The 72089-nt window shown below is 40.4% G+C and overlaps 1 protein-coding gene across 4 annotated transcripts; it reads right to left on the bottom strand.

Moving 5' to 3' along the window:
- Positions 1-38704: 38704 nt before the first annotated feature.
- On the bottom strand, positions 38705-61802 carry LOC126251725 (probable serine hydrolase). 4 transcript variants are annotated; one of them, XM_049952330.1, is made up of 2 exons: positions 61675-61768; positions 38705-42099 (listed from the first exon to the last, which is right to left on the bottom strand). In XM_049952330.1, exons 1-2 carry the CDS (start codon positions 61685-61687, stop codon positions 41246-41248), a joined length of 867 nt encoding a protein of 288 aa, XP_049808287.1. In that variant the 5' UTR covers positions 61688-61768; the 3' UTR covers positions 38705-41245. The 4 variants fall into 4 exon arrangements, 3 of the variants coding, with proteins under 3 accessions (XP_049808287.1, XP_049808286.1, XP_049808285.1); XM_049952329.1 differs by lacking the exon at positions 61675-61768 and adding an exon at positions 61428-61668; XM_049952328.1 differs by lacking the exon at positions 61675-61768 and adding an exon at positions 46395-47318.
- Between the last annotated feature and the right edge of the window lie 10287 nt (positions 61803-72089).

Raw genomic sequence — 72089 nt, 5'->3', positions numbered from 1 at the left:
GTGGCTCTGTCGGACAAAGAACGCTCTCACTAAGTTAACTGATCATCTGGTTCTCATTATTCAGCCCACATGCTTCGATTATCTAATCCAGGATCTTGGCGAAAACACACGTCCGTACACATGAGCCATCACGCGCACCTAGCTTAGTACCTCCGCAAGTGAATGTAACAAAGTGCGCATGACTATTTAATTAATCTGATCAATTAATTAACCTCTCTGATGCGGAAAACTGCCACGTCCACCTAGACTTGGAATCAATTTTCGCCACTGCCACACCCACCTGGACTTGAAATGAAATAGTTAAAGTCCCTACCGACCACCACGTCCTTTTACCGACCCATGTTCGTTGGCTAACATGTACTAATGCTTGCTTCCGTTTACTAACGTACACTAACGTGTACTAACCTACATTAACTTATATCACATTCTGTCTATACAAATAAGACAAGCTTCAATTCTGACGGTCAGTTCGTGTTTCGCTACCAAACACAAGAAAATTGTGGCAAACAAAGCCACTAACCTAAGTCACCTGTGATGACTCAAAATCATCTGCTTTGCCTCTCTCACACAACACGAGTGCGAGACCGCCCACATCACAGTCTGGACCTTTATACTCGCGTCGGACACACTCCTCTATAAATATTCTAGCGAAACTATGACCCTAATACTGTTGTTCAAACCACACGGTCTGGCACATGGCCAGAGCACACCCCCAGAACCTAAGCCAAGAACATTTCTCGCCCCATCTTTAGTTAACTGCTGAGAGACGGAGATATGCTGCAATCATATCCCTCGCGCTCTCGTAGCTACTCGCCTCAGCAATTCAATCTAACAAACCCTCCAAGTAGAAAAAATAACAACCAACTCGAACTCTCTCATATTCTATATCGTCCCACAAATACTTAACGTACATTTTATTTACGCATCGAGTATACCTATCACTCTCATACAAAAAACACTCGCCCTGATATACTTGGTGTCATGTTGCACAATCGGCAGACACGCAAACAGCTCCTAATTTCAGTGCACAATATCAAACTGCTCCTAAATAATACAGTACACATAATTGTAAACACCATCAGTACTCATAATCTGTCCAAATAACGCACAGCAAAGTAACTCAACAGACGCGTGCTATCAACCTGTCCCACACTAAATCACACGTCCGACAGCTCTCAATTCACTCAAAGGCCTCTGTTCGACCCTTCAAACATGATTTGATGACAGCCGCATTCACACGTAACACCTGAGAAATTCATATCACCTACACGCCGAACATGACTATCCAAGCCAGGCCACGTGTGTCGTCTGTCACCATCCTAACTCAGTGCGGTCCAACACACATGTTAAGGCCGCATTCCATTGCTTGCCGGCCTATATGCGACGCATCTCCACCTTCACGTCTGTTGTCAGAATAGCCGAGAGCGAATTTACACACATACCGTCCGCACACATCCCAGCGCTTCTCTCCCCTCACCATCTAAAACGATCATTTGAAAAAAAAAAAAAAAATAAGAGCCCAGTCAACCTCTCCGAAATTGTATAGTGCCCCCAAAAATAGTTAACACTCGCTTTCGTGTTTTCTAAGCTTATTTGTAAATTGAAATCTTGCGCTAACAGAACTTGTTCACCAAAATAATACTGAATGCGCTCCCCACCTGCAGCTCTCAACATACGCAAATGTTCTCAACCCTCCTATATCCCAGCACAACCGATTAATCATTCTTATTCCTTCTTGTCGAAGTTACTGGCCTAATTTCCTAAGGACCCATTATCGAAGTACCATCCTGCTTTTCTTTCTGAGGCTTCCTGTGCTTACTTTTACAGAGGTCGCTAAATTACCTCCACAGCCCCCTCAATCTACACACACACACACACTCACACACACACACACACACACACACACACACACACACACACACACACACGGTCATCCTCTCTACTCATCCCATAACATAAGCAATAGTAACTTTACAATCCATTATGTACAAACCCTACACAATGTAAGCCACATTAACTGTACAATACCCACTACATGCCCCAAATCTCTCAATTCCTAAGGAAGCACTGTGAATCTGCTCTTTCTTTCTACACACGCCACACTCACCGGTAATCAGCCCTTCTGCATCAACGGACGGAAGTCCCTCTCAGAACTGTTACAAAAATTCGGCGATCGCTTCCCCTCAGCACAAATGCGTTACTCTCTCTTCTTCTTCCTTGCCTGCTCGCTTTTTTTCTACAAACTTATCCAGACTCATAGACTACAAGAACACACCAATTTTTTTTTCTAAGTACAGCATCCTTCAAACCACTGAATAACTAGAAACAAACAGACCAAAAAATTATATTCGCACTCTCGAATACCGAACTCGTTGATCTCATTATACTTATACAGTTAAATCTTATCATCGCGGTCTCATTTGATTGGCATTCCACAATGAGCTAAGTATCGGAAATACACTCTCTTGACCGCTGTTACTCTGGAAATATCTCTACCGTCCTTACGACTTCCTCTCTACTCGTCATATAACATAATCAATATTAACTTTACAGTGCAGTATATACAAACGCTACACAATGTAAACCACATTAACTTCACAATACAGTATATACACATTTGACACAAAACATTGCACTTATCCAGTATATCTCTACAGCATGCGAAAAAAATATCGTATTCCTACAGCGTCTATATACAGCAATGCTCCCCAATCCTAGGAAAGCACCGTCAACCTGTCCTCTCTACAGACCCGACACTCAGAGCTAATCTTCCCTCTTACATCAGCGGACCTAAGTCACACTCAGAACTCTTTTTACAAATTCGGTATCGTCCCCCCCCCCCCCCCCCTCAGAACAAACGCCTTACTGTCTCTCCTTATCTGTTCGCTTTTCTACAAACATCCTCAGACTCATAGACTGTAAGAACACATGTACTTTCTCCATAATATTACACCATTTTAGCTGTACTTCTCAATATCATGCACTAGGCTACACCCTACCGATCACTAGTTCATCATAATTCCCAAGAGATAGACTTCAAAATAATTCTCTACAAACGCCGAACTTTATCTATGTGCAGCATGCTGTAAGCCACTGACTAACTAGAAACAAACATACGCAAAATGATATTTCCACTCTCGAATACCGGTCTCAGTCATGTAACATTTTCGAGGTCTTGGCTATAATTTACATGTCAACTAAGGCCTGTCCCAGGTCTAGAGAACAGACAAGCATGTATCCAACACACCACAATCGATCTTCACTCAGCTAAATGAAGGAAGCAAATGTGCAGATGTAGTCAACGGAACAATCTACATCCCATCTAATAACACTCCAACCCAAATCAATCATCTTCTCAAATTCTGAGTTGATCACCAAAGCTGCCCAACACAGTCTATTACTTCGCTATTCGGTCGTCTAGAGGACATCAAAGTTCGCTCTTACAGATCTATACACTCCAACAGGTCTCTGCATTCAGACAGTTGCTCCAGTTATTTATTATCATTTATGATCATTTATTATTATTTATTATGATTTATTATTTATTATTATTTATATCATGTTACCTAACAAAAATGACCCCAAGTTCAACTGTGTTTAGCTCCTATGACAACCACCAGAGCGCTCTGTCATTACGTCAGTTGATTACGCAATTACCATTATTCAAACGGCTGCACCCAGTGCCAAACGTGTTACCTTTCCCGAACCTGCACGCTACATTAAAATTCCAACTTGGCTTTAGTCACACCCTACACATCGTTCAGCTGATCCCATTTCCAGATCTTTGCGCATCTCATATATGCAATTTAAGTCGGAGAAAGACATATCAATTACCTTCTGCAGCCTGTCTACATGTAGAATGACCTCAGTTACTGCAACAGGACCTTGTCTTGACCATTCGCCTGAAATGCAAGCGCCGCCGGCGGCATGTCAAAGCCACATATCTGTCCATCTAAACAGCCGTCCACTAAGCCCCAGGACCAGCATGCTGTAGTGGGCTCTCTCTCTATACCTGCTCTCCAGCTATTGTCTAACGACATCATACACTGCAGAGATGGATTCCTGAATAGCGCAGATCTCTATCCTCCCCTGCATCTCCAACTTGACATGTAAATAGTGTCTCCCCCAGCCAGCGAACCCGTCGTCATTCATGCTGCGCCAACAATTCTGTCAAAACTCACTTTCTAAGCAAAGATGAGTATTCATTTAGAACAAATAGACAAACATAACATCAAGCATAAGTCATACGTATGATTAAAAAGAAAAAAAAAGACCTCAATTTAGATTATCCAACATTTATTTACATGTCCTAATGATACAGTCATAGATGAGTCGTGTCATCCACTCGCTCACTCCTTCTACACATGCTTTCACAGAACTTGTTCTACTTATATGCCACCCACCCTGTTATAATAATTTTGAACAAGCGTTTACGCCCCCACATACAACCCAGCTCAATAGAACATAATAATTCCTTTTTCCACAGACAGTCATATTCGGTGAACATTTAAATGTACTAAATTACGCATACATGCAGTCAAATAAGCAAATACTTTTACTGACATACACACCCCTCTCACTGAGGATACGGCATTTAATATTATATACTTAAACACAATCCAATGATAACAATATTCCGACGCGCACCTTGTCCTCGTAATAAAGCACACTGGCCAATCATCTGACAGCATGTTTTCCTAATTTCAATGTCATAGCTAAACCATACCTCCTCTACTTTGCAAGTATCGTTGTGGGCATTGATAGATGACTGCTCAGTACGTCCATTCACACTTAATTCTCGAACACATAAAAACGATCAAAGTATACCAGACAACGATATACATATTTCTAAGACCTCATGCATAGTACTCGATCAATCTCTCTGCCTATGGCGGTCACAGAGCAATTTCGCCCTCTTGCATTAAAATACCATCCTCACTTCGGCATTGACCACTCTACCCCGCAACGTCGCTACCCAATTAATCTTCAACCGAGCTTTCCTAGGCCTAACCACTCCAAGTGCACCACATTTCTCGAGATGTACCCAAGTATTGAAGCTTAGCACACCATATCGATCTATAGTAACAGATCTCAAAGTGCTTTAATTTAATAGCATACAGTTAAGAAGAACAAGAATGGAGTGATATTTATACCCAACGTAGTTCGACACATATTTACGTAAATCATCCAATCTATCATGTGTAAAGCACTGTAGCTGTATATGGCTAGAATGCAGGCTATATCACGTGACTAAAGCATCCAGATAGAACACTGGAAAAAAATTGACCTTCATAAATTTTTCCTTCTCTAGAATAAATGAGTCAACGTTTAAGTCGTATCTAGTTACAGCTCTATCTCAATCGATCATCCCGTACACTCTCTGTTATCATTTAACACAGATTTGAGTAAGTTTAGACGTGAGTGATTCTCTGTCCTCCTGAAAAGCATCAAATACAGTATTCAACTCGCGTGTATCACTGCACCTTAGTAGACATACACTATAATACGAACTCAAAGAGAAAAAAATTGTCTACCTTCCTGATTCCGCTCGCTTTGATGTCATCGATTTCCTACTTCCTCTTGTTGCCGCATACTTGACTCCATGTACAAATTGCTCCCTGCGAACCAGAAGATAAGCAAGCACGTCCTCACTTTCACCGCATCTCGGTCTATATTAGGTCAGTTTACACGTATGCGCTAATCAGTTTTCGCATTTCTTTCGATTTTATGTCAGATCGATCCATGCGACCGCAACATAACATATCGTTCTGTGTTGTAAAATTGCCTGTAAATGTAACCCACGCCTATCAGGTCACCTCTACATTCGGAGAGCGCTTGCTCTGTTTTCTGTATGTCTGTGTACATGTCCTCTAGACGACCGAATAGCGAAGTAATAGACTGTGTTGGGCAGCTTTGGTGATCAACTCAGAATTTGAGAAGATGATTGATTTGGGTTGGAGTGTTATTAGATGGGGTGTAGATTGTTCCGTTGACTACTTCTGCACATTTGCTTCCTTCATTTAGCTGAGTGAAGATCGATTGTGGTGTGTTGGATACATGCTTGTCTGTTCTCTGGACTTGGGACAGACCTTAGTTGAAGTGTAAATTATAGCCAAGATCTCGAAAATGTTACATGACTGAGACCGGTATTCGAGAGTGGAAATATCATTTTGCGTATGTTTGTTTCTAGTTAGTCAGTGGTTTACAGCATGCTGCACATAGATAAAGTTCTTGATCGCACAAGGACACGTGGTGGACGGTGAGCGGTTGGGATCGACAGGTTTGAATGGAATGCCGGACATTTGCCACACTGGACATTTGCCACACCGGACATTTGCCACACTTGCCCCTTCGCCAGGTAGCTTGAGTAGCGATCCCTCAGATAAGGGACGCCCTTCCCCGCACTACCTCTGTCCGCTCTCAAACCGCCGTCTGCACATCTTACTCGATACAACCAGTGCGTAAGGGACCTTCTTCTTCGACATCTTGGCCAAATACAGAGCTTCTTTTCCGAAATCGAAATATTTATAACTTTTGGGAAACGAAAGCAATACCGACGATTATGTCAGTATGTAATTAGTTCTGCCAAGTATAAATATAGATTCCTCTGTCTATACGGTAGCTTCCTTTCACGATGAAACGAGAATGCGAATGTACGCTAATCATTTCTTTCTGATCACTGCATTTGTGCCTACTTTAATTAGTACAACTGCATATCCAAAAGACAATAGGGAAAGAATAAATGGGTTTGTGAATGTTTGAAAAGAAGAACGACGTACTCCATATTAATTTACTCTCTAAAAACATTAGTTAATGAAGTGTAGCGGGACAATATCCAAAACGTAACTGAAAACACGTTCACTAAATAGAGATAAGAACATCTATGATTGACATGTCATCTAAAGTCGACTTACAATTTTAAAATGTTAGAAATAAGGAAATGAAGTAATACAGAATGCTACGCTTGTAACGTATATTGTTGTTCTACATTGTTTAGCTCTGGTATTCACAGGGTCACAGAGAAAGCATCTTAGGTTCTGGAGGGAAAAGCCGTAATTGTAATTATCTGCACTACAACAGAAACAAGAAGGACAACTTAAGGAAAAATAATGTAAGCTCACAATCGATTTTGAAGCAGATAGTTCCTGTGACTTAGTATGGGCAGAGGTTATATTCGACAACCGGAATAAATTAATAACTGGCTCCTTTTACCGACCCACTGTCTCACATGAAACACTTGCTGAACAGTTCAAAGAAAGGAAAACTTGAGTCTCATCACAAATAGGTACCCTACTCATACAATTATAGTTGACAGTTACTTCAATCTACCTTCCGCATGTTGACAAAAATACAAAATGGCTCTGAGCACTATGGGACTTAACATCTATGGTCATCAGTCCCCTAGAACTTAGAACTACAGGGTTATTACAAATGATTGAAGCGATTTCACAGCTCTACAATAACTTTATTATTTGAGATATTTTCACAATGCTTTGCACACACATACAAAAACTCAAAAAGTTTTTTTAGGCATTCACAAATGTTCGATATGTGCCCCTTTAATGATTCGGCAGACATCAAGCCGATAATCAAGTTCCTCCCACACTCGGCGCAGCATGTCCCCATCAATGAGTTCGAAAGCATCGTTGATGCGAGCTCGCAGTTCTGGCACGTTTCTTAGTAGAGGAGGTTTAAACACTGAATCTTTCACATAACCCCACAGAAAGAAATAGCATGGGGTTAAGTAGGGAGAGCGTGGAGGCCATGACATGAATTGCTGATCATGATCTCCACCACGACCGATCCATCGGTTTTCCATCGGGTGTCAGGGCTTGTAGCAATTGTAAACGGTAAGGCTTCTGCTTTAGCCTTTTCCGTAAGATTTTCCAAACCGTCGGCTGTGGTACGTTTAGCTCCCTGCTTGCTTTATTCGTCTACTTCCGCGGGCTACGCGTGAAACTTGCCCGCACGCGTTCAACCGTTTCTTCGCTCACTGCAGGCCGACCCGTTGATTTCCCCTTACAGAGGCATCCAGAAGCTTTAAACTGCGCATATCATCGCCGAATGGAGTTAGCAGTTGGTGGATCTTTGTTGAACTTCGTCCTGAAGTGTCGTTGCACTGTTATGACTGACTGACGTGAGTGCATTTCAAGCACGACATACGCTTTCTCGGCTCCTGTCGCCATTTTGGCGGCAGAAACCTTAAGTGCGGCTTCAGCCGAACAAAACTTTATGAGTTTTTCTACGTATCTGTAGTGTGTCGTGACCATATGTCAACGAATGGAGCTACAGTGAATTTATGAAATCGCTTCAATCATTTGTAATAGCCCTGTACTTAAACCTAACTAACATCACACAACACCCAGTCATCACGAGGCAGAGAAAATCCCTGACCTCGCCGGGAATCGAACCCGGGAACCCGGGCGCGGGAAGCGAGAACGCTACCGCACGACCACGAGCTGCGGACCGACAAAAATACATTTTCATGCCCTATTGTAAATAGAAAACAACTTCCGTAATTGTTCTAAATGCTTTTTTTAAAATTATTTTTAACAATTAGTTGACGAGGCCATTCAAATTGTAAATGGTTACGCCGGCGGCGGTGGTCTCGCGGTTCTAGGCGCTCAGTCCGGAACCGCGCGACTGCTACGGTCGCAGGTTCGAATCCTGCCTCAGGCATGGATGTGTGTGATGTCCTTAGGTTAGTTAGGTTTAAGTAGTTCTAAGTTCTAGGGGACTGATGACCACAGATGTTAAGTCCAATAGTGCTCAGAGCCAATTTGAATCATTTGTAAATGGTTACGAAAACACACTTGAACTCTTAGCCACAAATAATCCTGACCATCACGACGGATACAGGAATTAGTGAACACGCAGTCGCAGCGAGGCTCACTTCCGTAACAAAAAAACTAAACGCGAAATATATCTATTTACAAAAGCAGCTAAACATTCGGGTGACGTCTTTCCAAGAGGTAGTCTCCAATCCTTCCAAACTATGTAAATTAAGACCATATGTGGCTTAAGTTCAAAGAAATAGTATCAACAGCACTCGAGATATTCATACCAAATAAATTAATAAGAGACGGAACTGATCCCCCATGGTACACAAAACACGACAGAAAGCTGTTGCAGGAGCACCGCAAAAGGCACGTATAATTTAGACGAACGCAAAATCTCCAAGATTGGTGAAGTTTTACTGAGGCTCGAAATTTGGTGCGGATTTCAATGCGAGATGCATTTAATAGCTTCCACAACGAAACTCGCTCTAGAAATGTGGCGTAAAATCCAAAGAGATACTGGTCCCATGTTAAGTAAACCAGCGGAAAGGCTCAGTAAGTACCTTTACTGCGCGACAGCGATGGTAATGTTGCTGTAGACAGTGCCACTAAAGTGGAGTTAGTAAATGCATTTTCCGAAATTCCTTCACCAAAGAAGACGAAGTAAATATTCCAGAATTCGAAATGAGAACAGCTGGAAACATAATTTAGGAGTAGATATCCCTGGTGTTGCAAAGCAACTGAAATTACACTGTCAGTGACAGAGGAAATGATCAAATATCTTTTCAAAAAGTCTGTAATGTATAAGAAAAGTAGGTCTAATACATTTGATTCTGATGTTCTTCAGTAACAATTTTCAGTAGTAAGCTCCTTACTTTTCTGACCTGTTTAAAGATAATCAACAATTTCGTAAGAAATTTTAATTTTTAAAGGACTATATTTAAATGTACTTAAGTAGATTTACATCTACTATAAATGTTTGCAGCTAAAGTTAAATAAAAAATATTTGAGGTGCCAAAATTGTCAACCTTAGGATCAGATCAGTTTTAGGATGTCAATTTTAGGTGCAATTCAAAGGTTACGTTCCCATTTTCTTTCACAAATGCGTATACTATCAGTTTAACAAACCATGATATTTTAGGTGATAGTTGCGATTCTGAAGCTTCAGAAAATTATTTTAGAACTCACAATTATTTAATAGTATGGCCATAATATTGGAAGGTAGAAAAAAGTTATCTTAACGTGACAACAATAGGGATACTTTTGTGAGGCTTGAAACACTTTTTAATTTTTACATTAAAGGCTGATTCGCATCACACTTTGCACAGGCTTTGGACCGTGAAAATGATAAATGACCATCCACCATTCTGGCGTGTGTAAAATCAGCCTAAACACACTGAACTAATGTACACTCTATTTACAATTACAACTTAATATTAGCTCCGATAATGCTGCTTCAATGTTTTAATAATTTTATCTTAGTAATTTGCGAGGACTCAGTGGTCTTCATAGCTTTTAATACATTTTAACGTATTTTAGTCCAGTTTCTGAATATGGGCAATGGCTTTCAAGCAAGGCCTAATGTTGCCAGTCTCTTCATAATTCTTTACGATTCTCTCTATCCTGTCGTCCAGCTCCAAGTACTTCTTCTTCCTCTTCTTACCTTCAAGATTCATTTCCAATTTCATGTACATGCAGTTTGTGAGCTCTGCTTCCTTTTTCAAGCACTCCACCAAATAGTTGATTCTAGGGTGAGGGTTTCCAATAATACTATTTATTTTGTTTTGCCACCCTTCAACAGCATTCGTCGTTCGGTGCCTTTTTCCGTAACAGTCCCACATTTCTATTGCGATATCCTCATTCTATAGCCAGTTATCCACAAAGTAGTCAAGAAAATGAGAGAACCTTCCGTTATCAGGAGCTTCTGCATGAATCTCAATCCATCCATTGCTTACGTCCTCCGGTTTTACAACTGCCAGCGCTGCACACACGCTGACGTGAAGTCTTAAATCCTCGTTCTAGCGGTACTCCTCAGTTAGACCGAGAACTTTAATTCTTCTCCATAAACTCTTCTTCATATGGAAATAGAATCCATATATTTCAGTTGTGGGAAAAACTTGATGAATGGTCGATATCGCAGCTGCCTCAAAGTCCACCTTTACTTGTTTAGGACACCACTCAGACACTGCCTGTTTTATCAGACGAAACAGACGAACATATGTGTCTTTCTTCTTATTAGGGAGCAGTGCAAATACAATAGGAAGAATGTTTGTTTCTTTAATCGGGCCTCCTAAGTCTACGTGTATGGTGAAGGTCTGTACAAACTGCTTGCTGCATCTCTTAAATGTTCCATCCAAAAAAAAATGGGCACATATTTTTAAAATTTCTTTTCCTTTGCTTCCACTAAAAATCATTATTCTCGCCTCTAATCGATCGTCTTCCAGAAGAAAACTACTGCCATCACCCATTTTTAATAGATCTTCATGAAGATCAATTTCATAAGAGTTCTTAGGCTGTTGTTGGTTCCCCCGCTCTTGACTCCGTCGACGACGCATAGTTCTCTTCATAGATTCTGAATTAGGCATCACTGTAACAAAGTCACGAACTGTATTACGTAGATTTCCCATTTCATCCGCGTATATCTCCGATAACTGTGTAGTTTCTTCTCGAGACCTTCTCTCCGCCCTTTCCACTTGCTTTCTCACTTTCAGAGCTACATTGTCAGGTGGTCCACAGAGATGTTCTAATACGCTCGACACTTCTGCGTTCCTCGAAAGCAGCTTTCCCGTGCAATGATCCGCTTTTGGGGTAAACACATCCATGTAACAACACCTTCTTTAGATTCCCTCTGTTTAAGATACGCGTAACCTTTGTAATGAGCAGGAGGCCTGCCCTTGTTTGTTGTAATATCTTCCATACTGATGTCACGTTCGGAACTTCGAAAGCAAACTGGGCGGCCAGGTGGTGAGGAGGAGGAGGAGGAGGAGGAGGAGGAGGAGGAGGGACAATGGACCCGACCCTTCGGAGCAGGTAAAACTGTGGCAAATGTCCGGTGTGGCAAATGTCCGGACACCTTTGAATGTGCCCAGGAAAACAAACTTTGGCGCCAAAAGTGTGGCAGGGGAAACGGCCGACCGTTGTGAGATTCAGCTCCGAGGCACACAATTTTGGCGGGAAACGTGCAGAGACGACGAATACACGTAGTGAGCGGACAAGGGGCTGCTGTGACGTCAAACTCGGCAAGTTCCAGCGTGTCCAGCGAAAACATGTTTACGACGTGGGAGCGATCGCTGGGCTCGCCCCCAGCGCGAGTGGCTGGCCGCCTCACGTGACAGGCGTCGGCAGTGTCTCCGCGCGCTGGCCAGGGGGTGGCGACGATTTGAACTAATTCACTAGGTGTGCCGACGTCGTCGTGACTGCACTGTGATATCAAAGATGTGTGTGCTGACTGTGTTGGAGAACAAGTGATGACCGTACTGCTTGAAATAGTCTTCAGTCCCTTCTCCCCTGCAAAATCAAAGGACGTGACTTGCGTTACTGTACGTGCAGTTTATTATTTGACGCGATTATGATAGACTACCAGTGAAAAAAAGAAAGCTCGTACGTAAGATCAATTATGGTGTTGGGATTTGAACTTGTGATATATTTTTGTTATGGATGTAAGGAAAATGGCTTTCTCGCCGAGAAAATCGGACATCTTGAATAAATAATAAAGGATAATAATAAATAGAAGTACAGTTTTCAGACATTATCGTGTTGGAATTTCAATTTGGCGCAATTTTCTAGTGGAGGTAGGCCTATAATAATAAATAATAATAATAATAATATATGATAATGAATGATAATAAATGATAATGAATGATAAAAAATGACAATCAATGATAATGAATGTTAATAAATGATAATGAATAATAATAAACAAAAGTAAGGTTTTGCAGCCATTATCATGTTGGAATTTGAATTTGGATGGAATTTTCTAGTGGAGGCAGGTCAATAATAATAAATAATAATAAATGGTAATAAATAATAATAAATGATAGTGAATGTTAATAAATGATAATCAATAATAATAATAATAAAGATAAGTACTGTTTTTGCATGCATTATCTTGTTGGAATTCAAACTTCCCGCCATTTTTTCTTCTGGTGGCTTAGGTTAGTGGACATAGCACAATTGGGATATTTTCCCGCCAAAATTCATAATTCCCGCCATTTTTTCTTGAGGTTAGGTTAGTGGACGTAGCACAATTGGCCTATTTTCCCGCCAAAAGCCGCCATCTTGGATGACGTGATGCGCTGTTGCCAAGTCTACATGCCGCCATCTTTGATGAAATCATCGCTGACATCTTGAATAAATTTGGCAACAATGGAAAGTGGGGTGGTACATAGGTTGTCACACTACTGTTGTGCTTTTAGTTGTTTCGAGTTGATGTTATGGCTGTGTTGCAGATTAACTTTTCCAAGTGCGTGAACAAACAGTATATTGACGCTGTATTTTTCCCCCTTTCATGTATGTGAGCATTTGCGTGCAGACAACGACACACTCTACTGGTGTTGCTACGAACCCACCAGTATGTTTTGCTGATGCCAGATGTCAGGCAGGTAGGTGACAGATGTGAAATCAAGACCCGTGAAGCACTAGCAAGACGAGCGATTAATTAGTGATCACTCTCTGTAACGTTATATCTTTGCAGAGTTTTATTTATGATCAGACTTCTTGTAACTAGCTCTTTCTTGTGTGTAAGATGTGCCTGTTAAGATAACAATAGTACATAGTTAATGACTGAGCTTAAACACTATAATGTAGCAAATTACAGCACCAGAAGACAAAAAAATTTAAAGGATTATCTGTAAACTTGTTTTCACTGTACTGAATGAAGTCGAAGTAAATGTCATTTGTGTGCTTTAATAGTTTAGTTTCTTTAGTTTCTGAGTGTAAATTTAAAATCTAATAGCCACAGTTCTCGAGTTTTCGTTTGCGTCAGAAAGTAAATCGATTCTGTGTCATATTACAAGTTCCTTATCAGGGGCAAATTATTTTGTTTCACCTGAGTGCTTCGGTAGTTAGGTTCTTGAATATCTGCGCATTACTAGACACAGTTCGTGCGTTATCGTCAGGGTCTACATTACAAATGAGCAGCACATGCTGATAGTCCACTTATCCCCATAGTTTAATTCTCCATGATCTTTGTGATTGTTGTGTGCGGATGCGAGTCAAGTTGGTGACACTTCGCTCTCAGCTTCAGGCTGTGATGGCTTCGGTTACACAGCTTGAGGCTGCAGTGGATGGGCACCAGTGTTGTGGGCCGGCCAAGGGGATCCAACAGACGTCCAGCGCGTCAGAGTCACCCGATCGGTCCTCACTGATGGCCAACCCAGTTACTGCTCGCACTGAGGCTGACCCCTCACCTGTGGTCGAGTGGTATGTCGCCCGGGGGCGATGCAGGCGGCGAAAGACTTCCCAGGCAGCCACACGTAAGGCCTCCCCGGTTTGTCTGACAAACAGGTTCCAGGTGCTGTCTGTGGCTGACACTGTCGCTGAGCCGGATGCTGCCGCCTGTCCTGTTTGAGAGGAAACCACTCAGCCTGCAAGATCCGGGCAATTGCAGAGGGTGAAATGGTAGTCTGGAGATCCAACTTTAGGCGCATTATGGGGCCCCTTAGGGACTTGGCTGACAGGGAGGGTAAGAAAACCAATGTGCACTCCGTGTGCATACCGGGTGGAGTCGTTCCAGATGTTGAAAGGGTCCTCCCAGATGCCATGAAGAGCACAGGGTGCAGCCAACTGCAGGTGGTTGCTCACGTCGGTACCAATGATGTGTGTCGCTTTGGATCAGAAGAGATTCTCTCTGGTTTCGCGTGGCTAACAGAAGTGGTAAAAACTGCCAGTTTTGCTTTCAAGATGAAAGCAGAGCTGACCATTTGCAGCATTGTCGACAGGACCGATTGTAGACCTCTGATACAGAGCCGAGTGCAGGGTCTGAATCAGAGGCTCAGACGGTTCTGCGATCGTGTAGGCTGCAGATTCCTCCACTTGCGCCAAAGGGTGGTTGGGTTTCGGGTTCCGCTGAATAGGTCAGGTGTCCACTATACGCAGGAGGCGGCTACACAGGTAGCAGGGGCTGTGTGGCGTGGACTGGTCGGTTTTTTAGGTTAGAGGCTCTCAGGAACACACAAGATGGGCTTCCGTCACAAAGGGTACACGCTGAACACAGGAAGAAGATAGATACAGGAACCATTGGTATAACAGTCGTAAATTGTCGTAGCTATGTTGGGAAAGTACCAGAGCTCCAAGCGCTAATAGAAAGCACTGATGCTCAAATCGTTATTGGCACTGAAAGCTGGCTAAAGCCGGATATAAGCTCAGCCGAAATTTTTGCGAAGAACCTAACGGAGTATCAAAAGATAGGCTAAACACGGTTGGCGGTGGCGTGTTTGTTGCTGTTAGAAGTAGTTTAACTTGTCGCGAAATTGAAGTAGATACCTCCTGTGACTTAGTATGGGCAGAGGTCATTGTTGGCAACCAGAATAAAATAATAATTGGATCCTTTTACCGAGCTCCCAGTTCAGATGATGCAGTTGTTGAAAGGTTCAAAGAAAACTTGAGTTTGATTTCAAACATGTACCCGACTCATACGATAATAGTTGGTGGTGACTTTAATTTACCCTCGATATGTTGGCGAAAATACACTCCTGGAAATGGAAAAAAGAACACATTGACACCGGTGTGTCAGACCCACCATACTTGCTCCGGACACTGCGAGAGGGCTGTACAAGCAATGATCACACGCACGGCACAGCGGACACACCAGGAACCGCGGTGTTGGCCGTCGAATGGCGCTAGCTGCGCAGCATTTGTGCACCGCCGCCGTCAGTGTCAGCCAGTTTGCCGTGGCATACGGAGCTCCATCGCAGTCTTTAACACTGGTAGCATGCCGCGACAGCGTGGATGTGAACCGTATGTGCAGTTGACGGACTTTGAGCGAGGGCGTATAGTGGGCATGCGGGAGGCCGGGTGGACGTACCGCCGAATTGCTCAACACGTGGGGGCGTGAGGTCTCCACAGTACATCGATGTTGTCGCCAGTGGTCGGCGGAAGGTGCACGTGCCCGTCGACCTGGGACCGGACCGCAGCGACGCACGGATGCACGCCAAGACCGTAGGATCCTACGCAGTGCCGTAGGGGACCGCACCGCCACTTCCCAGCAAATTAGGGACACTGTTGCTCCTGGGGTATCGGCGAGGACCATTCGCAACCGTCTCCATGAAGCTGGGCTACGGTCCCGCACACCGTTAGGCCGTCTTCCGCTCACGCCCCAACATCGTGCAGCCCGCCTCCAGTGGTGTCGCGACAGGCGTGAATGGAGGGACGAATGAAGACGTGTCGTCTTCAGCGATGAGAGTCGCTTCTGCCTTGGTGCCAATGATGGTCGTATGCGTGTTTGGCGCCGTGCAGGTGAGCGCCACAATCAGGACTGCATACGACCGAGGCACACAGGGCCAACACCCGGCATCATGGTGTGGGGAGCGATCTCCTACACTGGCCGTACACCACTGGTGATCGTCGAGGGGACACTGAATAGTGCACGGTACATCCAAACCGTCATCGAACCCATCGTTCTACCATTCCTAGACCGGCAAGGGAACTTGCTGTTCCAACAGGACAATGCACGTCCGCACGTATCCCGTGCCACCCAACGTGCTCTAGAAGGTGTAAGTCAACTACCCTGGCCAGCAAGATCTCCGGATCTGTCCCCCATTGAGCATGTTTGGGACTGGATGAAGCGTCGTCTCACGCGGTCTGCACGTCCAGCACGAACGCTGGTCCAACTGAGGCGCCAGGTGGAAATGGCATGGCAAGCCGTTCCACAGGACTACATCCAGCATCTCTACGATCGTCTCCATGGGAGAATAGCAGCCTGCATTGCTGCGAAAGGTGGATATACACTGTACTAGTGCCGACATTGTGCATGCTCTGTTGCCTGTGTCTATGTGCCTGTGGTTCTGTCAGTGTGATCATGTGATGTATCTGACCCCAGGAATGTGTCAATAAAGTTTCCCCTTCCTGGGACAATGAATTCACGGTGTTCTTATTTCAGTTTCCAGGAGTGTATATAAACGATTTGGGAAACAATCTGAGCAGCCGTCTTCGGTTGTTTGCAGATGAAGCTGTCGTTTATCAACTAATGAAGTCATCAGAAGATCAAAACAAACTGCAAAACGATTTAGAAAAAATATCTGAATTGTGCGAAAAGTGGCAGTTGACCCTAATAACGAAAAGTGTGAGGTCATCCAGATGAGTGCTAAACGGAACTCGTTACACTTCGGTTACACGATAAATCAGTCTAATCTAAAAGCCGTAAATTCAACTAAATACCTAGGTATTACAATTACGAACAACTTAAACTGGAAAGAACACATAGAAAATGATCTAGGGAAGGCTAACCAAACGCTGCGTTTTATTGGCAGGACACTTAGAAAATGTAACAGACCTACTAAGGAGGCTGCCTACACTGCGCTTGTCCGTCCTCTTTTAGAATACTGCTGCCCGGTGTGGGATCCTTACCAGGTAGGACTGACGGAGTACATCGAAAAAGTTCAAAGAAAGGCAGCACGTTTTGTATTATCGCGAAATATGGGAGAAAGTGTCACAGAAATGATACAGGATTTGGGCTAGAAATCATTAAAAGAAAGGCGTTTTTCGTTGCGACGGTTAAAAGAAAGGCGTTTTTCGTTGCGACGGAATCTTCTCACGAAATTCCAATCACCAACTTTCTCCTCCGAATTCGAAAATATTTTGTTGACACCGACCTACATAGGGTGGAACGATCGCCACGATAAAATAAGGGAAATCAGAGCTCGTACGGAAAGATATAGGTGTTCATTCTTTCCGCGCGCTATACGAGATTGGAATAGTAAAGAATTGTGAACGTGGTTCGATGAATCCTCTGCCAGGCACTTAAATGTGATTTTGCCGTCTTTGCAATTGAATTTTTTTTTCCTTGCGATAAGAATGCCTATATTTTTTCGAGATATGTGACACTATTGCTATTAGTGATCCCTGCATTAACTTCACTAGCCAACTATATGCCTATGCTCTTCTTGAAGTAATCAAAGACAAAAATCAGTTCAAAGATTTTTGTCCATCAGAAACTTACTACGGCCATCGTGGCAAAAGCCTGGTCTGCCAGGGTTTTCTACCACATGCATAGTGATGAATATTTTGCTGCTGGGCATAAGGTTTAGGCATGGGTGAGGCTCTGCTATAGCCACCAGTGGCTACACAGCAGCTAAAGGGTTAATGAAATTTGCGGAACCTCACATGAAGATAAGAGGTAAGCAGAGACATACCTACAGTCAGTCACACACACCCCCACACACACACTCTCTCTCTCTCTCTCTCTCTCTCTCTCTCTCTCTCTCTCTCTCTCCATTAGAGTACACCAGTCCATCTTGCAAGACACAGTGAGAATTGTTGTAATGTGCATTAGAGTCTTTGATTTCGACTGATCACTGCATAGTTATTTTGAGGCGTTTTACACGTCTTCATCAAAATAATATTAGTAATATATTTGCCACAGCACGGAGACTAAATAGAGGTGTTATTGTTAATCACTTTTATTTTTTGACGTAAGACCTTAGGACTCAATATATGAATTCATTATAATGGGAACTGAGTAAACGTTTTTAAACAACCTTATTGGAGTCGGGGGAGGAGAATAGCACTTCATATACTTGCAATAGAGCCCCAGACTGTCAGGAGAAAACACAAGCAAATGACTATTCGCAGAACAATTCACTAGTGCCCACCACCATTCGCTTTTATCTGTAAACAAGCATTAACTGTGAAGGGAATGGAACAGAACACGAATATCAAAGCTATGGCAGCTTTGTTATTATTTTCCTTCTGTTGTTTGCGCTAAAATCATCGGCACACAGGTTTCATTCGATGCTACATTAGCCACAATGCTTAACGATGAGATCCAAATACGATTACTTTGTTTGGCGATTGGGATGAGGGCGAAATGCATGATGACATTCCACTTATTTAATATCAGCTCCAGTTGTAACATATCAGTCCTGGCCACATCCACCTCCACAGATGAGTTCTTTAACGTACATCTCTACTGTAGCGATCTACTCTGAAGTAGCTGGTTTGAATGCTGATGGTGTGAAGTGATGATGGCATACACTTCCTGATCCTCAGACTTTACACCTGTCTCCTGGACAAAATTTCATACCTCTCCAGTATATCATTGGGTGAGGGTATGTAACACTGTTGATGGTGATCCATCCATCAGATGGTGGGATGTTACCTTCTGCATATTCTGCTTAGTAGTAGACTCTGTTACCAGCATTCCATGCAAGCAAATGTTGTAACTTTACCTGTTGTTACTTGTACCTTGGGTAATTGTGCTAGGTATCACTATGTTTAAAAAACATATATACTGACAAGGGAACCTCCCCATCGCACCCCCCTCAGATTTAGTTATAAGTTGGCACAGTGGATAGGCCTTGAAAAACTAAGCACAGATCAATCGAGAAAACAGGAAGAAGCTGTGTGGAACTATGAAAAAATAAGCAAAATATACGAACTGAGTAGTCCATGTGCAAGACAGGCAACATCAAGGATAGTCTGAGCTCAGGAGCACCGTGGTCCGGTGGTTAGCGTGAGCAGCTGTGGAATGAGAGGTCCTTGGTTCAAGTCTTCCCTCGGGTGAAAAGTTTAATTTCTTTATTTTCGCAAAATTATGATCTGTCCGTTCGATCATTGACGTCTCTGTTCACTGTAATAAGTTTAGTGTCTGTGTTTTGCGATCGCACCGCAAAACCGTGCGATTAGTCGACGAAAGGACATGCCTCTCCAATGGGAACCGAAAACATTTGATCGCAGGGTCATAGGTCAACCGATTCCTCCACGGGAAAACACGTCTGATATATTCTATACGACACTGGTGACGGCATGTGCGTCACATGACAGGAATATGTTGTCGACCCACCTAACTTGTACACTTGGCGAATGGGTAAAAAGGTTTTCTTATGGATGTGATAATTACTCCCAAAAAGTGATGAAAATATAAGTGTTTGTCACATAAACTGAAAATAAAAAGTTAAAATTTTCATGCGAGGGAAGGCTTGAACCAAGGACCGCTCACTCCACAGCTGCTCACGCTAACCCCGAGACCACGGTGCTCCTCAGCTCACACTAACCTTGATGTTACTTATCATGCACATGGACTACTCAGTTCGTATATTTTGCTTATTTTTTCATAGTTCCACACAACTTCTTCCTGTTTTCTCGATTGATCTGTGTTCAGTTTTTCAAGGCCTGTCCACTGTGCCAACTTATAACTAAATCTGAGGGGGGTGCGATGGGGAGGTTCCCTTGTGAGAACTGAGATGTTATTTGCTGAAATTGCATGAAGTGTTTAAAAGTTGTTAATTCTAAGGTTCATTGTGAAAATATTTTCTGTAGTTTCTAAGATATTGAAAATAATATTGTTTAACTGTATCCACCTAATTTTCCTGAGATCAATGATGAATTCAGATTTTCTTAACTGTATAACCGTGATTTACTATAGATTTTCTAAGAATTGAAAGAAGCCATAGTCCTGACTGTCTCACGATCCGCCATTTCCGATGCACCTCCTACACAAAGGCTACGCAAGCAACTGCCATCCAGATTCCTTGCTTTGGAGTTTAACCACTTCCAGCTACTCGTTGACTGCCTTTGTACTCGGGCTGACTAGCGTCGTTCACTCCAGCAAGGCTGGCCATGCTCAGGGGCCACCTGCTAGTATTCAGCTGTACAATCAAATTCACTTTACCTTGCACCTCTTCTAGATGGCCGAATATCTTGCCTTCAAAATATTAAAATGGGTATGCTAAGTTCTGCAGTAGCCTTCATGCTATTCGAGAGGAGTAGGCTATCTCCTGGCACTGGGTTTCACCCACTACCTTCTCTCATCATCATACAACACCAACATACATTACACCACACTACCGCCCTCCCCCCCAAGCGGGCTCACCACTCTTTGGTGTGTGTGTGTGTGTGTGTGTGTGTGTGTGTGTGTGTGTGTGTGTGTGTGTGTGTGATTGGCTACAACAATAACAGGGCCCAGCCTTTGCAGCATCTTTTCCCTTCCATGCTGCATGTCTATCCTCTTGCTATTCTTTTTCACCTTCCTTTGGGAACATGTCTGGCATGCTTTTAGGAATGTGCCTGCATTTTCAGTATCCTGACATCAGAACAGTCTCTCCATTGCTTTTCAGACCTCTTTTCTTCCTTTGTTCTGCTTCTCCTATCTTTTCTCTGCTTCAGTGTTGGAGGTTCCTCTTTTCCTCCTTCCTCCCTGTGCACTCTGAAAGGCTGGCCCACACATCTGTCACATAACAGGTGACTGGGTAACGCATAATTCCCAACCCCAGGTCAACAGATAGGATTTGCACATACCCCCTGGTACAGACCAGGCCCAGGGAATGGTGGTTGCCTGAACTCTTACCCTCCCAAATTGCCAATTGGTCTCTGTCACATGTTCGGGCAGTGTGGCGTCTGAGAGAGGCCTCGGTTTGGAATGAGCACACCATCAGAGATGCTGGCAATCAGGGGGGGGATTCTCTCACAATGAGCCACTCATATTTTTCACAGTCTATGTCTACTAAACGGAAATGAAATGAGGCTCACAATTAAACACACACTTATCTGCACCACAGTTCCTCGTTGTTTCAAGTACTGCAGACAGTCAGTCCTTTGCAATGGTAAATCCGTTTCTTATTCTGAAAGGTGTTGATGCAATTGCCAGCCATGTGAAATGCTGCTCTCATTTACGCAATGCCACTTTGCTTTTGGAACAACTTCAGATTCTCAAGCCCAACTGCTTGCAGTTACACTCCTCCAAGCCTATCCTGTTCTTGTGGAGAACCATTGTACGCTAAATTCTTTGTGCAGTGTTATTTACAATAGATTGCTTGATGGTCTGACTGAGGCAGAAATCGAAAATTACCTCCATGATCAAGGACGTCATTGCAGTCCATCGGGTGATGGAGAAGGTAGATGCATCCTTAGTGCCCACACACACTCCTTTTCTGACGTTTGATAGTGTAGTGCTTCCATCCAAGATCAAAGCAGGCTATGAAGTTATCGCACTTCGACCGTACATTCCGGACCCAAACTCACATGTCCTGTCAACACCAGGCCAAGTGTGTAATTTGTGGTAAGTATGCTCATGAGGGCAACTGTCTGCCTCCGCCTCCTCCTCCTCTGCTCAGCATCAGCTGCAATGGCTACCATGCAGCCTCATCCTGAGATTGTCCCACGTATCCCAATAAGCTGGCCATCCAGGAGATCCTGGTGAAGGAAAAGGTGCCTAACCCTGGTGCTCACAAGTTGTTGGCTAGTCATAAATCCTGCATTTTATCACCTGGCACTTACAGTACTGTTCTCACTACAATTCACTCCATGAAGGACATAGCTATGCACACATGGGACCTCAAATTTAGCACCTTGATTGTAAAATCGCCCAGAGTCACAGTAACATCCCCGTCTCCACCTCCAGCTGTGCAACAAGCCACCGAACTTTCGCCTCACCGGGCGAAGTCACCTGTCACATAACCTGCAGACCAGAAAGGACAGAAGGAATGCTCCCTCAAAGACTTTTTACTTCCCTCCAGCCAACAAAAAAATAGTTCAAATGGCTCTGAGCACTATGGGACTTAACTTCTGAGGTCATCAGTCCCCTAGAACTTAGAAAGCTAAGGACGTCACAAACATCCATGCCCAAGGCAGGATTCGAACCTGCGACCGTAGCGGTCGCGCGGTTCCAGACTGTAGCGCCTAGAACCGCTCGGACACGCAGGCCGGCCCAGCCAACAGACATCTGAATCTTCATCTGCCATCCACAAAGGCTCCAGGAAATCAGAGGCAAATGGTCTTCTCCTTCGCCGACTTGGAGATCGTCTTCAATGGTGTTACCAAATGACAGCCTCACCTGGCCAGCCTCCATGTAGCGAGTGTGCTTTGCCAACCACTTTTCTGTACTGGATTCTGCAGACAAACAAGGGGTGAATGCCGCCACCTCTGTAGATGTCATGGAGCAGGATCTTCCAGTCTCCATAACAGTTAGTTTTTGAAGGCTGGCACTTGGCAGCTGCCAAGGTGATAACCCTTTTCTTTTTCCACCTCCCCCTTTTCCCATAATGACTCCTCATATGGAACATTCACAGCCTTAGATCCAACAAAGAGGAGTTATTGTTGCTCTTGGAATCAGTGTGTCCACTTGTTGGCTGCCTCCAGGAAACAAAATTGCGTTCTCATGACCACTTTGAGCTTTCACATTTCTTTCCAATCCACTTTGACCTTTCCCCTGAAAATGGCATTCCATCCGCTATGACATTCACAGTCAAGCCATCTCCCGGACCACCCAACTTCAAGCTGTTGCAATCTACATTTTCCTTCTTCACTTCACCTCTTCCCTTTGTACCATTTACATCCCTCTGTCATTTGATGTCTTCATGACATAGTTCCTCCAGCTTGTTGAGCAACTCCCTCAACCCTTTCTGCTGCTTGGTAACTTTAATGCGCACCACCCCCTTTGGGGTTTTCCCGTAATGTACATGAGGCGCCCTCTTGGCTGACCTTAATCAAGTCAACCTTATTTGTTGTAACACAGGAGCACTCATGTTCCTTTCAGACTCCATGCGTTCCTATTCCCCTTTGGACCCCTACTTTTGCACTGCCCAGCTTGCCAGTCATCAAGTGGTCCATTCTCTCTGACACGTACTCGAGCAACAATTTCCTCTGTGCTGTACATCTGCTGACTCCCACCCCACCTATGTGCACACCTAAATGGCAGCTTTCTGAGGGCGACTGCACACTTCACTCCTCCCTGGCGACCTTCGACGAACATTTCCCCAGTTGTGATAACCACGTGGAATACCCTACCACAGAATGTTCCATTCCTCGTACTTCACCTTTACCGCACTGTGTCCCAGTCCCTTGGTGGACTGAGGCATGCCGCAATGCAATAAACGTGCAGAGACATGCTCTCCACATTTTTAAGCATCATCCTCCTATGGCCAACTGCATTTGTTATAAACAGGTGCATGCGCTATGTCATCAAGTTCTTTGGAATGGCAGAAAAGCTAGCTAGATTTCACTTACTAGTTCTTTTAACAGTTCCACTCCCTCTTCCGTCATGTGGGCCAGCTTCTCACGACTCTCCAGGACCAAGGTCCCTTCCCTGGTTTCCGGCCTGACTGCAGCAGATGATGTCATAGTGGACCGTATTGTTATCACCAACACCGTGAGCAGCTATTTTGCGGAGATTTCGAGCTCCACCCACTATCACCCTGCATTGAAAACGACAGGAGGCAGCTTGGGTGATATCCTTCTCCTCCAGAATCATGAATGCTACAATGCTGCCTTTACAATGAGGGAGCCAGATCATGCTCTCGCTTAATCCTGATCCTCCACCCATGGGCTGGACAACTCTTACTTCATCCACATCCTCCACCCTGGGGCCAGACGATGTTCACTTTCAGATGTTGCTGAACCTTTCTCTTGTGGGCAATCACTTCCTCCTCCATATGTCCAATCACATCTGGGCAGAGTGCACATTTCCCAGATGCTGGCGTGAAGTCATTGTCATATCCGTACCTAAGCCCAATAAGGACAAACCCATTCCTTCAATTTATTACCCCATTTCTCTCACCAGCTGTGTTTGCAAGGTGATGGAAATGTATGATTCATGCCCAGATGGTATGGTGGCTGAAGTCTCACAAACTTACTAACCACTGCACAATGTGGCTATTGAACGTGGTGTTCTGTGGTTGACCATCTTGTCACGCTGTTGATCGGAAATACCAGATTGAGGCAGTGTTTTTCGATTTGGAGAATGCCTACGACACCTGCTGGAGAAATGGTATCCTCCAAACACTCTACAAATGGGGTTTCCAAGGCCGTATGACTAGTTTCCTTCAGGAATTTTTAAACCACCTAGTTTTCAAGGTACGTGTGATTTCTGCCTTATCAGACACCTTTATCCAGGAAAACAGTGCCTCAGGGTTCCATCCTGAGCTCCTCTTTGACATAGCATTAACCTTATTGTGGTCTGTCTCTCGCCAGGCCTCCAGCTCCTTTTTCGTTGACAATTTTAGTGCCTATTGCAGTTCTCTACAGACTTGTCTTTCTGAGCTGCATTTTCAGTGTTGTCTCTATCGTCTTTGCTCGTGTAGCATTGACAATGGCTCTTGCTTTTCCACTGACAAAAACGTTTGTATGAAATTCTGGCTGCGCAACTGGTTTGTTCCACCATCCTTACATCTTGGACCTGTTGCTCTTCTTTTCTTTGAAACTACGAAATTCCTGGGAGTGATGCTCAATAAGAAACTTTCTTGGTCCTCCCATGGGTCTTACCTGGCCACCCACTGTATGTAGTCCCCCAACGTCCTACATGTCCTCAGCGGTATTTGGCTGGTCAGCGAATCAGACCACCGCCCTCCATTTGCACCAGTCTCTTGTAAATTTGAAGCTAGACTACGGGTGTTTCATTTATGCATCTGCACATCTTCCCATCTTACCCTGTCTCAATACAATCCAACAAAATGGCATCTGTCTGATCACTGGCAACTTTTACACTATTTCGATTGAGAGGCTGTATGCAGAAGCTGCCAAATACTGCTGCCACACTGCCATGATTTTCTCCTCAGTAGATACGCATGTTGTTTGTTTGCCATGTCTGGCCACCAATCCTATGCCTTCTTTAATGACTCCTTCAATTGCCAGTCTGGGGCATGTCCCTCTTCTCTGTTACCTCTTGGAGTTCGGTTTTGGTTATGGGTCTGGCAGATTAACTTCACACTACCTGCCACTTTCCCAACAGGTGTAAAGTGTGAACCCTTAACCACCTTGGCTTCGAGCGATGACCCATGTTCATCATGAATTTAATTCACTTTCTAATGAAACAACTCCAGCCTCGTTCTATTGCTGTAAGTTTCTCAACCTTCACAAGGCACTTTGCGATTGAACTTTTGTGTGCACTGATGGTTCTCAGATTGACCATCGTGTTGGGTGTGCCTTCATCTATGTCACCAACATTTTTCGGTATCGGCTTCCAGAACACTTATCCATAGGTACAGCAGAACTCTTCGACCTGTTATCAGGCCACGCAGTATATCCGGCAACAGAGGCTTTTTAATTGTGTCATCTGTTCCAACTCTTTCAATGCCCTTCAGAGCCTTTCCTGAACACCATCCATCCCTTAGTGCAACGGGTCCAGGAAAGCTTTTACTTTCTCACTCTTGATGGAGCCACTGTGATGTTTATGTGGGTCCCTGGTCACATCAGTCAGATGGAAAACAAGGTCGCTAACACTGCTGCCTAGGCTGCAGTCCTTGTACCTTTGCCCACTAGTTGTTCCATTCCCTACGATAATCTCTCTGTTGCCTTGTGCCAGCTGGTGGGGTCACTTTGATATCACCACCCATCCTCCCTTCATGAGGAGGAGGAGGAGGAGATTAGTGTTTAATGCCCCATTGACAACTAGATCATTAGAGATGGAGCACAAGCTCAGATTAGGGAAGGAAACTGGCTGTGCCCTTTCAAAGGAACCATCCCGGCATTTGCCTGATGTGATCTAGGGAAATCACTGAAAACCTAAATCGGGATGGCTGGGAGCAGGATTGAACCGTCATCCTTCCAAATGCGAGTCCAGTGTGCCACCTCACTCAGTCATGGAAAGGAGCTCCAAGGAATTAAACCTCTCCCAGCCATTTGGACGACCTCCTCTTAGCCTTCTCATAGCAAGATCATTATAGCCAGGTTGTGTGTTACGCACTACCTTTTTAGCCATCGCAATTTGTTAAGTGGTGATCCTGCACCACTTTGTGCTCATTGCTCTCAACTTTTGATTGTTCACCATTTCCTGACAGAATGCCTTTTTTTAAACGACTTACGTTCTCATTTGTGTTTGCCATCGGAGTTATCAGCCATTTTAGTGAACGACTTGTGGGCTGTCGACAGCATTTTACTTTTTATACCTCATAGCAGTATGGCGAAGGACATTTAATCTTTAGATCAGGACCTCTGTTGTCTTTATAGCGTATATTATGGACCTTTCTCCAAGTCTCTGGTTTTAGCTGCCTTTCCTTCTGTTGATTGGGCTTAATGTGTCGCCGTTTTCAACTCCTTTTTTTGCCTTCATATTCTATGTTTCTGACATAAGCGCATACAGCCCTAGTTGTTTTTGCACCCTAAAACAAATCAAAACACTATACACATGCCCATTATGTTCACCTACAATCACCAGACAGTGTTACAGTCCACCTCTCACATCTACTAGAAAGAAAACCCTTTCCAACTGAACGCACTTCTATTGATCTGCCAATCAGCAACGCCATGCAATTCAGTCATTTTCTAAATTTCTGGCCATGTCACGAGGTCATTATCATGGCTGTTATTGACCCAAAAGCAGAAATCTGGTAGATTTTGGCTTTGTACAGCCTGGAGATGATGTGTTGGTCTTTCTCTAATCTGACTAAAGCGAGTTTGTGGTTGGAGTCTACTAGCCTTAAAGGCTAGTGACTCTCCTGTGACAGCAGGAATTTTCCAGCACCTGTTGGAAATAAAGGAGCAAAGGTCCCGGCAGGAAGCAGCACTTCCAGACTAGTGCTATTAATGGATGAAGAAAAATACCTATAAGAATGCTTGCATTCTTCTCCGGGTGCTCATTACTTGAAAGGCCAGAATGCTCAAGCACATTTTAGAAGTTGCTTGTAGCCACTGGGATCAGGGAGACAATTTTTATCTCCTTGTGTGTAGAGGCAAATCATGGACACACTGTCTTGGCAGTTGAATTTAAAACTGTTTAACATTTCTGAAGAAGGTAACTAGTAACCTTTCTTTTCCCAATATGGAAGCCTATAAGAATTTTGTAAATAATTTCACGTGTTCTAACTTTGGAGTGTTTGAAGTGTTAGTGTTTAATGTGTGCTTGGGGTTGCAACTTCCATGAAATATATCTTAATATTACCTGTTTCAATCATGAGAAAACACAAGCACAAACTAAACAGTAAGGTACTGCAAGAATTCCCATTTAACGAAAGACAAGATTAGAGTGCTGAGTGTACAATCTGTCACATGAAATTTAGCACTGGATATGGTAGATGCACTGACAGTAACTCACTGTAAGTCCAACAAACAAAGCTGTGCTCCAGGTTAACTCTTCAAGATCAAAAATTGAGAACTACCCATTAGCAAAATTAGTTCCAGACATGGATGAGTATCTTTCAATGCAAGAAGACTGATTTGCATACCATACAGTAATACACAACCACAGTTTCAAGTCGATAGATTGCACCACTGAATAAAGTAAATCACTGCTGAAAAAGAAGTTCTCAAGCTCACAGACGAAAGCCAAATCAGCTATAACAAATGTGCATGTGCTGTTTGTTATGGAACAAATGACGAAACTGAAAGCAGCTCAGTTTACTTCAGTAGTGATAGATTCTTCCAGTTGTCCAGACTTCCAAGCTGGTTCCTTTAGTGGTTAGGTTTTACAGTCCAGGTAAAAGCATTATAGTGAGAGTAGTGGAGTCAGTGAACTTCATGTTGATAGTGCAGACCATTTGGCTTCGTATGTCTTGGTGCTGTTGGGAAAGTTCAGTCTTGCGAAAACAGTTGTGGCAATGTTAGCTGACAACACAAAGAACAATTATGGAGGAAAGAAAATGAAAGGTGAAACTCTACGTCACAAGAAGAGTGAAATTAATGTAACAGATCTTCTATGTCTTGCTCATGTTGTCCACAGACATCTTACCCACTGACATACAGCTCATAATTGGTAACATCAACCAACATTTCCATACTGCATATACTGAAACACTAAAATCATTCTGTGAGTTTGCTGAAGGACACTGCAACAAATCTTTAGATCATAGTGAAACTACATGGATAACTCTTCTACTACCTGCTGAAAAGAGACACTTAAGTGTTTTCTCAGCATTAAAATCTTATTCCCTGTCCCGTGACAAGTGTCCTATAACATGAAGAATTTGTTTTTTGAGAATACGCTCTCCATCTCACTTCAGTTCCTTTCAAGCCAGTCAATTATTTTCTCCAGCAAAATTCCATGCACAGAAAAAGAACATCTAACTGTAACTGAAGTTGAAGACAAAAATAAATATCTTGTCCACCAAATTACATACTAGAAAATCCAAAAGATTTTTGACATCCGCAATTGAACAGCAGTTACATGAGTTGGAAAGTGGGATGAGGGCTAGTGACAGTTTAATGATATCAATAAAGTTTTCTATAACACCTGCATTACGTATGTTTGCAAGCAGTGTGAACCATTTCTGGAATCTCTTCAGACAAAGGAGTGATTGCCCTTAATAAAACCATCAGCTGGATTAGCATTCAAGAATTGTATAGTTTTGCAAAATCTAGTGTTACGAAATTCACTGTGGATCAGGAAGAACTGTCTAACAAGCACTGTTCTTTAAGCAAGTGCTGTGAACATAAGCAGTTGTACTGGAGTATGAAATAAAATGTAAGTGACTGAAAAATTACAGGAAATGTTTACTCTTTTTCAGATGTGTCTACAGCACATTAGAAACATGACTGAATTTTCACTACCTGTTACAGTGTCTAATGTCCCTATGAGAAGACTTTTCAGTAATTGAAGCTTTGTGGACACATGAAAACAAAAAATCAATTTAGTTGCCTTTTTGTTTTTAGGCCCTTCTTCCGCAATCACCGCTACACAATTAATAAACCACCTTTTGCAGCTGTAATGTAAGTTATATTTAGACAATATGCATTTTGCTTTATTTCAATGGATCTTCAATGGTCACTGTAACAGTGTGGTTTTTCTTACAAATCTGTTTCCCAAGATTCTCATGTTTTAAATTTCTAATATTAAACAATATTAAACTAGTATTATTACTCACTTTTTGTTTTCTATGTCATTCCTAGCATTCTTCTAGACATAAATGTTATATTATTGGAAAACTGCACTTCGGTTCACAAAATAATGTGTATTTTCATATTGTGTAGATCCACTAACAGCTCCTGTATTTTAACACTTGCAGGTTCAAGAACATTAGGAATGAAGAAGGAAACAAAAGATCTTCAGTAATTTAATACTGTTTCATTGCAGCAATTTAAAACATGAGCACTGTTTAGAATCTTGGCAGATTTGTTGAAAACTATTGTTGCAGTGAGCGCCAAAGATGCTTTAAAATAAAGCAAAACAAGTGTAGTTTAAGTAATACTTATTATAGTTGCAAAAGACAATACATAACCTACATTACACGTGACCCAAGGTAGGAACACTAAAAGCTCTCCAACATTACACGTGACCCAGTGAAAGCTCCCTCCTTCCTTTCTCCTGTCCTTTACCCCATAATCTTCACAGAGTTGGCAGGTTAAGGCAATGTTAGGTACCCTTCCTGCACCCCCCCCCCCCTCCCCAAATCTCCTCACACCCTGCAAAACAGAATTTGCACAGCCCAACTATCTGCAATGTCTGCACCTACTGTTATCCCATGTGAAAGTGTGTGAAGGTTTCCTAAATGTTTGCATATATGGTAACTGAGGTGGGACGTCAGTACCAGGCCATTATTCACCTGTTCACATGTGGGAAACCTAAGAAAAATCACTTTCGGACTGCCAAGCATACCTGTCCTTGTTGTCAACCTGCTGGGTGGATTCGATCCGGGGCTAATGCGACATCCTGGAAGTGGCATGCTAACATGCGTAGCTATCCCGCTCGCGGGTTAAAAAGTAAAATCTCTGATGATAAAAACGGCATTTGTTAGTCTCCCTTCTATGGACTTCTAAAATTTGACAGTTAATTACAATAAACTACTATAGCAAATACACATCCCTAGAAAGTACTACAGTACCAATGAGTCTGTACCATTGTGTTCAGTGTAAAATATCTGAAATTTGTGTCTGCATTTATATCCAAATCGTATACGCAATCCTGTTGTTAACCTTGCATGATAAACATGTGAAAATAAATTATTATTATTATCTTTACTTTCTCAGACGTTAAGTCTGGTGAGGAATGGAGTGACGCGGACCTTTATCAAGCGTCACTTCCTTTTTGCTGTACGGTATATGTTATATTGCATTTAGGAACTTTCGGGTAATTGAACATGTATCAATAATTACGGATTTCTGTAATTGTATATATATGTTTGGATGTAGCTGTATTGCGTTGATGTATTGGTGGATATTGTGTGGTATGACTCCTGTAGTTGATAGTATAATTGGTATGATGTCAACTTTATCCTGATGCCACATGTCTTTGACTTCCTCAGCCAGTTGGATGTATTTTTCAATTTTTTCTCCTGTTTTCTTTTGTATATTTGTTGTATTGGGTATGGATATTTCGATTAGTTGTGTTAATTTCTTCTTTTTATTGGTGAGTATGATGTCAGGTTTGTTATGTGGTGTTGTTTTATCTGTTATAATGGTTCTGTTCCAGTATAATTTGTATTCATCATTCTCCAGTACATTTTGTGGTGCATACTTGTATGTAGGAACGTGTTGTTTTATAAGTTTGTTGTAAGGCAAGCTGTTGATGTATTATTTTTGCGACATTGTCATGTCTTCTGGGGTATTCTGTATTTGCTAGTATTGTACATCCGCTTGTGATGTGATCTACTGTTTCTATTTGTTGTTTACAAAGTCTGCATTTATCTGTTGTGGTATTGGGATCTTTAATAATATGCTTGCTGAAATACCTGGTGTTTATTGTTTGATCCTGTATTGCAATCATGAATCCTTCTGTCTCACTGTATATATTGCCTTTTCTTAGCCATGTGTTGGATGCGTCTTGATCGATGTGTGGCTGTGTTAGATGATATGGGTGCTTGCCATGAAGTGTTTTCTTTTTCCAATTTGCTTTCTTCGTATCTGTTGATGTTATGTGATCTAAAGGGTTGTAGAAGTGGTTATGAAATTGCAGTGGTGTAGCCGATGTATTTATATGAGTGATTGCCTTGTGTATTTTGCTAGTTTCTGCTCGTTCTAGAAAGAATTTTCTTAAATTGTCTACCTGTCCATAATGTAGGTTTTTTATGTCGATAAATCCCCTTCCTCCTTCCTTTCTGCTTAATGTGAATCTTTCTGTTGCTGAATGTATGTGATGTATTCTATATTTGTGGCATTGTGATCGTGTAAGTGTATTGAGTGCTTCTAGGTCTGTGTTACTCCATTTCACTACTCCAAATGAGTAGGTCAATATTGGTATGGCATAAGTATTTATAGCTTTTGTCTTGTTTCTTGCTGTCAGTTCTGTTTTCAGTATTTTTGTTAGTCTTTGTCTATATTTTTCTTTTAGTTCTTCTTTAATATTTGTATTATCTATTCCTATTTTTTGCCTGTATCCTAGATATTTATAGGCATCCGTTTTTTCCATCGCTTCTATGCAGTCGCTGTTATCCAATATGTAATCTTCTTGTTTAGTGTGTTTTCCCTTGACTATGCTATTTTTCTTACATTTGTCTGTTCCAAAAGCCATACTTATATCATTGCTGAATCCTTCTGTTATCTTTAGTAATTGGTTGAGTTGTTGATTGGTTGCTGCCAGTAGTTTTAGATCATCCATGTATAGCAAATGTATGATTTTGTGTGGGTATGTTCCAGTAATATTGTATCCATAATTTGTATTGTTTAGCATGTTGGATAGTGGGTTCAGAGCAAGGCAGAACCAGAAAGGACTTAATGAGTCTCCTTGGTATATTCCACGCTTAATCTGTATTGGCTGTGATGTGATATTATTAGAGTTTGTTTGGATATTAAGTGTGGTTTTCCAGTTTTTCATAACTATGTTTAGGAACTGCATCAATTTAGGATCTACTTTGTATATTTCCAATATCTGTAGTAACCATGAGTGGGGTACACTATCAAAAGCTTTTTGGTAATCAATGTATGCGTAGTGTAGTGACCTTTGTTTAGTTTTAGCTTGATATGTCACCTCTGCATCTATTATCAGTTGCTCTTTACATCCTCGTGCTCCTTTGCAACAGCCTTTTTGTTCTTCATTTATAATTTTGTTCTGTGTTGTATGTGTCATTAATTTCTGTGTAATGACTGAAGTTAATATTTTGTAGATTGTTGGTAGGCATGTTATGGGGCGATATTTAGCTGGGTTTGCTGTGTCTGCTTGATCTTTAGGTTTCAGATAGGTTATTCCATGTGTAAGTGTATCAGGGAATGTGTATGGGTCTGCAATGTAACTGTTAAATAATTTAGTTAGATGTGAATGTGTTGAGGTGAGCTTCTTTAGCCAGAAATTTGCTATTTTATCATTTCCAGGGGCTTTCCAATTGTGCGTAGAATTAATTGCTCGGGTGACTTCATGTTGCAAAATTATCACTTCAGGCATTTGTGGTATCATCTTGTATGAGTCTGTTTCTGCTAGTATCCACCGTGCATGCCTGTTATGTTGTACCGGGTTTGACCATATGTTGCTCCAGAAGTGTTCCATGTCTGTTATGTTTGGTGGATTGTCTATTTTAATGTGTGTGTTATCTATTGTCTGGTAAAATTTCTTTTGGTTTGTGTTGAATGTTTGGTTTTGTTTCCTTCTATTTTCACTTTTTTTGTATCTTCTAAGTCGTTTGGCCAATGCTTGTAACTTCTGCTTCTTTTCATCTAATTGCTCCATTGCTTCTTGTTGTGAGATTTTACCTAACCTTTTTCGTTTTTTGTCTGATATTTCACTTCTTATAAATTGTGTTAGCTGTCCGATGTCTTTTCTCAGTTTTTCTATTCTGATCTGTAGCCTGTGTTGCCATGCTGGTTTTGTGGGTTTCTTCTGTGTGTTGGTTGGTTCTGATCTCTGCCTAGTGTGTATATTTAGTGTAGTGAGTGCTCCTACATAAACCAGTAGTTGTAACTCTTCCATTGTTGTATTTTCATTTATTTTGTTGTGTATGATTGTGTTGATAGTTGTTATTGTTGTTTCGACTTGTGGGTTATTTGGTGGTCTATGCAAGAATGGTCTAATGTCTGTATTTGTGTCTTTGTATTCTATATATGTCAGCTGAAATTTCTCTTCTATATCTAACATGTGTGTCACTTCGTGTTCTATTTGTGCTTGTTCTGGTGGCTGTCTTAATATGTCGTTTTCCTCTGATTGTTTAATTGATGTGTGTTGTTCTTTGTTTGTTTGCTCTGGGATGTTTGAGTCCATTACTGTATTTTCTTCTTCTTCTGATTGCACATTATTTTGTTCTAGTATTTGTTGTATGATGTTTTCTAATTCTGACTGGGGTATCCTGTTATTTTTGATTATTACACGGATCTGATCAGCTATTATTATTATTATTATTATTATTATTATTATTATTATTATTATTATTATTTCTTTCCTTTCTCAGACATTATGTCTGGTTAAAAATGGAAAGTGACGCGGACCTTGATCAGGCGTGACTTCCTTTTAACTGTATGGTATATGTTACATTGCATATAGGAACTTTCGGGTATTGGACATGTATCAATAATTACAGATTTCTGTACTTGTATATATACGTTTGGATGTAGCTGTATTGTGTTGATGTACTGGTGGATATTGTGTGGTATGACTCCTGTAGTTGATAGTATAATTGGTATAATGTCAACTTTATCCTGATGCCACATGTCCTTGACTTCCTCAGCCAGTTGGATGTATTTTCAATTTTTCTCCTGTCTTCTTCTGTATATTTGTTGTATTGGGTATGGATATTTCGATTAGTTGTGTTAATTTCTTCTTTTTATTGGTGAGTATGATGTCAGGTTTGTTATGTGGTGTTGTTTTATCTGTTATAATGGTTCTGTTCCAGTATAATTTGTGTTCATCATTCTCCAGTACATTTTGTGGTGCATACCTGTATGTGGGAACGTGTTGTTTTATAAGTTTATGTTGTAGGGCAAGCTGTTGATGTATTATTTTTGCTACATTGTCATGTCTTCTGGGGTATTCTGTATTTGCTAGTATTGTACATCCGCTTGTGATGTGATCTACTGTTTCTATTTGTTGCTTGCAAAGTCTGCATTTATCTGTTGTGGTATTGGGATCTTTAATATTATGCTTGCTGTAATATCTGGTGTTTATTGTTTGATCCTGTATTGCAATCATGAATCCTTCCGTCTCACTGTTTATATTGCCTTTTCTTAGCCATGTGTTGGATGCGTCTTGATCAATATGCGGCTGTGTTCGTTGATATGGGTGCTTGCCATGTAGTGTTTTCTTTTTCCAATTTACTTTCTTTGTATCTGTTGATGTTATGTGATCTAAAGGGTTGTAGAAGTGGTTATGAAGTTGCAGTGGTGTAGCAGATGTATTTATATGAGTGATTGCTTTGTGTATTTTGCTGATTTCTGCTCGTTCTATAAAGAATTTTCTTAAATTTTCTACCTGTCCATAATGTAGGTTTTTTATGTCGATAAATCCCCTTCCTCCTTCCTTTCTGCTTAATGTGAATCTTTCTGTTGCTGAATGTATGTGATGTATTCTATATTTGTGGCATTGTGATCGTGTAAGTGTATTGAGTGCTTCTAGGTCTGTGTTACTCCATTTCACTACTCCAAATGAGTAGGTCAATATTGGTATAGCATAGGTATTTATAGCTTTTGTCTTGTTTCTTGCTGTCAATTGTTTTCAGTATTTTTGTTAGTCTTTGTCTATATTTTTCTTTTAGTTCTTCTTTAATATTTGTATTATCTATTCCTATTTTTTGTCTGTATCCTAGATATTTATAGGCATCTGTTTTTTCCATCGCTTCTATGCAGTCGCTGTGGTTATCCAATACGTAATCTTCTTGTTTAGTGTGTTTTCCCTTGACTATGCTATTTTTCTTACATTTGCCTGTTCCAAAAGCCATATTTATATCATTGCTGAATACTTCTGTTATCTTTAGTAATTGGTTGAGTTGTTAATTTGTTGCTGCGAGTAGTTTTAGATCACCCATGTATAGCAAATGTGTGATTTTGTGTGGGTATGTTCCAGTAATATTGTATCCATAATTTGTATTATTTAGCATGTTGGATAGTGGGTTCAAAGCAAGGCAGAACCAGAAAGGACTTAATGAATCTCCTTGATATATTCCACGCTTAATCTGTATTGGCTGTGATGTGATATTATTTGAATTTATTTGGATATTAAGTGTGGTTTTCCAATTTTTTATTACTATGTTTAGGAACTGTATCAATTTAGGATCTACTTTGTATATTTCCAATATTTGTAGTAACCATGAGTGGGGTACACTATCAAAAGCTTTTTGGTAATCAATGTATGCGTAGTGTAGCGACCTTTGTTTAGTTTTAGCTTGATATGTCACCTATGCATCTATTATCAGTTGCTCTTTACATCCTCATGCTCCTTTGCAACAGCCTTTTTGTTCTTCATTTATAATTTTGTTCTGTGTTGTATGTGTCATTAATTTCTGTGTAATGACTGAAGTTAATATTTTGTATATTGTTGGTAGGCATGTTATAGGGCGATATTTAGCTGGGTTTGGTGTGTCTGCTTGATCTTTAAGTTTCAGATAAGTTATTCCACGTGTAAGTGTATCAGGGAATGTGTATGGGTCTGCAATGTAACTGTTAAATAATTTAGTTAGATGTGAATGTGTTAAGGTGAACTTCTTTAGCCAGAAATTTGCTGTTTTATCTTTTCCAGGGGCTTTCCAATTGTGAGTAGAATTAATAGCTTGGGTGACTTCATGTTGCAAAATTATCACTTCAGGCATTTGTGGTATCATCTTGTATGTGTCTGTTTCTGCTTGTATCCACCGTGCATGCCTGTTATGTTGTACCGGGTTTGACCATATGTTGCTCCAGAAGTGTTCCATGTCTGTTATGTTTGGTGGATTGTCTATTTTAATGTGTGTGTTATCTATTGTCTGGTAAAATTTCTTTTGGTTTGCGTTGAATGTTTGGTTTTGTTTCCTTCTATTTTCACTTTTTTTGTATCTCCTAAGTCGTTTGGCCAATGCTTGTAATTTCTGCTTCTTCTCGTCTAATTGCTCTATCGCTTCTTGTTGTGAGATTTTACCTAACCTTTTTCGTTTTTTTTTTCTGACATTTCATTTCTTATAAATTGTGTTAGTTGTCCGATGTCCTTTCTCAGTTTTTCTATTCTGATCTGTAGCCTGTGTTGCCATGTTGGTTTTGTGGGTTTCTTCTGTGTGTTGGTTGGTTCTGATCTCTGCCTAGTGTGTATATTTAGTGTAGTGAGTGCTCCTATATAAACTAGTAGTTTTAACTCTTCCATAGTTGTATATTCATTTATTTTGTTGTGTATGATTGTGTTGATAGTTTTTATTGTTGTTTCGACTTGTGGGTTACTTGGCAGTCTATGCAAGAATGGTCTAATGTCTGTATTTGTGTCTTTGTATTCTATATATGTCAGCTGAAATTTTTCTTCTATATCTAAGATGTGTGTCACTTCGTATTCTATTTGTGCTTGTTCTGGTGGCTGTCGCAAGATTTCGTTTTCCTCTGATTGTTTAATTGATGCGTGTTGTTCTTTGTTTGCTCTGGGATGTTTGAGTCCATTACTGTGTTTTCTTCTTCTTCTTCTTCTTCTTCTAATTGCACATTATTTTGTTCCAGTATTTGTTGTACTTGTTGTTTGATGTTTTCTAATTCTGACTGGGGTATCCTGTTATTTTTGATTATTACACGGATCTGATCAGCTAGTCGTTGTTCTGTTAAAAATTTTAATTCTGGGTATCTGGTAATAAATGTTGTGTATACTTGTGATCTGTATCCAGTTGTGTTGGTTCCTAGGTTTGTTGCTTGGTAATAACAGAACATGAGGTGTCGATTAACTTCATCTGACCATCTCATCCTCTGCCTTTGTTTTCCTTCTAGGGTGGTTGTAGGAGGCATATCCTGCAAAACACCTCTATTTGGATTTAAATCATTTTCCAGTTGGCTAGCAGTGTCGTTACCATTGTGGGCGGGCATAGGGTTCAAGCGTCGTCCCCGACCCTGACGGCGCTTGTCCGAGGCTTCTTTAGTTCTGTCCTGAACCAACTCATCACACTAAAAGGGGGGTTAGCCCTATTAGTGGTTTGTTCTTTTCGTCGCCTTTTACGACTGGCAGAACATACCGGAGGGCTATTATTATCATCATCATCATCATCATCATCATCATCACACTTATAATGATTGTAATGCTGCTGTGTCTTGAGTTTTCCTCAACTGTTCTGAATTTGGTTGAAAATATCGTGATCAAGAACTTTTAGCTCTACAATAACAGCACCACTAATGATTACTGTATGATGGCAGAATTACATTTTGTAGGACCGTTTTTCTATTTTAATCTGTTTCTTTTTAAAATATTTGTAGTAATTATCCAAGGAAATGTATATAAAATATATTTGCAAGGGGATTTTTATGATCAAGTCTCATTACAGTTCTGTTCTGACTGGTCAGATTACTCATCTTTTCTTGGCAGTTATTAACTAAATTTTCCTACCTTGTTGTTTCTGTCAGCTACTTCACCAACTCCTCAAGAATAAATGTCTTATTTCACACATACAGAGAGTGACTGTGTGTTCTTGTAAATTTAATAAAAATTAAAGTCTGAGGTTGCTTAAAATAAGTAATCCATCTACAAACTACAATTAGAAAACCACAATCAGCAACACATGGCAAAGCAAGCATGGCAACAGACTCAACATATCAAGATGCCACATACAGAACTGACTGAAATATGGAAGTGTTAACTAGGTTTTAAAAATGTGCATTTTCAACCATAAGGTTGTGTGTAGCAACAGGGGCGTGGTTAAAAAATTCTGAATTTTACCATCAACAAATGAACAGTATTTTTATTAGCACCACACAAAAATAGCATAAACAATTGCTCTGGCACTTTCTTCTGTGACGGGGTAAAAAAGGGATGTTTTATAAATTTGGTAACGTCTGTCTGCCACTGTCAATAAAACATTTATTACAAAACTTAAAGACAGTTCATTTGTTATAAAATATGTCCTACAAAACATTCATCTGTGTATACAAGTAAAAAAAAATGATTGTGTGTCATTGACATTTCACTCCCATATCCTCACTACAGATAAAAACTGAAACCATGAATTAAACAACTCATGCTGTGATGTAAATATTATTTAGTTACATTTCCATTTCAATATTCTTCCAGAAACTCCCTTCACAGAACAGTTACTGATACTGAAAAAATACAGAGAGGCATTGTGACTGTCTCTCTAGAACACCCATAAAAAATAGGAAACATTAAAATCACATCAAGTAAAAATTCAGTAACAGCAGATATCTGTCAGTTCATCATAGAGATAAAAAATTACCAAACACATAATAAAATTCAAGCAATGTAGTGCACATCAATTACAACTGTAAATATATTTGTGGCTACAGCTCAGTTGCTTCTCTCTTTTGTGCAAAAATCTGAGGAATGTTAACAGAGACTAGATGGAATTATTGAAGTATTCATTACATTTCAAATACTTAGAATCAATCTCACTGCACAAATATAATGCAAAACACACAAGAGGATCCTGCCAGCAGAATCTCTACCTTATTAAAGTGCTGCATATTCAATGCATACTCTGAATACTAGCAAAAATACCCTAAACAACAAAACAAAAAATTCCACTGTGTTGTTGGAGTTAACATCGTAAACTCTCAGTCAGGAACATACACTAACCTTTATTTATAGATTAAGTAGTAACTGATAAGGCTGATAAGGATGGACTAAGATTAACTTTTCCTCCACAGATTACTTGATGTTAACAGATTTGAGAAAAGCAAAGTTTTTTTCCCAATATATGTAAGATCCACAGATCTCAAACCAGTATAGGTGCTGCTTATCTTTCCCATTGCAACAAATTAAAATAAACTGTACCACTTCTCCACACACCGACAATGCAAGTGTGTATCTAGTGGTGCAGTGTTTCAGTGGTTCAAGAGCTTTCCAGAAGAGTGTTCATTTATTAAATATGTTGGGGGATTATATTTGAATATCTATTAGCAGAGAAACTAGTATCAGTAGGCTTGCTGCGGCATTCTGAGATGATAATGAGTAACATTACGTAAAATAAAATGTGAAGTTCATAGGATAGTGTCTTTACAAAAGTAAAGTAATAGTAGTACAGAAAAATATGGAGTAAATTAAAACGAATATAAAAAACTGGTTATGTCAAAATTGATCAGGTGAAATAATTTTGTTATCTCTGGAGTATAATCTCAAGGATGATAGAGGCTTAATGGAAGTGAAAGATTGCAGTGGCAAAACAGAAATTTATGACAAAGAAAAACATTTTCACTAGCAAACATATGAGTAAAGATGTCAGAAAAACCTTTGCAAAATTATTTAAGTATTCAGAAGGGTAGACTTTGGGTTGGGTGGAAAGGGAAGGAATAGCAAGCTATTGAAACGTAATTATAGCATAAAATGACAAAAATGAGCTGGATGGAAAGGAAAACAACCTGGAAGCCTTAAGGAAAATCAACAAAGACAGAAAATTACTAAAGGAAATGGAAGAGAGAAGAACACTTACAGGACACGTGATCACACAACACTTTTGTCATTAACATTCTTGAAGGGGAATTACTGGAAAAGAAAGGAAGAGGATGCCTAGGAAAAAGTACTTGGAAGACATTGAGATAAGGATAGGCTGTCACAATCAAATGGAACTGAAACAAACAGCCAATGACAGAAATGAGTGGTTGCACTGACAAGGCCTTAGCCCTTAGATTATCTATGTGTGAATGTATGTATATACCAATTCAATGGAGTGTCTACTGACTGTAACAAAAGATTGTGCATACAGAGATAAGCCAAGAGTTTCCCCACCTCTCTACAATTGTAGAAATGATTCTAAATTATGTTCAAAAGAACTTGCCACAAAATTAACAAATTTCCCAACATTTAGAAAAGAAAATTATTCTGTTTGGGGAGAAGGTGATAAGGATATAAGTTTTTTGTCTGTAAGGGAATGATTTACCAGTATGCAGCACCCACCTCCCTTCCCCCTCACCCTCGCATTACCCTTACAAGAGTATTTCACATGTGTTGCTGACAACAAGAAAGAATACTCCAAAGAAATGGGCACATAATCTTCAGTTGTGGAATGTTTTGCAAAGTTCAACATAATGTGTGTGTCATATCCATCTTTATCCTTGATCTCACTTGTCACTGGTAAGGCTCCAGGACATTCGTTCCAGGGTTAAGAAGCAGTGCTCAAGAAATGTTATGTGGTTCAAAATTATTCAGCATATAATTACTTGTATTTGAAGTTTGAGGAATTATGGAAATGCTGTATTGTGCAAACAAGCAGAGAGTTACTACTATGAAAAATGTTATGTAAACACACATGTAGATTTATAAACAAATGTGGAACAAATTAATCTCACTACTCCTTTATCAGCACTTCAACAGTCAAGATGCATTTTGCAAATTCTTCATTTAACTATTAGCTAGAACAATATTCTAGTTATGATGTTAAAAAGTTAACAATATGTGTACTGACACTTTCAGGTGAATTCAAGTGCAAATGATGGGTTCCTTCAATCTCATAAAATTCAAATCTTTTTGCAGTCTTTTTAATTTTCTCAAGGACATCATGATAATGTTCAGGTTTATCAAACTTAAGGCCTGGTTTTGCTCTTATATTCAAGTACTCACATTTTATCCTTTCTGCTAACTCAAAAACTAAGTCTGCTGATATGAGACCCAAACCAGCAACTTTCAGTCGGACATCTCTGCTAAAGAGGTACCCTTCTTTGGTTGAATCACAATTTGATTTTGTCACAGGATTCATACCTCTTTTCATTAGCACTTCACAAGACTCTCGGTTCAGTGAGTCTTTATAAGCACTCTGCACTATATCAATCATTTCATCATATGAATAACAAGGTGCATCCTCTGGCGTCAGGGTTTCATACTTAAGGAATCTGTCAATTCCTTGCCCCAGTTCGTGCACTATTCTGGACGGCTCTCTCACAGCTGGACTCACAATGTCTATTGACACAAGTTTTTTAATGTCATCTGGGAATACTGAAGCATACAGAAAACCTATAGCACCACCCAGAGAATGGCCAATGATGGAAATATGTTCCCATTTAAAATGCTTCACCACACGCCGCACAATGACAAGACCATCCCAGAATATGTAATATTGTTGACCTTTAGGATAATGAGATGACAAGCCATGACCAGGGAGGTCAATACACAGAACAGCAATGTCAGCAGGGAACAGAGGAATTAGCTTGTCAAAGGTACCAGCATTGTCCTGCCACCCATGCAATGCAAGTATAGGTTGCTTCTCCCTTGGACCCCACCATTTTCCTAGAACAAATTCATAGAAGAACAGTTACATAAGTGACTAAATTATCATTAAACAAAAATACTTTTACCTTTCTCTTATCTATAACATTATAATATACTGTGCCATATTTTACAGACCATAAGATGCACTTTTTTCTCTGAAAAATTGTCTCCAAAATTTAGATGTGTCATACTCAAAATTAATGCATAAATATCTAGAATTTGATTTAAAATTCCCACCAGACTTAAAAATGGCCATTTATTCAATGAAACCTATCTCTATCTATCTGGCTAAATTGGATTCAACTGACAGCAGCAGTGCACTGATGTGATGAACATGAGTTGCGGGGATTTACAAGGTTGCTAACACAGTCTCCCCTACCACGCTATCACAAACCCCGAACACCATCTAGACTATGATGCATCACTGCAGTCTACAATGACATTTTTCAGAGATTTTAAGTGTCACTTCAGTTTTATAAATAAAGATCCTATTTTTGTCTGGCTTTGTACTCTAATAATAAAAATGGTAAAAATATTATTTTTTAATAAAGCTGCTTAAAAATTAAGGTGCATCTTATACCCCATAACATCTTATAGCTCATAAAATACGGTAATTCCCTCTTGGGAGAAAGACTGTTTTTATATTGTAGATTATCTTGCCAGAAGCAACTGAGTTACTGAAATAGTTAAAGAATTATTTTCTACAACAAAGAGGAAATTAACAATAAATTATGGCCACACCAGTCTCTTCCATCAAAGTTAAATAATTCAGTACCAATTGTGATCACTGAATTGCCATTAGGTGATCAAAATTGAGAATTTTAAGATAATTGCCACATTGATACTGTACAAATGAAAAAAAAGGAAAAAGAGAAAAAGGCTTAATACTGTAATTCTAACAGTCCAAGTGTACATGCCAACATCAGATCACGATGACGAAAAAGCGGAGAAAATGTATGTTGAAATAGAAGACAACATTCAGTCTGAAGGAACAGGAAAAGTAAATACCTTAATCATGGGTGACTGGAATAGTGTGGTTGGACAAGGCAATGAAGCAAACATTGTTGGACAATATGGACTAGGAAAAAGAAACAATAGAGGAGGAACGCTAGTGGAATTCTGTCACTGAAATAATTTGGTGGTGATGAACACTTGGTTCAAGAAAAGGAAGAGTAAACTGTACACATGGAAGAGACCAGGAGATATGAACAGATATCAGATAGACTAAATACTCGTCAAACAGAGGTTTAGGGGCAGTGTGAAGGACGCCAAGACTATGCCGGCTGCCGACATCAACTCGTATCACAACCTTTTGGTTGCAGAAATCAGCACAAGGCTGAAGAAGATCCAACAGCATGGGAGGAGAAAACAGAGATGGGACTTGGAAAAGCTAAGAGAAAATAACCTGGCAATAAGAGAATCATTAGAGAAAAAATTTAACGAAGTGAGACACAAAAATACAAGTGAAAGTGCAGAAGATCAGTGGTATAATGTTAAAATGGTTTTGTTAAATACTCTGAAGAGTGAAGTTGGGAGGGAGACAGAGAGCGAGAAAACCCTGGATCACCAATGAGATGCTGGAGAAGATGGAAGAAAGGAGGAAGTGTAAAAATGTTAATGAAGAAGAATACAGAAAACTTAACAATGCCCTCAGGAGGGAAACAAACAAAGCAAAGGAATAGTACTTAGAAGAAATGTGTGATGAAATAGAACAACTACAAAGAAGAGGAAGGTATGACCTCATGTACCAGAAAACGAAGGAACTGGGAGAAGGAGAGAACAAAAGTGTAAGAACGTTCGGAATAGAAGATTCTAGAGGACACGTGGTTACTGAACAAGTGGAAGTGCTGAAAACATGGGAAGAATATATAAGGAAACTATATGATACAGAACATCGCCCAGATGACATCGACAGAGAGCCAGAGGAATCTGTTGACAAAGACGAAAAAAGGCCCAGTATACTGACAAGGTAAGTAGAGAAGGCGATAAAGGACATGAAGAGTAGGAAAGCTACAGGGAATGACGATATACCAGTGGATTTGCTATATACAGCGTTCATCCTTGTAGATGGGACAGTCGCGAGAGGACGCTGCATCGTCACCCTGACAGTTCACACAACAAAGAGATGGAGGTGGACAGTCACCCTCATGGGCGTCCCTGCCACAAGTGACGCATTTAGCCGCATTAGAACAAGACTGGAGGGTGTGGCTAAAATGCTGACACTGGTAGCAGCGCGTAGGTGTCGGAACATAGGGGCGAACAGAAATAACCTCACAGCCCGCTTTGATGCACAACGGCAGCTGAACACTATCAAAGGTCAAGAAAAGTGTCCGGGTTGGTACAAGGTCATTTCAACCTTTTTCATGAACCTATGGACAGCCGTCACGCCCTGCTCAGCGAGGAAAGACTGAATCTCCTTGTCAGTCAATCCGTCCAGTGATCTAGTAGATACCACACCACGTGACAAATTCAAAGTGCGGTGAGCCTCCACTCGGACAGGGAACGTGTACAGGAGTGTGGCCCGAAGGAGTTTTTGTGCCTGAAAGGTGCTCTCAGTTTCCGACAACAAGGTACCGTTACGCATCCTGACACAAGGCTTGACAGGTCCAGCTATGGCATCTACACCCTTCTGAATAACGAAAGGGTTGACAGATGAAAAATCCTTTCCGACCTCACATCTAGAAACTACGAGGAACTTTGGGGCAGGCGGTAGTACTTTTGTAATTGGTGTCTGGTCAAGTTTCTGTTTTTGGGCAGAAGTCGAGAGAGAAGAAGAAGAGAAATCCACTGTGGATGAATCCCCCATGATTGCCATGGTCTCCGATGGTGCGCTCCTTCCTTGTGAGGACCCTCTCAGAGGGTCTTAGGTGAATATTTACACCTCAGGTCACACCACCTGAGAAACGGACGCAGGGACCAATCGGCATGGTCAGAAGGTGTCAGCTTGGGCAATCACCCCTTCCCGGGCCTGGCCTTTACCAGGGGATACACACGGGCCCTACTTGTCTACCCAGGGCGGGGAATTACACTTTACCCCGTCACCGGCTATGCATGTGAACGCGTGGGTCGGCCTTCAGGCACACACAGGGAGGAAAGAATAGGAAAAAAAAAAGGGAGAGAGGGAGAGAAAGGACAGACTGTCTCAAACACCGAGGCACAGACCATAGAAGAAAAGTGTCCGAAAATACACGACAACAACAACCGTAGGCTGGAAAAGTTTTTCTTCCATTTATTCATAACATCACAGACCGTATTGGGAAAGTTTTGGCCAAGTTTCAAGTGGAGACAGTCTTTCGACCTACCAAGAAAATTAGTGAAATTTTAAGATCGGTGACAGACGCACGACACCTCTTAGCTACCCCAGGTGTGTATAAAATTCCGTGTAGCTGTGGCATGGTTTATATTGGAACAACTAAAAGGAGTGTTAATACCCGCCTAACAGAACACAAAAGGAACTGTAGATTGGGACAAATTGACAAATCAGCTGTAGCGGAACACGTTTTCAAAGACGGTGATCATGAAATAAAATTTAGTGAGACAAACGTGATAGCTAGGACCTCACATTCTTATACCCGCATGTATAGAGAAGCTATAGAGATCTACAAGCACGAAAATTATTTCAACAAAAAAGAAGAAGGATTAAAACCAGACAAGATAAGGCCGTCGACTCTGTACCAATGAAGTGACTATCGATTACCTATAATCGAGAGAGATGGCACTAGCCAGAGATAGTTAAGTCGAAAGCACGTGATGAATGGTGGCGCCATCTAAGCGCTCTATATAAGCGGGACCTCCAGCGCCTAGCAGCCAGTCGCCGACTCACCTCAGAAGATGTTGCTCGCAGTAGGCAACGAAACGTCAGGAAGGAGAAGCAGTTTTATATATGGACCAGGGCAATTCAGACCGGAAGTTTTCATTAATGAAGACGCTGGCCGTGAAAGCTTACATGTTATGATTAGACAGTTATTTCCTGCATTGTCCTTATTCTGACAGCCACAGCTACAAGAGGTGTTTGAAGGGACACAGGTTCATTACAGACTGAGTTTCGGATATAAACACAAACACTATCTGACACTGGACTATAGTCGCTACAGTTCCTGTAGTATCCCTTATAGCCACAGACGGCAAGGGTCCGCATTGCTGAGAACCAGGTTTCCTGGAGGGCAATGCAGAAAGTAGATGTAAGGCTTAACAGTTGACATAGCTCAGCTATGTTGTGGAAAAACCCACCACAATTCCACTGGAGGATGACGTCATAGTGAGACTGGGAAGGCATGGAACATTCAAGTAGGTAGTTTACACCTCAGACTCACCTGCTGCCACCGACTTTTTGCCTGAGCAGTCTATATCCAGTGTGTCTGAGGGTCCGGCGAGATCTAGGTCCTCAGTGGACGCCAAAATCTCCATGTCATTCGCAGACACAGAGTTTGTAGGTAGCGGTGGTGTAGGTGCCACCACAATGCCCTTAGTCTTGGGAACATCCTTTTTGGATTTCTCTCGCTGCTCCTTGGGTTTCCCTGGCTGGGAGGACTTCACTGATTCAGTCTCCGGGACTGAGGATGAGCGTGAAGCCCTACGACCAGTTACAGGAAGGGAAGTGCCCCCTCCGTCAGGGGGGCAGGTGTAGTCTTCTGGTTCTGAGAAGGACAAGAATGCAGGGAACTGATAGAGTGACAACTGTTCTCGTAGCAGCAGAGGAGGCCATAGCCAGAAGATGTAGGCGCTCAAATTTCCTCTTAGTCAGTATAGGTCAGTTGGTCCAGGGTCTTATATTCTATGATCTTCCTCTCTTTCTGTAAAATCCTACAGTTTGGCAAGCAAGGTGAATGATGCTCTCCACGGTTGACACAGATGGGAGGCAGGGCACATGGAGTATAGGGATGTGAGGGGCATCCACAACCTCAACATGTGACACTGGAAGTACTGTGAGAAGACATATGGCCAAAATTCCAGCACTTAAAGCACTGCATCAGGGGAGGGATATAAAGTTTGAAGTCACAGTGGTAGATCTTCACCTTGACCTTCTCGGCCAATGTGTCACCCTCAAATGCCAAGATGAAGGCACCGGTGGCAACTTGATTATCCCTCAGATCCCGATGGACGCGCCAAACAAAATGAACACCTCGCCGCTCCAAATTGGCAGGCAGCTCATCATCAGATTGCAAAAGAAGGTCCCTGTGGAATATAATACCCTGGACCACATTTAAGCTTTTATGGGGCATGACGGTAACAGAAACATTCCTCAAACTTGTCACAAACGAGTCATACCTGTGACTGGGCAAGGATGCTGTTTTTTATCAAGACTGACCCAGAGCGCATTTTGGACAAGCCCTCCACATCCCCAAACTTGTCCTGTAACTGTTCCACAAGAAACTGAGGTTTCATGGACATGAAAGATTCCCCATCAACTCTCGTACATACGAGGTACCAGGGCGAATAAGCTTCACTGCCATCAACAGCATGACGTTCCTCCCATTGCGTAGAAAGGGAGGTGAATGGTTTAGGGTCATATTTGTTAGCACTGAAGTTAGACTCGGCAGCTTAGAGACTGCTGGCGGTGGACCACCAGCAAGAGATGCCGTACAACGCTTCATGATGTGTCATCTGCCCTGATGCCACCCACTCCGACCAGGGGCCTCCTTACATGCGCCACCCAGCCTCAGCAAGAGCCACTTGTCAGGATGACCATTGCTGGGAGTCTCGATGTCCCAGGGAGATGGGCAACTACTCCATGGCATACGTGGGGAGTTAACGGCACAGGTATCTGTGTAGTCAGGGGGCCACAACAAACAGGGTACATGGTGGCCCCACCACAACAGAATGGCTACCGTGCTGGATATGAGGTGCTAAGAAGCCCATGGTCATCGTCAATGCAGAAAGCGACACTACATAGTGTATGGTGGAAAATGCACCCAAGGAAGGTGTCCTCACCCAAGAGATGGAGAATGAACGGGACTGCAATGCGATGACGAGAAAGTGGACACAATGTACCATGTAAGACGCCCTTCCCCAATTGGCTTGCTCTTCGGGAAAATTTAGAAAGATGGAGGTCAAATCTGACATGGGACCATCACATAAAGGTCGAAACACAGGAATAACTCGGGCCTATTCTAACACCCGAACCTGCAGGAGGGAAAATAGTAGGAAAGTTAAGGGGGGAGGTGCTGTCATGAGTGATAAAATATCCAGTGGTTGTAGTGTTCAGAAAATACCCTTTTTTAGGGTAGGGAGGACAGAAAGAAAACAAGTTTTAAGAGAGGTTAGGATTGAGAGAAACCTTCAGTTTGAGAAAGAAACCAAACAAACATAATTGTAGTTTATTACATCAGCATTAACAGCTGTTGGTTAAGAATTTTCAACTATCAGCAGAAATTTCAACTCGACCCATTTTTAACTCAGTCAATGTGAAATGTCAGCTATCTTTACTGCATCAAAATATTTGTGGACTGACAAATAAAATTAATGAATTAATTATCTACATAGATGAATTAGAGTCCTCAAACCCAGCTGATAATCTGCCTCTCTCAACTTCATGTGACCGCTGGTATAGAAATTTTAAGTGTTACAGGATTTAGCTTAGCCTCTCACTTTTGTATAGCAGAAATGGAGAAAGGAGGAGTTGCAACATTCATCAGGAAATGTCATAAATTTAAGAACAAAGACATTCATAAATTTTGCCTAGAACAGTAAATGGAAGCATGTGCAACAGAACTAGGATTTCATAAAAAATCCTTCATAATATTAAGTGTATATGGAGCACCTGCAGGTAACTTTAATCTGTTCAAAAACCACATTGAAGCTGTACTGGCCCATTAAACAACCAAACACAAAAAAGTATTGGCTGCTGGTGACTTCAATGTATGTCCTTAAAGACTCTCCAAATAAGAACTTATTTGAGTTAGTAACACTATCATTCAACTTAATTCCCACTTTTCTATGAAGTCCAACTAACAAAATTATATTACAAAACCAATAGTCAATGGCCTCTCAGACCATGACATGCAGTTCCTTCTGTTAAATGTTAATACTGATCAGGATATAAGATCTGTTAAATATGAACTCAAGAGGGTAATCAACAAGCCAAAAATGTTTTAGGTCACTCCTCTGAGACATTCACTGGAGTGAGGTTTATAGTGATCATGGCATGAATGAAAAATATAACACTTTTGCTAATAAAGTGCTTACCTTATTTGAACACTGTTTTCCCCCAAAAGGAACCAAGGTTAGAGCAAAGTCTACAAAGAAGCCATGGATTACTCAAGGAATAGAGGTATCTTGTAAAACAAAAAGAAATCTGTATCTCTCAATCCGAAACAGTTCTGAAGTTGATGCTATAGGGCATTACAAGAAATACTGCAAAATATTAAAGACTGTGATATGGACATCAACACAAATTTATTACAAGGAAAAAGATAGTCATACCAGATAACAAAATAAAGACAATTTGGGATATAGTGAAGGAGGAGACGGGTAGAACCAGACATGAAGAGGAGCAAATAGCATTAAGAGTAAAGGATACAGTGGTGGCAGATGTACATAGTGCTGCAGAACTTTGTAACAAACATTTTATAGTTGTTACTGAAAAGATGGGGTTGTCAGGTTCTGTGGATGCTGCCATGGGTGTACCCCAGACCAGACATTTCAAGTAACTTCCATAATATGAAATTGACCCTCACTACCTCAGCAGAAGTAATGTCCACCATAAAATCTTTAAAAACATCTAGTGGGTATGATAAAATACCAACAAAGTTAATCAAAGAATGTGATTCTGAGTTAAGTAACATATTAAGCTATATGTGTAACCAAAAACAAAGATGATGTGACTTAACGAACGAAAGCGCTGGCAGGTCGATAGACACACAAACAAACACAAACACACACACAAAATTCAAGCTTTCACAACAAACTGTTGCCTCATCAGGAAAGAGGGAAGGAGGGAAGGAGAGGGAAAGACGAAAGGATGTGGGTTTTAGGGGAGAGGGTAAGGAGTCATTCCAATCCCGGGAGCGGAAAGACTTACCTTAGGGGGAAAAAAGGACGGGTATACACACACACACACACACAGATATATATATATATATATATATATATATATATATATATATATATATATATATATATATACACAAGCAGACATCTCACAAGCAGACATATTTAAAGACAAAGAGTTTTCAAATGGCTCTGAGCACTATGGGACTTAACAGCTATGGTCATCAGTCCCCTAGAACTTAGAACTACTTAAACCTAACTAACCTAAGGACAGCACACAACACCCAGTCATCACGAGGCAGAGAAAATCCCTGACCCCGCCGGGAATAAAAGAGTTTTCTCTTTCTCTTTAAATATGTCTGCTTGTGAGATGTCTGCTTGTGTCTGTATATGTGTGGATGGATATATGTGTGTGTGTGTGTGCGCGCGCGAGTGTATACCCGTCCTTTTTCCCCCCTAAGGTAAGTCTTTCCGCTCCCGGGATTGGAATGACTCCTTACCCTCTCCCCTAAAACCCACATCCTTTCGTCTTTCCCTCTCCTTCCCTCTTTCCTGATGAGGCAACAGTTTGTTGCGAAAGCTTGAATTTTGTGCGTGTGTTTGTGTTTGTTTGTGTGTCTATCGACCTGCCAGCGCTTTCGTTCGGTAAGTCACATCATCTTTGTTTTTAGATATATTTTTCCCACGTGGAATGTTTCCCTCTATTATATATGTGTAACCAGTTGTTTATCAGTGGAATATTTCCTGAATGGTTGAAATATGCTGAATTAAACTACTGTTTGAGAAGGGAGATAAAGAAATAGTGTCAAATTTCCGTCCAGTTTCACTTTTGCCAGCATTCTCAAAAATTTTTGAAGGTAATGTACAATCAGCTATATAACCATCTTATCACAAATAACATCCCGTCAAAGTCACAGTTCACTTACAGAGATAATGTACCTAATTCATTTGACAAAAAATTGCAGGCAACTGGTATGTTTTGTGATGTGTCAAAGGCATTTGACTGTGTAAATCACAATATAATTTTAAATAAATTAGAATATTATGGTGTAACAGGAAATGGTGCTAAATGGTTCAAATCTTATATCTCTGACAGGAAATACGGTGTTATTAGGAAAGAGAGATGTATTAAGCTATCAGGCATCATCCAACTGGGAACTAATTACATGTGGGGTCCCACAAGGTTAAATCTTAGGGACCTTACTTTTTATTGTGTATATCAATGACCTTTCATCAGTAATATTACCAGATGCAAAGTTAGTTTTGTTTGCTGATGATACAAACATTGCAATAAATAGCAAATCAAGTGTAGTGTAAAAAGGATTGGCTAATAAAATATTTGTGGACATTATTCACTGGTTCCTAGCCAATTCTGTCACTAAACTTTGAAAAAACAATACTACATGCAGTTCAGAACTTGTAAGGGGTGTTCCACGAGCATACGCCTAACATATGATGACAAGCAGACAGAAGAAGTGGACAGTGTTAAATTCTTGGGATTATAACTTGACAATAAATTCAACTGGGAGGAGCACACCACAGAACTGCTGAAGCGTCTAAACAAATCTCTATTTGCAATGCGAATTGTCAGACATAGGGGATATAAAAATGAAAAAGCTGGCATATTATGCTTACTGTCACTCCATAATGGCATATGGGATAACAAAATTTGTCCTTAAAAATTTATCACTTTTTAAAACCAACAGCTCAGTTCAGATCAAAGCTAGAAGTAAAGAATAATCTTCACAAGGATTTAAAGTCACTTACTCTTGTACAAAAAGGTGTGCATTATTCAGGAACACACATTTTCAATAACTTGCCAGCAGCCACAAAAAGCGTATCATCATACGAAATTCAGTTTAAGAGAAGCATAAAGGATTTATTGGTGGCCAACTGCTTCTACTCCATTGATGAGCTTCTCAGTAGAACCAACTGATGTGTGTGTGTGTGTGTGTGTGTGTGTGTGTGTGTGTGTGTGTGTGTGTGGCCCCGCGCGCGCAACTTCTGCACCATTTCAGTGCAGTAATGTGTTCACTGTAAATAAGTATTGTGGTAGTTCAATTATATGTTTATTACCTTATAAATATTTTTTTTATTTTAAATTCAGTGCATAAATGCAATCTTAGTAAATGACTTATAAAATGATCCTTTCATATAGTGTTCAAAATATAATGAACAAGTTCTCACAGCTCTGGAAAGCAAAGAGCTTGCAATAGAAGAGATTTATTTTGCAGTTAGTGAAGTTGAAGTAGTGCTCACAGCTCTTAAGATATGCACTTTTGAGCACATGTTTACTAGACCTTTTGTGCTTCAAATGGTTGTCCCTACATATTCCTAAATACTGACCATTCCTCCTGTGACAAACTGAGTAATGCCTCAGTAGCTTCCCAGATTACACTAGGTGACACAGAATTGTACAGAGTGGCTGTGAATTTCACTCAGTAGGCCTTACAGCACACTCTCCTGTTAAAATACAACCAGTTGGCAGGAGTGAAATTAGGTTGCCAAACGAAGGCTCCATTTTGGTGCTTTACTTTTCGGCACTACTCTTTCAAGGGGTTGTAGCTGGACTGGGATGTTATCACTGGAATGAAGAACCTCCATCAGACTGTACCAAACAGTATGTGTGATGGATTGAGAGCTGATGAGGAAAATGGATGACTCATATGTTGTGCTATTCAGCCTTGATGAGAAGACATATGTATTTAGGTAACATCATGTTCTAAAACAAATCTGACCCCTCGGGCCCCTTTGGATAGTTAGTTGTTCTGTGGAAACAGCCTTGTTGAGGGTGTCATGAATTGCTAAGTACAGTGATCAAACTACAAGCATTGTGATCACATGTACGAATGAAGAGTTACACCAGTCATTCACAGACGAACTCTGTCCTCCACTAGGATAATATTTTCCTACGAGATTTTTGCACAGTTTTATTAAATAGTTTTAAACAGTCTTGTGCAGAGAAACAAACAGAGGACGTTTCTTGCACTAGACACTCCAATTCCTCCACACAGACCAATATCATTTACAATTGGAGAGAGGGGGGGGGGTTGGGGATGGGCAGGGGGTGGCCACCAAGGACATTGTTTTTTGTACAGACTGTGTTCTGGAAAACTTTCATCTATGCTAAACAATCAAGCTTTGTGCTCTGTGGTTAGACTCTCCTTACAGATAAACTTGCAAGTACAAGTGGAGTCTAATCTCTCTAACGGTTGGGTCTGCGCTGAGGTAGTTAGCATGATCACTAAGAGTTTTCATTGTTGTAACACAAGATGTTTTGAAGGAGTGAGGTTATGTTGCCTTAAATTTCTTCAGAATAGAGTAGCTTTTTTTTGCCAGCCGTAGTTTCTTCTTCTTCTTTGCTCATAGAACACAGTGCAATGCTCACTATAAGCCAGCTGGTTATTTGAGGAATTTAAATTTCTGGGGATGTACATGCAGTACCTACCTCATGAGCAGCTATGCCTCACTTTTTACAAGTTACTTCACCACTCGCTCTTAATGCTGGGTCCACAATTCTGGCACCTGAAGAATTTCATTGGATTTGGGATAAATAGCTTTACCTACAGAGCATGTAAATCCTACCTCTACATAGTCAGTAAGACTGGAATATTGAAAGATTTGATAAAAAACAATCATCTCTTCAAGTTCATTATTTAGCATACTCAGTAAGTTCCTTATTTTTGTAACATGTTCCTTCTCCCACTCCCTACAGAAGCACTCAAACAATAATAAATACCCACTTCAACACCAATCAAATTTTACAGTTCTTTACTTCATATTTGCTAAGAGTTTTAACTTTGACAGGATTTCTAAGTTAGCTGGATGTAAAGTTTACAAGAGCTAGATCCATCAAAGAAGTACATCACAGACTTGAATGTATGTGTCAAACTTCGTATACCTAGAATTGCGGTACTTTAGTGAATGTCCCATAATACAGATGCTATGTCTCCCATGATTCTTGCCAAGTAATGGTATTTCAGCTATTGTTATTTCCAATTACCTTTTGACCTATTTTTAGTATAGCTTCAGCATCAAGCACGAAGTTTTAATTTATTATTTCTTTACTACTACCTCTATTTGTAACACATGTTGCACATAATATCCACATATATCACTGATTGAATTTGCAAAATTGTATCTATGTATGACACACAGTTTAGGAGATGTGCCAAGCATTAAGATATGTGACATACTACAATTTCTTCAATCATAAATGTTTTGCCCCCGCCCCCCATGAACCATGGACCTTGCCGTTGGTTGGTTGGTTGGTTGTTTGGGGAAGGAGACCAGACAGCGAGGTCATCAGTCTCATCGGATTAGGGAAGGACGGGGAAGGAAGTCGGCCGTGCCCTTTGAAAGGAACCATCCCGACATTTGCTTGGAGCGATTTAGGGAAATCACGGAAAACCTAAATCAGGATGGCCGGACGCGGGATTGAACCGTCGTCCTCCCGAATGCGAGTCCAGTGTCTAACCACTGCGCCACCTCGCTCGGTCCTTGCCGTTGGTGGGGAGGCTTGCGTGCCTCAACGGTACAGATAGCCGTACTGTAGGTGCAACCACAATGGAGGGGTATCTGTTGAGAGGCCAGACAAATGTGTGGTTCCTGAAGAGGGGCAGCAGCCTTTTCGGTAGTTGCAGGGGCAACAGTCTGGATGATTGACTGATCTGGCCCTGTAGCACTAACCAAAACGGCCTTGCTGTTGTGGTACTGCGAACGGCTGAAAGCAAGGGGAAACTACAGCCGTAATTTTTCCCGAGGGCATGCTGCTTTACTGTATGATTAAATGATGATGGCGTCCTCTTGGGTAAAATAATCCGGAGGTAAAATAGTCCACCATTCGGATCTCCGGGTGGGGACTACTCAAGAGGACGTCGTTATCAGGAGAAAGAAAACTGGCATTCTACGGATCGGAGCGTGGAATGTCAGATCCCTTAATCGGGCAGGTAGGTTAGAAAATTTAAAAAGGGAAATGGATAGGTTAAAGTTAGATATAGTGGGAATTAGTGAAGTTCGGTGGCAGGAGGAACAAGACTTTTGGTCAGGTGAATACAGGATTATAAATACAAAATCAAATAGGGGTAATGCAGGAGTAGGTTTAATAATGAATAAAAAAATAGGAGTGCAGGTAAGCTACTACAAGCAGCATAGTGAACGCATTATTGTGGCCAAGATTGACACAAAGCCCACGCCTACCGCAGTAGTACAAGTTTATATGCCAACTAGCTCTGCAGATGAAGAAATATATGAAATGTATGATGAGATAAAAGAAATTATTCAAATAGAGGGGGGAGACGAAAATTTAATTGTCATCGGTGACAGGAACTCGATAGCAGGAAAAGGAAGAGATGGCAACATAGTAGGTGAATATGGAATGGGATTAAGGAATGAAAGAGGAAGCCGCCTGGTAGAATTTTGCACAGAGCATAACTTAATCATACCTAATACTTGGTTCAATAATCATGAAAGAAGGTTGAATACATGGAGGAACCCTGGAGATACTAGAAGGTATCAGATAGATTATATAACGGTAAGACAGAGATTTAGGAACCAGATTTTAAATTGTAAGACATTTCCAGGGGCAGATGTGGACTCTGACCACAATCTATTGGTTATGAACTGCAGATTAAAACTGAAGAAACTGCAAAAAGGTGGGAATTTAAGGAGATGGGACCTGGATAAACTGACTAAACAAGAAGTTGTACAGAGTTTCAGGGAGAGCGTAAGGGAACAATTGACAGGAATGGGGGAAAGAAATACAGTGGAAGAAGAATGGGTAGCTTTGAGGAATGAAGTAGTGAAGGCAGCAGAGGATCAAGTAGGTAAAAAGATGAGGGCTAGTAGAAATCATTGGGTAACAGAAGAGATACTGAATTTAATTGATGAAAGGAGAAAATAGAAAAATGCAGTAAGTGAAGCAGGCAAAAAGGAATACAAACGTCTCAAAAATGATATCGACAGGAAGTGCAAAAGCAGGGATGGCTACAGGACAAATGTAAGGATGTAGAGGCTTATCTCACTAGGGGTAAGATAGATACTGCCTACAGAAAAATTAAAGAGACCTTTGGAGAAAAGAGAACCACTTGCATGAATATCAAGAGCTCAGATGGAAACCCAGTTCTAAGCAAAGAAGGGAAAGCAGAAAGGTGGAAGGAGTATATACAGGGTCTATACAAGGGCGATGTACTTGAGGACAATATTATGTAAAAGGAAGAGGGTGTAGATGAAGATGAAATGGGAGATACGATACTGCGTGAAGAGTTTGACAGAGCACTGAAAGACCTGAGTCAAAACAAGGCTCCGGGAGTAGACAACATTCCATTAGAACAACTGACAGCCTTGGGAGAGCCAGTCCTGACTAAACTCTAGCATCAGGTGAGCAAGATGTATGAGACAGGCGAAATGCCCTCAGACTTCAAGAAGAATATAATAATTCCAATCCCAAAGAAAGCAGGTGTTGACAGATGTGAAAATTACCGAACTATCAGTTTAATAAGTCACAGCTGCAAAATACTAACGCGAATTCTTTACAGACGAATGGAAAAACTGGTAGAAGATCAGTTTGGATTCTGTAGAAATATTGGAACACGTGAGGCAATACTGACCCTACGACTTATCTTAGAAGAAAGATTAAGGAAAGGCAAACCTACGTTTCTAGCATTTGTAGACTTAGAGAAAGCTTTTGACAATGTTGACTGGAATACTCTTTCAAATTCTAAAGGTGGCAGGGATAAAATCCAGGGAGCGAAAGGCTATTTACAATTTGTACAGAAACCAGATGGCATTTATAAGAGTCGAGGGACATGAGAGGGAAGCAGTGGTTGGGAAGGGAGTGAGACAGGGTTGTAGCCTCTCCCCGATGTTATTCAATCTGTATATTGAGCAAGCAGTAAAGGAAAGAAAAGAAAAATTCGGAGTAGGTATTAAAGTCCATGGAGAAGAAATAAAAACATTGAGGTTCGCCGATGACATTGTAATTCTGTCAGAGACAGCAAAGGACTTGGAAGAGCAGTTGAACGGAATGGACAGTGTCTTGAAAGGAGGATATAAGATGAATATCAACAAAATCAAAACGAGGATAATGGAATGTAGTCGAATTAAGTCGGGTGATGCTGAGGGAATTAGATTAGGAAATGAGACACTTAAAGTAGTTAAGGAGTTTTGCTATTTGGGGAGCAAAATAACTGATGATGGTCGAAGTAGAGAGGATATTAAATGTAGACTGGCAATGGCAAGTAAAGCATTTCTGAAGAAGCGAAATTTGTTAACATCGAGTATAGATTTAAGTGTCAGGAATTTGCTTCTGAAAGTATTTGTATGGAGTGTAGCCATGTATGGAAGTGAAACTTTCGAAATGTGGTGCTACAGAAGAATGCTGAAGATTAGGTGGGTAGATCACATAACTAATGAAGAGGTATTGAATAGAATTGGGGAGAAGAGGAGTTTGTGGCACTTTGACTAGAAGAAGGGATCGGTTGGTAGGACATGTTCTGAGGCATCAAGGGAGTACCAATTTAGTACTGGAGGGCAGCGTGGAGGGTAAAAATCGTAGAGGGAGACCAAGAGATGAATACACTAAGCAGATTCAGAAGGATGTAGGCTGCAGTAGGTACTGGGAGATGAAGAAGCTTGCACAGGATAGAGTAGCATGGAGAGCTGCATCAAACCAGTCTCAGGACTGAAGACAACAACAAATGTTTTACATGCTTAACATCATGCATCCAACACATTAACTCGTTTATAAAGTAATCACACATCTGGAGCTGTTCATGCTTGGCACCGTGTGCCTGTTGGCAGCCACACAAGCCACTCTACTTGGTACAGTGTATTTTTTGATGATATGTGTAAAAAACAAAAACTAAAAAAAAATGTCAAAGTGCTGAACCAGATATTGTACTCAATTTGCAGGACTTTGGTGTCAACTAAAGAAATACAAATTAATGCACAATACTGCATTATACAATGTGATTAAAACAAATGTTTAGAAACTGGCATGGCACATCGGGCGTACAACGAGGATCAGTTATCACGCAGGAACCAGGAGCCGCAAACGTCACAAGAAGACGTGGAAGCATTGAGAGTAACATGGCTAGCTACACATACCATGAAATGGCTGAGATACATCAACTGCAGTGAACAAGAAGCTGTGTGATTGTATTGTGCGAAATATCCTGATAGAAGAGTACCTTTCCACACGTTACTCACTGGCCTGCATCACTCAGTGTGCGAAAGCTGCTTATTAGACTTGCAAAAGCTGGATGCTGGTTGCCAATCAACAACATGCACAGTTGTGGCAGAAGAAAGTATTCCTGAAAGGGTGCAGCATATGTCAAAAAGTACAAGAGGTGTATCCTGTGCCACTAATATCGCCCAACCCTCCGCCTGGCACATTGTACATGACACAGGACTGCGCCTGTTTATCATTTTCAATGGATCCATACATTGCAACCGAGGGACTACAACAAACGCCCGGGATTTGCATGGTGGTTTCTGGAGGAATCCCCTACAGACTGAAGCTTTCCAGTGAGGGTCCTCTTCAGCAATGAGGCTGCATTCCCACTCGATGGTGTGATGAACGTTCGCAATCTGTGTATGTGGGTGGATGTCAATCCACATGTTACACATAAGCATGCCTCACAATACAAATTTACTTAACATGTGGGTTGGCATTGTTGGAGACTGTTTAATTGGCCCATACATTCTCCCAGACTGATTTGATGGTCGCACATATCTCTTATTCCTGCCAGACATGCTTATTCGTAACCGCATTCGATTTCAGCATGATGGTGCCCTCATGTGTTTCAGCAGACAAGTGATTGCACATCTGCAGGCAACCTTGGCTGCTGGACTGGTCACAGTGGACCAGTTGCCTGGCAACTACGAATACCCAAACTGTCTCCAATCGACTTTTTCCTGTACGGTGTATCTGAAGAGTCTTGTGTATAAATCACCAGAGGACCTAAGGGGCAGGATTTTTGCGCAGCAGGATGTCTTCAAGATGCAACAGTTATCTTCGAGAGGGTGCATCATCCTATGCAGCTTGGATGTCAGGCGTGTCTCAGTGCATCTAGAGATAAAAATGTGATACACATCTTGTAGAGGACATCCGTTTGTACCAAGCAACTAAATAACTGCAAAGCCATTTACTAACCCCGTATGGCCTTTGCAATCTCCAGTTACTATGTGATTAATGACCCTTTTTGTATGCTTGATATGCCATGTCAGCTTGTAAACATTTTTTGGATAATCCTGTATACTGCACTAAACATACTGGAGCATGTGGCCACCAGCATACACACACAGTATCAGAGGTGCACCTCTTGTGTGTCCACCAATGGTCTTGTTGCAGCCAATGTTTTAAGAATCAGGAGTGGCAAGGTACTGGTTCCATGTCTAATACATCAGCATCAAATTATCACAGAATAAGTCTGTCTCTGTCTCTCTCTCTGATGATGTCACTGATACATTATACACAGCCAACCTAACACGGCACAACTCAAGAAGCAAACAGTGAATGACATTAGTAACATGAAAATATTACCAAAATAAAAACTGATATAATGTAACTTCCATGGGTATAAAGTTTTCTTAACATTTTCACACACATTAAAAACCATGACAATATCAGACTATAGTTTGACAACAGGGGGGGGGGGGGGGGGGTTCTTTGAGGGTATAAATGTAACTACAGAATGCATAAAGTGCATTAAAAATTTGTAATTGCAAACTACTGGCAGCAGTGATGCCACTGACCAAGGCAGTGAGACATAGCAAGATTACACCTAACTACCCTTCCTCTTCAAATACCCATGAATAGATCTAGCACAAGGTCCTAATGTTCTCAAATACACATTTTAATCTTATGTTGTCTTCAGCTTGATTGGGAGAATTCTATACACTATCATGAGTGTACACATGCTGATTATCTATACAAATTACTACAAGCCTTTAGATCGCTATGTAAACAGGTGTAGTTTGACCTCAAACAATGAAAATATGGATGGTAGGACAGCAGTCTGAGCTCAACTAATTCCTGATGCAAGAGTATAATGATGGTTAATCTACCTTCACATTCGATACTGCTTCATCAACACACAAACGAACTATCACTTTCCAACTAAATCTAGACCTCGAGCTACTCTATAGACCAGTATGTCAGCACAAGCACGATTTTGTATTACCATTCATTGACTTTGCCAACTCCCAAACAAACTATCACCATCTAACCAAGACTCACTCACAATGCCACATCATTATGTTACAGGATAAGGCAGACATCCAATGTTTGCAGGTACAGATGACCAATAAAGAAGTAATTCACATGCCCCTTAAGAGACCACAGTTTGATTACACTGCAGGTGTACAGGATTCCCAGCAAAAATACTGTCAAGGGAGACTGTACAAGTGCAATTGAGGTTGGACAGGTATATAATGGGAGACTACAGATGGGCAATTAGTGTCGCAGAAATATTTAAGAAATTGAAATGGGAAAAACCTTGCAGAGAGAAGGGTTCAAGCCAGACTTCGGAGAATTTACCAAGTATGTGAGTGAGGATGCATGGGAGACATACGACATGGTCTTGTCGTCTTCAGTTGATATACAAGGAACAGAGACCATCAATACAAAACAATGCTGGAATCATACAACACTGGATGTAAATACTCTTATTTGTAGCGGAGTAAAGGAATGGAACAATTTACAACAGTTTATTCTCAGCCCATTTTTATAAAGCATTGCTAATTTTAAACACCAAACCAAACTCCAGCAAGCCACCAAAGATTATGGAAAATAACTGTAAATCTTAGTTTCACCTAGCCTATAGTATAGGAATGCATTCTGATTAAGTGCTCTACAAATTTCATGTTCACTACATTGTCAACACCCATAATTGTGAGCAAAAGCAAATTATCCACCAAGTAAGTCCAGTCATCTGTCATTCCAATCAGTGGTTAAGGGGCATCTCTTGCTGATTTGCACCTACACTAATTGCCCTGTTAATGAAATAATTGTTGTAATGCTACTCCATGAGTATATGAACAAAGATAAAAGGGAAAACATCTGGGCATGACGGAATGCAGTCAATTTTATCGTAACTAATGCCTGATCAGCTCACACTGCAATCATCTAGTAAATGTGGTTCCCACTATCGCACGATGACTTGCAATTACATGCATGTGCATGAAACGGCTATACTGTGAACTGTCACTGTACCCCAATTCCCGTGTATTAAAAATTCCATCCAAATACGTTTCCTTTCACAGCCAAAATTACATTTATTCCGACAACAAAATAAATCCTCTCCTCTTAAACGGGAATTTACCTGAACAACAACTCAACTTACTGTGAAACTTACCACTTACATACCCCCAGGGCATAGGGATTTTAATTTCTGTGACTTCGGAATTCATTGCGAGTAATTTAGCAACAACACAAAACTCAAACTTCCAACTCCTACTTCGTCACCTCCGCAGAACCTTTGCAATGTGCTGTCAAAACTTATCACGGCAGCTCCATGCATAGTAATCTTTATTACACCATACCGGTCTACAGAAAACTTCAATTCCATATATGACATTAAGATATCATAAGAAACATTTTACCAGACCCTTGCATACATTAAAATTCTTCAATACACAGAGTGGGACATCAATGACATCTTACGACAAAAAAATTAATTTATGGCATATAATAACTCTCCCGCTCGGTGCTATCAACAACGCTGGCGCCTCTTCATTCAAAGATCTTACTACTCTCGCGGCCATCATACGATAATTTTAACTATAATACTGTACAGTATTATTGACGTTCTCTCCTGGACTGCTCAATAATACTGCGGTTCGGAAAATTGGATGACAAAGATGAAGCTGCTATAGTATTTTCTCTACGCTGTTGCAAGCAGAAAAAAAGTTGAATGAAAAATTGGTTCAAGGACCGTCAAAGATCACTTATAAATACTTGTTCACAGAATTGAGGCGGAAAGGAAAAGAAAAAGTTTATCATAACTTTTGCGTGGTGACAGTCCAGCGTTTGATACATTACTAGAAACGGTTCTCGTCATAAACTGGCCACTTGCCGCCCGACCCTCATCCCGCGCAAAGCGTCGGCGGACGCCCACATCCCCATCACCAGAAAAACAAAATGACGCAATAAGAGAAGCAGTTTCACTGCGTCAGCACTTAAATATTACGCTACCGTACCTTGCTACTGGCAATTCTTTCGAAGACCTGAAATTTAATTTTACAGTTCCACCTTATAGTGTCTGAGACATAGTTATGGCAACATGTCATGCAATAATATGTGCACAAAAGGATTATACTCAGGTAATGAATGTATAAATATCTGTATATGCTCTTATTCATAACGTTTCAGTAGTTAAATGTTTTCGAAACATCTTCCTTTGTGGCCATTCCCTATACTTTCTGAGCAACAAATCATATGCTTCGTTATTCTTAACACTTCTTTTTATGTACTCATTTGCTCTAACATTCCACAATGCCAGCAATCACACATACATTTCGATGGACTCTAATAATAATCCTGTTTCATCTTGTTTTGAATTCATTTTCTACGCAACAGAAAAGTGAAAAAGCTGTGGATGTAGGAATAAAGCTGTTGGGATTTGGTGAACAAAATATTTGTTATGTCGGCAGTGAGTTTATGTATACAGAACTCTTTGCCTGTTTTATGTAGCCTATTCTGCGGTGTCTGTGCTACGTGTTTACGCTAGTACGCCTTTGTATAGTGCTAGGAATACATTATTGTTCTTAAATAGTGTTACTCTGTCAACATTATTTTAAAGGTCAAATATATAATACAAGAGGTTATGAGCCCAGGAAGATTGAATTGAATAAGTTTGGCTCTTGAATGGCGAAAAACGTAATCTTGTTTGTGAACAGTTTAGAATTTACAGTAATTACAATGTAACTGTGCAAAAGGCTTCTGCCGAGATACCACAGATTGAGAAGCTCATGGGTCAACAGAATTATGCAGTTTGGAAATTTGCAGTAGAAGCCTGTCTACAGTTGGACGATCTTTGGGCTGTAATTTATGGAACCTTAAAGTTCATGGATCCAGATTTCCAGAACAGCGATCATAAGGCAAAATCCAAATTAATTCTTCTGTGTGATCCTGTACATTATGTTCATGTAGAAAAGATCAGCACAGTAAACGAAGCATCGGACAATCTAAGAAGAGCTTTTGAAACTGGAGCTTTAACAAAGAAAGTGGCTTTGCTAAGAGAGATTACCACTAAACAATTAGATAAAAATGTTGATGAAAATGTAAACAAAATCATCTCCACATCGAATCGTCAAAGAGATATCAGAGTCGACATTACTGAAGAGTATACTGATAGCTTGTTGTTATCTGGACTACCTGATAAGTACACCACCACAAAAATGGGGTTAGAGAGATCAGGGATACCAATTACAGGTGATAGCGTTAAGACATTATAAGATGTAAGAAATTACAAGAGTATCCCATCCAGGACAAGGAAACAGTTTTATATTCAAAATATAAAAAGAAGAAATTCGTTCGATGTTATAAATGCCGAGGAATGGGACATTTTGCATCGCAGTGCAAGGGAGAAAACAAGTACACAAGAAAAAAGTCAAGTTTCAAAAGATCCAGAAAGGAAGGCACTTACTGAATATTATTCTTATGGTAAAGTATAAAATGAATGTTTGACCATCAGCTCCTTTTATTTTAAACCCAAATATAGACTAGGTTCAGTCATGGACCTTCTTAATGGGTTAGGGTAAAATGGTTTAAGCCCTAACATTACATTTATCATTACTTAAATAATGTGTAGAGATTGTCATGAGTATCAATACATGACACAGTATAAGCAAACTTACCAAGTGTACACAGAGCAGTCTTGTGTCGTACATTGATACTCATAACATGCTCTACACATTATTTAAGTACTGACAAATGTAATGTTCTGGCTTAAAACATTTTAACCCTTATCCATGAAGATTGTCCATGACTGAAACTGGTCGATGTTTGGGTTTACAATAAAAGCACCCAATGGTCATACATGCATTTTATACATTTCTTGATGGCTATTGATAGTCACCTTCCAAAATTGTCTTGTGGTAAAACTGAAAGTAAGAGTGCAGATTGGTTTCTGGAGCTTCAATGCATATTACCAAAGACTAATCAGTTTTATATGATAATTCTCCAAAAACAAACATTGGTGCAATTACTTTGTGAACTGGTTTGAAAGGTAAACTTTAAATTTAATGTCAAAGAAGAATCACAAGACATTACAGCACATAATTTACATTTTGTGAAGAATGTTGCTACAACTTTGCTTTCTGTGAGTGAAATAGTGAATAAGGGCAACAAGGTAATTTTTGCTTTAAATGGCGTAGAAATAACTGATCAGAGTGGCGGAGCTATAGCCACAGCAAGTAAAAGTATCAATCAGATGTTCTTCAAGTTAAAAATAGTTATCCAATATATTCTGCAAATAGTTTTTTGTGGCATCAAAGATTCGGACATGTTAATAGGAAAGGTATGGCTTTTTAAATGGTATGGCAACAGGGACTAAGAAAAGCAATAATTGTAACTTACCATGTGAAATTATATATAAGGAAAGCAAACCAGATCACTTTCAACTACAAGTAAAAATAGATATTTTGATCTCTTGCAGCTGATGCACATAGACCTCTGTGGGCATATGAAAGAAGAATCTACAGGAGGCAGTTGTTATTTCTTAACCTTGTTTGATGATTTTTCAAGAAATACCCAAGTTTATCTCCTTAGAAATGAGAGCAATATTTGCCAGTTTTCGCATCATGGTTGAAACACAGAGTGGTAAGAGGATAAAAGTTGTCACATCAGACAGTGGTGCTGAATATGTCAGTAAAGAGTTTGGGCATCATCTGAGTGAATTTGAATCCGACATCAAATTATAATTCGCTGTAGTTCTGCTCAAGACAGAGTAGCACAACAGCTAACAGAACAATTGCAGGGAAAACAAGGAGCATGTTAAAGAATGCAGGACCACCAAAATGTTATTGGACAGAAGCAATATCAACTGCAGTGTATCTGACTGACAGATCGTCCACTACAGCGTAACAAACAAGACTCCAAATAAAGTTTGAATTAGAAAGAAACATGATCTTGTTCATCTAAGAATTTTTGGATGTAAGGTCATGGTACAAATTTCAGAACAACATAGAAGAAATGGTACTCTAAATCTGAAAAAATATATTTTTAATGGATACTGCGAAGATTTCAAAGGTTACAGAGTCATAAATCCTAGAAATAAAAGGGTAATAACTAGCGTAGATGTAGTATTTTTATAATTTGATGAAAACAAAAGAAACTGTGAAAAAGTGTGTGTACATATTAATCTCGAAGAAGATGTCCAAGAACATGCAAAATCATCAGTAAATTTACAATCAAAAGGGCGTGAAAGAGTTGTTTAGAAAAAGTCAGATTTGTTTATTGAAGATAAAATGGATAACGAGATCCAGGAAACTCCAGCAGCATAGGATCTAAATTTATGGCGTTGGTCACATAATACCTAAGTTGTATCCGGATTATGAGATTTATATGCCTGCTCAGACATTTAACAATGATTCTCTTACAGTTGAAGAAGCCTTGGCCAGCTCAAATGCAGATAATTGGAAAAAAGCTATAGAAAAGGAATTACAATCTTTCTTCAAGAACAATACTTATGAATGAGTTGATGTACCACAACCAAAGAAACTATTACAAGTAAGATGGGTCTTCAGTATTAAACACCCAGAAGATGCAAAACCAAATTTTGAAGCTTGTTTGGTAGTTAAAAGCTGCTCTCAGATAGAGGACTTAGACTACCGAGAAACGTTCTCACCTGTTGTGAAATATGCTTTTGTAAGAGTCTCCTGTCCCTTGCTGTAAAGGAAAATTTATTAATCCACCACATGGATGTATAGACCGCATATCTCAATGGAGAACTGAAATAAGAATTTTTTGCAATTCCGCCAGAGGAAGCCAAGAAAACTCTCAAGGAAGGTATAAAATTTGGCATCTGAAAACCAGCATGTATGGTGTTAAATAGAGAGGATACTGCTGGAATCAGTGCTTACATAAAGCATTAACAAGGATGAAAATGAACCGATCGTCAGCTGATCGTGGTACATACATTGAAGAGCCAAAGAAACTGGTACACCTGCCTAACATCGTGAAAGGTTCCCGCGAGCACACAGAAGTGCCGCAACATGACGTGGCATGTGCTCGACTAATGTCTGAAGTAGTGCTGGAGGGAACTGACACCATGAAACCTGCACAGCTGTCCATAAATCCGTAAGAGTACAATGTGGTGGAGATTTCTTCTGAACAGCATTTTGCAATGCATCCCAGATATGTTCAATAATGTTCATGTCTGGGGAGTTTAGTGACCAGCGGAAGTGTTTAAACTCGGAAGAATTTTTCTGGAGCCACTCTGTAGCAATTCTGGACGTGTGGGGTGTTACATTGTCCTGCTGGATTTGTCCAAGTCTGTTGGAATGCACAATGGTCATGAATGGATACAGATGCTCAAACAGGATACTTACGTACATGTCACCTGCAAGAGTCGTATCTAGACGTATCATGGGTACCATATCACTCCAACTGTATGCGCTTCACACCATCACATAGGTTCCACCAGCCTGAACAGTCCCCTGCTGACGTCCAGGGTCCATGGATTCATAAGGTTGTCTCCATACTCATACACGTCCATCAGCTCGATACAATTTGAAACGAAACTCGTCCAACCAGGTATCATGTTTCCAGCTATAAACAGTCCAATCTCGGTGTTGACGGGCCCAGGTTGCGTGAATAGTTCGCACACTGACACTTGTTGATGGCCCAGCATTGAAATCTAAAGCAGTTTGCAGAAGTGCTGTACTTCTGTCATATTGAACGGTTCTCTTCAGTTGTCATTGGTCAAGGTCTTGCAGGATCTTTTTCCGGCCACAGCAGTGACAGAGATTTGGTGTTTTACTAGATTCCTGATATTCGCAGAACACTTGTGAAAAGGCCGTATGGGAAAATTCCCACTTCATTGCTATCTCGTAGATGCTGTGTCCCATCGCTCGGTCGTCTACTATAATTCCACGTTCAAAATCACTTAACTCTTGATACCTGCCATTGTAGCAGCAGTAACGGATCTAACAACTGGGCCAGATGTTTGTTGTCTTGTATAGGCATTGCCACCCACATTGCCATATTCTGTCTGTTTACATATGTCTGTATTTGAATATGCATGCCTATACCAGTTTCTTTGGCGCTTCAGTGTATATCACAGAAGAAATAATGAAGAAACGATAGTTTTGGCGATATGGATTGACGATATTTTTATTTTGACAAAAGGTGAAAGTTCGATGAATAGTTTCAAGAAACAACTTCCGTCTGAATTTGATATGTATGATTTAGGTGAAGTGAAACAGTATCTTCGTATGAAGATCATAAGAAGTGTTAATGGATAAAATGTACACAAGGACAATGCTAGAAAAATTTGGTATGAATAATTGCCTGCCAGTTTCAGCACATATGGAACAGGATGTGAAGTTATTAGCAGCAGAAGAAGATGAAATGTGTAAAAAGGAAGTACCTTATTTGTAGGCAGTCGGACTGTAAAACATTTAGCACAAGCTTCCAGGTCAGGTATTGCCTTTGCTGCTAATACTGCAAGCAGATTTTGCAGGAACCCTACAATTAAACATTAGGTTGCAGTTAAAAGAGCATTAGATACTTAAAAGGAACTGGTGATTATAAAATAAGGTACTGTAAGGCAGGAAACTGGAATGTTATATCGATGCAGCCTGAGGAAATGAACTGTATAACGGACATAATATTACAGGTAGCTGTTTCAAGTTGAAGGGACCTGTATATTAATAATGGTCTTGCAAGAAACAAAGAACAGTGGCTTTGAGTACTGTTGAGGCTAAGTATATGGCATTGTCTTTCACCATGTAAGAAATGCTGTTGTTAACTACTCTAATAGGTGAAACTGAGCCACATACATTTATTGAGTCAATAAACATATTTTACAACAACATGGAAGCAATCAAGTTGGTTCAGAACCAAATTACAATTGTGTGATCCAAAAACATTGCTATTAGGCACTGTTTTCTTAAGTGACACATAAAACAGACAGACGTTCCTAAACCAATTTGTGTACAGAGGAAATGCTTTCTGATTTATAGACCAAGTCTCTCAGTGAAGACTAATTCGAGAAATTGGTAATACTGTATGGTTTAACAGTATAACATTCCATGCATAGTGCTTTGAGATGTTGTAGTGTCCAAGATCATTGTGAGCACATAAAAATATTTGTTCAGGGGCAAGTGTTGGGATTTGGTGGGCAAAATATTTCTTATGTTGGCGGTAATTTCATGTGTACAGATCTCTCTGCCTGTTTGATGTATGCTTAGGTATCTATGCTAGATATTCTGTGCCAATATACCTTTGTAAAGTGCTGGGAAAACATTAAATATAGTAAAATATATTTTCCTAAATAGTGTTTCTCCATCAACATTATTTTATTGTGCAAATATATAGTAACCAAAAGCGAAGTGGCATTACCTATACTGAGAGTAGGCACTAGCTGAAGCCAGGGGGCAGGGCAGTCCGCCACCTTGCTCATGTTAAAACAAGAGCTCAAGGGTTTCGCTGTTGAAACTATATGCGACACATACTCTCTCTACTTAAAGCCTCTGAATTGACTGTCATGTCTTATTATGCACTTAGATACAAAATACGTTTTTATCAGACAGCTGAGAAGTTAATTTATCGATGCGAAATTTCATTCGTTAAATATAGGCCACATCACAGCAAAACAACCAATGCTTGAACGATTAGCTGTAGTGCTTAACAGCACAAATGGTACAAGATCCTTACGATCATTTCACTACCAAAATGTAAGATTTTCTTAATGTAAGCACTGAAATTATGCTTTTCAGTCAGAGGTACATGCCAATATTGTACGAAAGTTACAGATTGAACTTAGCTACAATTAAGTACTAAAATTAAATCTTACACTTTAAGTCAAGTGAAGCCTATCTTTCTCTCACACACATATTTTCGCTCGTTCTAATAATGTTTAGGTCATTCTACTCTCTAGCAATTTCGTTTGACAATTTTGCACAATCAGGAATATATATTTGTCATGACTTTAACTTACCATTATAATTACTAGTGCCCTTATCTACAGTTACAATGTCTGTAAAACGGAATTTATACAAAAACTGAGTCACACATTTAAACAATCACTTTATATTCGTCAAAAATATACTGAAGTGCTTTATTTCACTTCCACAAACAAATCAAACTTGCAACTTATTAATTAGAGTACCTCAAAATATAATGGGAATACTGTATTTGCATTCGTTTGTGTTTCTGTTTGAAAAAGACTTTCGGCATTCTTACTGCATGAACCATACTAGACTGTTATACCAAGTGACCACTGATTTTTCATGTGAGCTCCCAAATTCAGAAACAAAGTCTTGTTTAAATACTTACTCATGACTTCAATAACCAATAATCTTTTATTTAGCATCCACAGAGATATCGTGATGAAAAAGTATTAAGTTATTTACATTAGATGTATATTGTCATGTGAACAATTTTACATATGTTGTTTCAAAATACAGTATGTTTCCTGTAAGTACCATTGCCAACAAAGAGCACATAGGTGCTAGAATAAAAGTAGTACAATGTTGTTCCTGTGGCTGAAAAAAATGATTGCATTTTGCACTAATTGTGCGTGAAATGTCTTAAAACAATTCCTTTTTCCTTCAAACCACACAAAAGTTCCCCATTTTCTGTATTTTACAGTTGAGTATCTCTGAGGGCAGAGTCTACAGTTTTGCTTTTCGCCCATATTTTGGCCAGTGGCCAAATTCGTCATATTGTGCATCATTTACTAGCACAGGAGCTGCTGTTTATTTCTTCTTCTGGTCTTGTTGTCTATCCAATTCGCGAAGTCATGCTTCCTCTTCCCAAATAGGTAAGTCCATTTGCAGTGTCCCAGGTAAGAATTTGCTAATACGGTTGCATGATAACGCCCCTACAAGACTTCCTCCTGCAGTATATAAGCGGTTTTCGATAAATATTAAAAAAAACAGCGCCACAAAATAGAATGAGACTGCTACATGGGTAACAGATGCTCCCATAACCTTGCAAAATACCTCCTAAAAATGAACACTATTCAAAAACTTCTCACCAAAGGCAACAGAATATCGCTGTGTATGAGAGCTTAAATGTTACTTGCAAGCGCCATTACCCATTAAAGACAAAACTTCAAACAAGTTGCAGAAAACAGTATGCATTTTGATTTTGCTTGAAAGCAACATTGCCAACTAAAGAGTTATATAGATAGAATTCTGCAGAAATACATGTTTCGTCACTTGTGAAAGCATTTATTGTTCTACAATGTTGATGTGACATTTCTTCATTAAGGCTACATTGTTAAGCACTAAAATACTTTTCATGTATGTAGTTCTTCTTCTGCAACACATTTAACAGATGATTCAGATGACTATTTCGTTTCTTGAGGTCACAGTTAGGCTGCTGAGGAAACTTTATTTTCTTCTTGTCTTGCATGTTTAATTCACACACAGTGTTCAAATTACTCTTGACATGAACAAGAGTGCCATGAGGTGGTGTGTCTGGATTGCGGGTAGCGTCTTTTGGCAGCACTAGGAAACAAACAGATGGTTGAAATTAGCATTACATGTCAAAGTTTTTCATACACATAAATTATTACTTTCTAAAACAGTAGTTCCCAAAATGAAGAAAACTCTTTCACTATAACAATAAGCATAGACAGAAATATCATATATGCACAAAAAGCAAGTGTTGAAAATTTTAAATGAATAATTTGTGGCCTAGTCAAACATTCAGTCGCTGGATTGCCACAAACTTAAATATTTAAGTAAAAATATCAATGCATAGACAGCTGCTGTGACACCATCTCTCAACAGCAAAGGAAAACCAGTGTGACATCAAATAAATAGGTGTCATATGTCTTGCTTAAGGTAATCATAAGCACATTTAAGTGAAGTAAGTTCACTGTGGAACACTCTTCTGCAAACACCAACGGTTATGGAAACGTTCAGAATCGTAAGACTACATATATGCCTATATTTATACTTTGCGCCTATTAAATCAATGTTAGCTTTTAAAATGAGTATATGATTGAGAACATGAATATTGAGGAAATAAATCATTCCAGACTTCACAATTACCTATGGCATAAAAATTTTATACAGAAACATGAACTTGGAAATCTATGAATTAGTGAACATTTGCAAATCTTTTTGGTGAGCAGTAAAATTTGATGGCACTAATTTTTCTTAAGAAGAACTGTTGAAAGCGTCCTCTGCTCACAAATTGCATGAACATATAGGGCTGAATTTAGACGCTCATCAGTTCCTCCTCTTCACGGCATTCTCCTCAGAAGTACTTGGTACAGCATGACATTTCATTTATCAGTGTAGTGCAGCATTTTTCGGTCGACAGGACTTTATTCAGTTCAGCAGAATCCTGCTTTCTCACTATTCATCTTTTGCTATTTATTCATGGTGTAAAGGAAGTATATAGTCCAGCAGCTGTTTGCACAAAAATTCAGTATTTCGATCAAAGTATTTGTGTGAAAGGATTTCATTGATTGTGAAATTAACTGAGTCACAGTTATGTGCGAACCTGAGTGATAAAAATCTGCTAAATTGTTTACATCTATCCGTATGTACAGGATAAAAAGTTTATTGTATCTTCAGCACGCCAAAAATAATTAAATAATACTGAATATTGGTGCTGTTTGTGATCTTTGATACTGAGAAATATAAAACAAAGTCACATGCAAACATTTCAGTGTTTTGCACGTGTCCAAAAGCTCTGCAAGTACACAGAATTCTTGACTAACTCCACTATACGACATTAGACAAGAACTTCACCAATAGCTCAGTACATACATTTCAGCTGAAATGTTAAAGTAATGTTCCACAACACATCAAAATTACAAATAGATCAATAA

Source organism: Schistocerca nitens, chromosome 4 (assembly GCF_023898315.1).
Source record: "Schistocerca nitens isolate TAMUIC-IGC-003100 chromosome 4, iqSchNite1.1, whole genome shotgun sequence".
Classification (NCBI taxonomy): Eukaryota; Metazoa; Arthropoda; class Insecta; order Orthoptera; family Acrididae; genus Schistocerca; species Schistocerca nitens.
Note: the sequence above shows the minus strand (reverse complement) of the source record. Positions and strands in the feature narration are given on the sequence as shown.

What these genes read in the sequence shown, in the direction of transcription:
- LOC126251725 (XM_049952328.1), bottom strand. Translation starts at nt 46,488, where the DNA reads ATGGAGATTTTGGCGTCCACTGAGGACCTAGATCTCGCCGGACCCTCA. An exon ending in CAAAAAGTCGGTGGCAGCAG is followed by an intron (nt 42,100 to 46,394) that starts GTGAGTCTGAGG and finishes AATTTGTTCTAG; the next exon opens with GAAAATGGTGGGGTCCAAGG.